General features: G+C 44.5%; 2 protein-coding genes across 2 annotated transcripts; one reads left to right on the plus strand and one right to left on the minus strand.

Annotated features, from left to right (window-relative positions):
- Positions 1–26,217: 26,217 nt before the first annotated feature.
- LFNG (LFNG O-fucosylpeptide 3-beta-N-acetylglucosaminyltransferase) lies at positions 26,218–56,390 on the minus strand. The gene is made up of 8 exons (XM_043979026.1): positions 55,615–56,390; positions 38,417–38,465; positions 36,555–36,654; positions 35,750–35,903; positions 35,322–35,407; positions 32,166–32,331; positions 30,405–30,490; positions 26,218–28,904 (listed from the first exon to the last, which is right to left on the minus strand). Exons 1-8 carry the CDS (start codon positions 56,122–56,124, stop codon positions 28,838–28,840), a joined length of 1,218 nt encoding a protein of 405 aa, XP_043834961.1. The 5' UTR covers positions 56,125–56,390; the 3' UTR covers positions 26,218–28,837.
- Positions 56,391–60,133: 3,743 nt separating this feature from the next.
- On the plus strand, positions 60,134–60,477 carry LOC122734818 (40S ribosomal protein S28-like). Its single transcript, XM_043975920.1, has one exon. The coding sequence runs from the start codon at positions 60,173–60,175 to the stop codon at positions 60,380–60,382; it is 210 nt and encodes a 69-aa protein (XP_043831855.1). The 5' UTR covers positions 60,134–60,172; the 3' UTR covers positions 60,383–60,477.
- The last annotated feature ends 10,910 nt before the right edge of the window (positions 60,478–71,387 follow it).

Below are 71,387 nucleotides of genomic sequence, written 5' to 3' on the forward strand. Positions count from 1 at the left end.
AAGCATTTCTGCTTACAAAGACATTGACTGGCAAAATTCATTTGCTAATTGGAATTCCCTCTCTTCTAAGCAACTTCCAACATACATTTCATAATAATTGTGAAACAGAAGGCCAAATTATACAGCAAAATAAAAATGAAGATACATCATTTCAGTTTAGTTTTTTATTTTTATATTAACCCAACAGAACAATAATAACATAAATGTTGGAGACCCACCCTTGGAGAAATGCCTTCCCCAAAATCTAAAGGGTTCCCATTTTCAGTCAGGTTCAGGGTAGACAAAAGGTCAGCTGTTTTAGCCCATGCTTAACTAAAGAACACTTCCTTTGGTTAACAAAGATAAGTTTCCTCTATCTAATCACTGCTTCTGATCTCTTAGGGCAACTAAACACATATCTTATCTAGATATGAAATACACTCCCTATCTTGATATGGTCTCTGATTCTAGGGAGCCAAGGGGAATTAAGAATACCAGACCAAAAAACCCCCCACCCTTTTTCTAACATTAATTTTTAATTTTTTCTAACACAGCTGATATCTTAGAACCATATGCTTCCACAGTGTCAACGTGGTCAAATCCATGTCTTCTTAAAATTAAATTAAATTAAATTATTTTTTAAATCAGGGGAAATTTCTTTATTTCATCTCCCTCTCCCCTCTCCTTCAATGTTGTATTCCTTTATATGATGATTATGTCATGTAAAGCAGAGATTTTTTTCACCCCTTTGGCAACCTGACGAATCCTATGCACTACTCAGATTAATTTTTTTTAAAGGCATAAAATAAGAAACACAAGATTACAGAGGAAAACAATCATGTTGAAATACAGTTATCAAAATATTTTATGTATTTTAAAAACAAAAAACAAGTTTATAGACCCCTGGTTAAGAATTTCTGAGGTAAAAGGAAGACTTCAAAATGGCCACATCTTGGGAAAACCATCTGGGTGAATGGGCTAACTCAGGTTGAGGGTAATTGACATGCCTCGAACTGGTAGGTGAGTTAGGGAGATATGAAGACTTCTCCCCAGGTGGAATGGGTGGATGAGAACAGTCTGTTCCAATGGCCATGAAGGTGGCTGAAGCAGGCTTAAAGCTTGGTCAGACGTTGAAGGCATCCTGGGCCATTGCCAGTCATCTTGACTTTTGGTCTTGCCACTGGACTTTGATGACGCTGGAAGAGAGTAAGGCTGATGACTTTGCCTGACTGCCTCACTTAAATACAATTCACTGGCAAGTCAAGACATCACCCATGATGTCACTGGTCTTCTTCAAAAATGAAGGATGAAAAAAAAGAAATTTTTTTTTAAAAAATGAAGGACAAACTACAACAAATTTTGTTCCTTTTTTCTTTCTCAATGAACATCGCCTGCTTTGTTGTTTGGTTCATGGTGCTAATATGATCGTGGTTTCATTTCTATACATTCCAGGCTACTTCTTTTCTTCTCCACCCCTCCCCTCACAACACAGATTATAGCACCCTTAATAGCAGCTGATGGGGCAGCTAGGTGGCACAGTGGATAGAGCACCAGATCTGGAGTCAGGAAGACCTGAGTTCAAATCCAGCCTCAGACACTTAACACTGGCTGTGTGACCCTAGGCAACTCAACCCCAATTGCCTCACTAAAAAAAAATTAAATTAAATTTTAAAAAAATAGCAGCTGACCATTACAAATATAATCCAGTTTCTATTCAAGTCCGGGTCTATTTTCCTGAAATATAACCATGTGGCCTACACAGTCTTTGTAAGAAGAGAACTGCCAAATGGCTGAGAGACAGCTAAAAGAGATTCTACATGTTTGCCATGGGAGATTTACTTCAGTTGATTGGAGACACATTTCAAGAGAGGACCTCAAGGAGAGGCAATTGGGGAAGAGAGAGTAAAAAAAGAAACAGAGACACCTGAAGAGAGACAAAAAGGGAGAGAGAAAGAGGCACAGATTTTTGAATGGCAGACTAGAATCTTCAAAGCCACAGACTTGTATGGGAAGTTGGGCCCCCCATGTCCCTTGATTTCCAGGGCTTGCACATTTAGAGATTGCTGAGAGTGAACTTCCCTTGGGTGAGATCATTCTCACTCTCAGCTGAAGTACTCATGTACTCTTGTGTAGTCTTTGGTATATCCTAATCTGTAAAACTGCTCTAATTTCTACTTGATGTTTTGCTTGGATAAATAGGATAGTTCCCTATTCACTATTTGTGACAATCTTTTGTGTAACAACTCTTTGGTCAGAAGGGGCTGAGTTGGTGAATATAAATTAAGGGCTCCCTTTGGAGCAATCAGGGAAATGGTTCTCATTCTGAATCTGTTATACCCATTCACTAGAAGTATTTGAGGGGTAGCATATAAATATAATTCTAGCCCAACAGCCCTCTTAGAGACTGGAGGAATGATTACCCAACCTTAAAGGTCCGTGATCTGTCCTGTCCTCTTTTCTCAGGTAAGCTGATGATCGTGCTAGTTGGGTCCTACTCCCACTCTCAGCAGAGATTGACTAAATCTCAAATCAAATCATATGATATCCTCAGTCATACCTACCTACACAACTATCCATCTACCCATCCATCCACCCATCCATCCATCCATCCATCCATCCATCCATCCATCCATCCATCCATCCATCCATCCATCCATCCATCCATCCATCCACCCATCCATCCATCCTTCTTTCTTTCTATCTATCTATCTATCTATCTATCTATCTATCTATCTATCTATCTATCTATCTATCTATCTATCTATCTATCTATCTATCTATCTATCTGTATCTATTATTTACCTATCTATGTATTTATCTGTATATTTTGTATGTATGTATGTATCTAGCTAACTATTGAAACAAAGGACCTAAGAAGCCCTGTAATGTAATTCCTCACAAGGAAACTGAATACCAGAGAGTTTTAAATGTCCTACTCAAAATCCACAGAGCCAGGATTTGAACCAAGGGAAACAGTGATCTTTGTATTCAAATCCTCATTTTAATTATAGTCTTTATAAAGACCAAAACTCATAGATTTTCATTACAGGTTATAGAGATGATAGAAGCAATCAGTGGACTACATTTAAAGGAAAAATACTTTTCTATCTGAGCTCCTAATGGGTTTCCATCCAGCTAGACATTTTTATCTTATTACTTAGAGTAGAGACGGTGGGGTGAAGTGGCTAGACAGCTGGTCTAGAGTCAGGAAGATTTTGGTCCAGCTTGTACCTCTGACATCTACTGGTTGTGTGACCCTGATAAATCACTTAACCTCTCGAGGTCCCCTAGGAAACTCTCTAAGACTAAGTTGGAAAATAAAAGTTGTATCATCTGTCTTGGTAAAGGATGGTCCTCCCTGGAAGTTGTTTTCACTGATCAAATCACAGGTCCAGTAAAACAAACAAGCAAACCCCAAACTATAGTAGACAAGTAATTTTTTTTCCTCATTTTAGTATCCAAAAAAAGACCACACTGTGTCTAGCTGTATGAAGTGGTTGTTTGTTTTTGTTCAGTCATTTTTCAGTCATGTCTGACTCTGGTGCCCCATTTAGGGGTTCCTTGGCAAAGATACTGAAGTGATTTGCCATTTCTTTCTCCAGCTCATTTTACTGATGAGGAAACTGAGGCAAACATTTGGCTAAGTGACTTGCCCAGGGTATAGATTTGAACTCACAAAGATAAGTCTTTCTGATTTCAGACTAGGAGCTCTATCCACTGCACCATCTAACTGACTCTATGAAGTGGTTGTATTAAATATTAAAAAATGCATCTTTAAATGTAGTTTATAAATTGTTTCTCTTCCACCTACCATCTAAATGGTTAAGGGTTAAAAGCCTCCAAGAACTTTATGAAGGTCTGGTACTGACCACTATACCAGACCAAAGTCTCGAACATAAGAGGTGACTAATAAAGGCTTTTTGAATTAACTGGATTAGAGAGAGAATAAAATATCATCACTGCCCTTGGGCATCGTTTTATTGCCTTTCAAGAGCTAATAACTGTGCCCTTGAAGGATTATACTCTCACTCCCCTCACTAATTTCAACCTGTTCTGGGCTTTTAGTTGTTTCACTTTTTAAGTTTCTAAAAATGAAAGTATTAAGCCCTGTTGCCTCTCCATCCCCCAGAAATCAAAAGAACAAGTTTGTTTTAAGAAGGAAAAGAAGATAGGGGTAGGAGAAAGTTCCTTGGCTAATAGAAGTGGGGGTAGGGGGATCAAACTGCTTTGAGTTTCAACTGGAATAGGGAAATTTCTTCATCCTAAAATGTATTCATAGCACCTGGGGCACTCCCCTCTCATACTTGGAGCCCTACCTTAACTTCAAGGTGATCTGGGATCTATATTCAAAACCGTAGCTCACAAACTGCCACAGATCTGTTCACTTATATTAATCAGAGGACATGAGTGATTTAGCATAAAGATATTTAATAGAATAGTGTAGTAAGTAGAAGTCCTTGCTCCCAAGGAATTCATGTGCTGATACAGCAAGATAGGAATAGCTAGGTGGCACAGTGGGTAGAGCCTTGGACATGGAGTCAGGGAAGACTCATCTTCCTGAGTTCAAATCTAGTCTCCAACACTTACTAATTGTGTAACCCTGGGTAAGTCACTTAACCTTGTTTGCCTCAGTTTCATCATCTGTAAAATTAGCTGAAGAAAGAAATGGTAAACTAATTCAGTATCTCTGCCAAGAAAATGCCAAATGGAGTTATGAAGAATCAGACATGAGTGAATAACAATAACAAGAACAACAGCAACAAGGACAGCAAAATGATGCAAATAGGAGAGATTAGTTGAAGGGTAGATAGAAAAGCCCAGTGGTCATGACTATTCTGGAAATATATTTCATATGACTACACATGTATAACCTATATAAAATTACTTGCCATCTCAGAGAGTGGGGAGGGGAGAGAAGGAGGGAGGGAGAGAATTTAGAATTAAAAAAATTTTTTTTAAATGTTAATAATTGTTTTTACATGTAATTGGAAAAAAAAATTTTTTTAACGAACAGCTCAGTGGTCCTTAGGGTTCCATTGTACTACTACCACTAGATAGCATTTATAAAGTAACTACTATGTGCCAGGCACCATGCTAAGTGCTTTACAAATATTTTTTCAGAAAGGCGGATGGCGTGGCAAGTAATCCAGTTTGGTTAAATAGTAAGACATAAGGAGTGTGGAGTTAAGGCTAATGTGTAAATGCATCTTCTTTAGTATTATTCCAATTAATAAAACCACATCTATTTCTGATATTGAGCCATTTGACAGCACCAAAGACTTTGGTGGGACACATGTAGTGAACACATGACTAGGGTATATGGTGTGGAGTAGCACATGAGAGGGAAGATTACTCATGCCTATAGCATTGCTGGTAGCCTCTGGTGAGGTTGTCATCCCCTTTGCCTTCCACTCCTCTTTGCCGCGCATCCCGCTTCACCATTGTGTGCATTACTCCCCTGGGAGCATCATTCCACTAGACTTATGGTCACTGTTGAGCATGTCATCTCTTCTAGCTGGCACCGCTGGGCATGTGGTCACCAATCTTCCCTCTGTTTTCTGATTATGGATATCATCTCATCAGAATCACCTCTTGGCCATTTCAGCTCCCATCTGTTAGGGTGAAGTGACCAGAAAGCCTCTCTCTGATAAAGTCAGAGTGACTTGTAGTCATAACCAGAGGCTATGAGACCCTACACCCAGCCTAAGGGGCTGCCAGTGAGAAAGAATGCCCCAGGTTCTTTTCTTTGAACTCAGTATCTTGGGCTAAATAGCAGTCTTTGGGGCTGGGTAACCATATGACTTACTGTTTAAGATTTTCAAGATTCTCTCTGGAGTAGTATGCAAATGAATTTAACAGAGAATAAAAGCCTCTTTTGGCAAGCTCGTTGTCTCTACCAACACAATTCTTGCCTTTATGGTGTGTGTGTATAATTATATATGCATATATATAATTTAGATATTACTATATATACTTTCTATATAAAAGAAATCATTTGAGATCCACAAAAACCCTTGGGAATGGAGTGGAGTGGGGAATAGGTGTTACTATTATCCCCATTGTATAGATGAGGAAAAAAGCAGCGATTTCTATATTTGTCTTTATAATATTTATATTTGTAAATGTATATATTTGTTATATAAAGCATATGATATAGAATATTATGCACATACTTCATATACACAATAAAAGCAGTCATTTATATATTTGTAATATACAGTTACATAATACAAAATAGGTATATTACTATATATTTTCTCTATATAATATGTGCATTATATATGCATATACCCATAGGTGTGTGTAAATGTGTATGTGTGAGCTTCTAGTTTGGGTGCTGTATTTTGTCCTTGGAAAAAGCATCTTCTAGAATATTCTTTTGGGGGGGCAGCTAGGTGGTGCAGTAGATAAAGCAGCAGCCTTGGATTCAGGAGGACCTGAGTTCAAATCCAGCCTCAGACACTTGACACTTACTAGCTGTGTGACCCTGGGCAAGTCACTTAACCCTCATTGTCCCACCAAAAAAAAAATTAAGGTGACATAAAAACTAAACATAACAATAAAAACATTAAAAAAAAAAGAATATTCTTTTGGGAGGGGCGGGGCAATGAGAGTTAAGTGACTTGCCCAGGGTCACACAGCTTGTGCCAAGTGTCTGAGGCCAGATTTGAACTCAGGTCCTCCTGAATCCAGGGCCGGTGCTTTATCCACTGTGTCACCTAGCTGCCCCCTAGAATATTCTTTTTTAAAAAAAACCTTTTACTATTGTCTTTCATTTTTTCTATCCCAGTTATTTCTAGATATACCAGCCTTTATCCCTGTTGCAACTGAAAATCCCCTCTTGCAAATGAGAAAAAAAAAAAGTTAATTAAAATCCCCACTACAGGGGCGGCCAGGTGGTGCAATGGATAAGCACCGGCCCTGGATTCAGGAGTACCTGAGTTCAAATCCAGCCTCAGACACTTGACACTTACTAGCTGTGTGACCCTGGGCAAGTCACTTAACCCCCATTGCCCTGCAAAAAAAAAAAAAAAAAAAGAATAAAATCCCCACTACAAATGTCTGCATTGGATGGACAATTCTGTTCTTATAGTTTTCCACTCCTCTACTGAAAAGATAGAATACGTTTTATTATCTATTCTCTAGGACAAATACTGGTTTTTATAGCCACTCAGAGTTCAATTTTTTATAGTGCTCTTTTCATTTAAATTATTATAGAGTACATTTTGTTCTCCTATTTCTGCTTATCTCATTTAACGTCAGTTCATATAAATCTTCTGATTTCTTTGAACTCTTTGTATTCCTAATTTCTTACTGCACAATAATATTTCATTATATCCATATACTACAATTTGTTCCCTGATGGTTACCAACTTTGTTTCTTCCTCTTGGCTACCACCAAAAAAAAAAAAAGCTACCATGAATATTTCAATATACAGAACTTTCCTTAGGACTTTGATCACCTTGGGGAATATAGCAAGTAGTAGAATCACTATATCAAAGGGTATAAAATAGTTTAGTAATTTTTCTCACATAACTCCAAGTTACATTCTAAAATGAGTGGGACCAATCCACAGCTTCATCGACTGTAAGTTCATATGCCTGTCTTCCCATTGTTTCTCTACCATTGACTGTTTTCTTACTTTAGTTGCTTTGTTAAGTGTGAGGTGGTTTAATTTTCATTTTGCTTATCATTCATTATTTGGAGCCTATTTTTATATTTTCATTAATAGATTACAATTCTGCTTTTGAGAGCAGTTTGTTCTTATCCATCGACCACTTATCCACATGGGGAATTACTCTTTGTCTCTTACATTTGTATCAACTCCCAACATATCTTGGATATCAGACTTTTGTCAATAATATTTGATGCAAAGATTTTCCCCCATTTGACAGTTAATGATAATAACAGCTAACATTTATATAGTACTTATATATGCCAGGGACTGTACTAAGTGCTTTACAATTATTATCTCATTTGAGCTCCACAAAAATCCTGAGGAGGAAGTGAGGAAGTAGGTGCTATTATTCTTCTCATTTTATAGATGAGGAAACGGAGGCAAAGTCACTTGCACAGGGTTATGCAGTTACTAAGTGTCTAAGGCTGGATTTGAACCTAGGTCTTCCTTACTCCAGTCCTGATGCTCTATCCATTGAGCCACTGGCTGCCTAATTTCTCTCCTTATTGTATCTGTATTGGTTTTTATTAATACAAAAAAATTGAATTTTATGTAATAGAAATTATGTTCTTTCAGGATTATCTCTAGACCTTATTTGCTTAGGAATTCTTCAGTTATTTATTTAGCTATTCCCCAACAGATGGGCATCCCCTCAATTTCCAGTTCTTTAGCTATAGCTAAACTCTTCTCTAATTTTTAAAAATGATGCTACTTTTTATACTCCGTCAGTGACTCATTTGAATATTATTGTGGTATGTGGTGTTAGTTGCTGACCTAAGCCTGTTTTCTGCCAAACTGCTATCCAGATTTCCCAGTAGTTCTCAAATAGGGTGTCTTCTTACAAACTATCATGTGCCTCTTCACACATACACAATCATGTACACAAACATATGCAAATATAAGCATGTATAAGTGTGCACACACAAACATAAGCATATATGCCTGCAGAAGAATAAGTTCTATATAGGCTCTGCCCTCTAGGAACATCACATAAAAGAGCCTCCAACTGAAAAATGAAAGACCTGGGTTCTATTCCTGCTCTGTCACTAATTAACTTTGTGATTTGGGCAAGTCATACAACATCTCTGAGGCTCATTTTTCTCATCTATAAAATGGGGATAATAATTCTTGACTTACCTCATAGAAATGTTGAGGATCAAATGAGATAATCATTGTAAAAGCACTTTGAAAAGTTAAAAGAACTGTACAGGGGGAAGGTGTTATTACAGCTAATGATGCAGGGGTTGGTTGTGTGAGGTCTTTTCAGGGGGCTGTGAAAAGAAGTAGGAGGAGGTGAATAATACATGACTCACAGAATGTCAGAACTGGAAAAGAACCCCATTATTTTACTGATGAAGAAACTGAGGCTCTGGAAGTAACTCGTCCAGAGTCACCCAGGTAGTACATGAGACCAGTTCTTTCTACTCTATCATACTGACTCTTCCATCATGTTTCACACTAGATGAGATTCCCCAGGTCCCCTTGGCCCCTGGAAGACCTCTAGGAAATCTTGGGCTATATTGATGGTGGTCACAGAACTGTATCCCAAACTCCAGAGGCTCTTCTCCCTATTTCCACCTGCCCATCACAAGGGCAGTTTCAGCATCTTCCTACTGCATTAGGGCTAGACCATTGTGATAGCCTTTTTTTTTCTTTTCTTTTTTTTTTTTTTGGTGAGGCAATTGGGGATAAGTGACTTGCCCAGGGTCACACAGCTAGTAAGTGTTAAGTGTCTGAGGCCAGATTTGAACTCAGGTCCTCCTGACTCCAGGGCTGGTGCTCTATCCACTACCCCACCTAGCTGCCCCGTGATAGTCTTCTTTTTTTTTTTTTTAATTTTTTTTTTTTTTTGCGGGGCAATGGGGGTTAAGTGACTTGCCCAGGGTCACACAGCTAGTAAGTGTCAAGTGTCTGAGGCCAGATTTGAACTCAGGTACTCCTGAATCCAAGGCTGGTGCTTTACCACTGCGCCATCTAGCTGCCCCCGGTGATAGTCTTCTAATTGGTCTTCCTGCTTCTGGTTTATCCCCTCTCTAATCAATTGTCCGCTTTATTGCCCAAGTAAGCTTACTACTATCATCTTGCTGACCATCTACTCAACAACTCTCTTATTACTTATCTAATTAAATCAATTCCTGATCCTGGAATTCAATACCCTCCATGATTCAGAGAACTCTTTTTATTACATTCTTAGGCCTACCTTTCCAAGTTTCTTATTCCTTAACCTTTTATATTCTAAATTCCAGTCAGCATGGACATTCTTGTCCTGCTCAATCCTGTCTCAGAGAGAACCCTATACCTGATGATGATGATGACAACAACGACAATGATGACACTTCTTATTCAGTTGTGTTTGATCCTTGTAACCCCATTTGGGATTTTCTTGGCAAAAATACTGGAGTAGTTTGCCATTTCCTTCTCCAGCTCATTGGACAGATGAGGGAACTGAGACAAATAGGATTAAGTGACTTGCCTAGGGTCACACAGCTAGTAAGTGTCTGAGGTTGGATTTAAACTCAGGTCTTACTGACTTCAGATCCAGAGCTCTATCCACTGTGCCTCTTAGCTACCCTCATCTAGTCTAAGTCCTCATTTTACAGATGAGGTTCTAGAGAGATGTAAACATACCTTTGGGGGTCAGTTTGGTCCCATCACTGAGTGTATAAAGGAGATAGATAAGTCTAGAAAAGTAAGAGGGAAGCAGATTTTGAAGGATTTTAAATAAAAGAGGAGTTTTTATATGATCCTAGAGGTTATTGCCTAGAGGCAATAGGGAGCCAGAGCAAGGGAAGAGAAGTAATGTATAATGAGCCTAGAAAGGTAGAGCTTTAGGGAGGTAGCTCCCAGACAGAGCCTGGTCTTCAGCTCTGGGGTTCTGGTTCTCCTTGACAAAACTGACCCGGTCAGCATCTCCTTCCCTCGACCACCCACTGTACCAATTTCACTCAGTCATTTCCCCATTTGGGCTGCATAGGGAGGAATGAGGATGGCTTGAACATGAAAGGAAATTTTCCTGTGTCAGAACCAGCTGGAGAGCAGTCTGGGCACGAGGGCATCGAGGTGGAGTGGGTAGAGTGCCCAGAGTTTGGAGTTGGGGCAGAGGAGGCACTGCACCAGAAAAGTCAGCCTTCGCTCCCCCTCCCTGCCCCCTTGGACTGCCACACTCATCACCAGCAGCCAGCACCACCCCTCCCACCTCCTACTTCCTCCCCCCACGCGCACAGCAGGGGAAAAGGTCAGCGGGCACCACCAGTAGCCTTATCTGGGGCCACATCTTCAGCAGGACTAGATGTTCTGAAGCATTCTCTTCCTCCAACGGAAACCCTGCAAGCAACCGCCCCTGGCACCGTGTTTTATCACCCACAAGAGGAGGGAGCCGAGGGAGGGGCACACTGGGCCTTTTCTTCCTGCTTTTAAGCAGCAGCCTTATACAGTGACCTTGACTGTGCTAAGGGGGCATTCAGCAAGGTCACCAGCACGGGCTAAGTGCCATGGGGCAGAAGGTCTAAATCAAATCCAAACAAGGATTATAGTCCAGTGTCTGGAGCGATCAGCCAGATGTCCAGTCTCAAAAGTTCACTGATCCGCTATCACCCCCAGGATCAAATATAAAAGTCCTCTGTTTGGCATGCAAATCCCCCTATAACCTGGACCCCATCCCACACCTTTCCAGTCTTCTTACACCTCATAACTCCCGCATTCTAATGACAGTGACACCAGCCTCCTTGCTGTTTCTGTCACAAGATCTGGGAATTTTCTCTGACTGTTCCTCATTCCTGGAAAGCTCTCCTTCCCTGATTTCCTTCAAATCCCAGCTAAAATCTCACCTTCTACAGGTAGCCTTTTTCAATCCCTCTCAATTCTACTGCCTTCTCTCTGTTAATTATTTCCAGTTTATACTGTACATGGCTTGTTTGTGCATTGTCAGTTGCATCTTGTATCCCCCCATTAGACTGTAAGCTCCTTGAAGGCAGGGAGTGCCTTCAGTAGGCACTTAACAAATGTTCATTGATTGACTTAAGAGAGCAGGGGTGGGGGCAGTTAGGTGGTGCAGTGGATAGAGCACTAGCCCTAGATTCAGGAGGACCTGAGTTCAAATCCAGCCTTAGACACTTGACACTTACTAGCTGTGTGACCCTGGGCAAGTCATTGCCTTGCCCTCCTGCAAAAAAAAAAAAAAAGAGATCACAGGACACATTGTTCAAGAGTGGACCATAGGATGGCACTGTTATTTGCATGATTGAACATGTAATAACCTTTATCAAATTGCTTATTGCCTCAGAGGTGGAGAAGGTAAGGGAGGGAGACAGAAAATTTGGAACTCAACAATTTTTTTAAATGAATGTTAAAAATCATTTTTATATCTAACTGGGGGAAATATTATTTAAAAAATTAAATTAGAAGTCACAATGAACCCAACAACAAGAGTAGATCATAGGATTAGAGGTTTTAAAGCTGAAAGGAACCATTTGAAAAAGCAATATGATGCAGGGGAAAGTATATTAGCTGTAAAGTCTGAGATTTGGGGGTTCAATAATGCTTATTTACACATATGACGTTGAGTAAGTTATTTAACTTCTCTAGGCCTCATCTGTAGAATTGGCATGTATACAAAATGTTTACAGCAGCTCTTTTCAGCATAGCCCCAAAATGGACATTAAAGGGGTGCCTACTTATTGGAGGGTGGCTACACAGATTGTGGTATCTGAATGGAATGGGATATGATTGTGTCATTAAGAAATGACAAAACAGGGGCAGCTAGGTGGCACAGTGGATAAAGCACTGGCCCTGGATTCAGGAGGACCTGAGTTCAAATCTGACCTCAGACACTTGACACTAGCTGTGTGATCCTGGGCAAGTCACTTAACCTTCATTGCCCTGCCAAAAAAAAAAAAAAGAAATTACAAAATAGGTAGTTTCAGAGGAAACTGAAACAACCTCTACAATCTGATGCAGACTGAAGTGAGTAGAACTAGGAGAATAATTGATAATGATAAAATTATAGAGAAAAACAGCTTTTGAAAGACTGTAGAGCTCTAATTGATGCAATGATAAAGCATGGAGGCCAGGGGACTGAAGATGAATCACACCACCCACCTCCTGCCAGAGAAGTGATGGATTTAAAATCCAGAATGAGATATGGTCTGTGTGGGAATTTGTTTTGCTGAACTAAACTTATGTATTGTGCAGGGTTGGGTTTTTTTTTTTTTAAGTTCTATGGAAGAGGCAGTGAAAGGGAAAGGGGAAAAAAGTTTGTAAAAAATAAATTAAAAAAATAATGACCCTGGGCAGCTAGGTGGAGCAGTGGATAGAGCACCAGCCCTGGATTCAGGAGGACCTGAGTTCAAATCTGGCTTCAGACACTTAACACTTACTAGCTGTGTGACCCTAGGCAAGTCACTTAACCCCAATTGCCTCACCAAAAAAACAAAACAAAAAAAATGACCCTTCTTAGCTCTAAATCTGATCCTATTGGGGCGGCTAGGTGGCGCAATGGATAAAGCACCAGCCCTGCATTCAGGAGTACCTGAGTTCAAATCCGGCCTCAGACACTTGACACTTACTAGCTGTGTGACCCTGGGCAAGTCACTTAACCCCCATTGCCCCACAACAAACAAAACAAAACAAAAAATCTGATCCTATTACTTATCTACAAATGAGGAAACTGAGGTTCAATGAAAGGAAATTACTTTTGCAAGAAACTTTTCCAGGTGCCCCTGAATGCTAGTGCCTTATCTCTGAGATGATTCCCAGTTTATCCTGTTTGTATTTTGTTTATACAGTTGTTTGCATGTTGTCTCTCCCATTAGATTATAAACTCCCTGAGAGTAGGAACTCTTTTTGCTAGAGCTTATAATCACTAGTGCTTATAACCCAATTTCTCTGGGGTGCCCAGAATAGCTCATCCTTTTCACAACAGAATTCTTTCCTGACACGTAAAGGTTGCCACTTAGCTTTAGAGCCCCTTTATCATCAACCTAAGGTACCCCCTCCACCTCCTCCTCAGTGGGACTGATTTGGTATTAAGCCCTGGCCATGCCTAACCCTCTTCATTCAGGGTTAGGGAAAGAGGAAACCACTCTGATTCTGTTTTAGTCCCTATATCAAATATGGCCTACCTTGTGGCCAGATCTCTAGCCCTACTACACCACAGTACCCAACACACAATAGGGCCTTCGTAAGTATTTCTTGGCTTTGACAAGGTCACATGTAATTTGAACCCAAAACATCTGACTTTGGAACCAGAGATCTTTCCATGGCTCTACCCTGCCTTTTCCAAGAACTCATTCAACTTTAAATCCTGTATTGACAAGGGATGGAGCTTGGATTAAAGTGAATAGGAGATCACCAGTTCAGCCTTTGCTACTAAACTGATGGGTGACTTTGGCCAAGTTGCTTTCTCTATCTCCACTTCACTTTATTCCTTTGTAAAATGAGGGGGCTGGGCAAGCTGACTGCTAAGATCTCTTCCAGTTCTGACATCTAATTATTCTATAATGAGGAGTCCAGATGAACTTTCCAATCTCCACCTTCCACCCTCCATCGTAGCTGCCCCTATAATGGACAGTTTTGACTGACTTACATGAGACATTCTCTCTCTGGTTTCTATGTCTATTCACTGGTCATCCTCCGCTACTAGAGTTTACTCCCTCTTGGTCTTTGTCTCTTAGAATCCCTAAACTCCTTCAAATCTCAGCTCAAATGATCCTTTCAGCATGAAGCCTTTTCTGATACTTCCTCCCATCCAGCTGCTACTGGCTTCCCCTGTAAAACAAAACAATACAAAACAGAACAAAACAAAATGAACAAAAACCCCCACACACTTTTATTTTGCATATATTTCATATGTATACTTGTGTGCTTAATAAATGCTTGTTGATTGCTTTCTCTGATCCAGCTGATACTGAGTTAAAGGCAGGGATGTGCTAGAGCCAGCTCTAACCATCTCACAGAGCCGATGATTGTATTTTCAGACTGATCATTTCTATCTTGGAAAGTGGCAAACATCACAAATCAGGGATTGATTTGTTTCATTGATTTCATTGATTCTAGATTTAAGAAACTGATGGATAAATGTTAATAAGGCAGATTAAACCTAAAAGTATGTCATGCAGACATTTCTGGGAGTCTGGAGATCCATTTGTTAAACATTTGCCAGCACATTTCTGGATAAAGACTTAATAACAACTCACACAAAGGTAGGATTTAAAGTTTACAAAGTACTTTTCTTACAACTCTGTGAGGGAGATAGTGTAGTTATTAGCCCCATTTTCCAGATGAGGAAACTGAGGGTCAGTGAGGTTGTAGTCCTTGCCCAGGGCCATATAGTTAGTCATCATTGAGCACAGGTCTCCTGACTCCAGCCTTGGAGCTTGTTCCCAAGAGAAGTCAGACAAGGGCAGCCTGGGGAAAACCAAGAGAGGGGAGGAGTACAGGAGCAAAGCAGGCAAAGGACAGGCCTACACTTGTGCTTTTGATGAGGGGGTTTGGGGGGTGGTGGGAAGGCAGAATTTATAAGGCAGCATGGTGAAATAGAATGGGCAAAGAATCACAGAATTTTAGAGTTGAGAGAGAACCATCTAGTCTGTCCTCTACATGAAAGGAATGCCCACTTCAGCACACCTCACAAATGAGTATCCAGATTCTGCTTGAAGACCCCCATGAAGGAGCAGCCCTCCCTTTCAAGGCAACCCATTCCTCTTTTGGAGAGCTCTAAATTTTTCCTATCTTCAAACCTAAATCATCCCCTTTGGGGCCCCTACCCATTGTTCCAGGTTTGACCCTCAAGGGTCAAATAAAACAAATCTAATCCTTTCTCCACAGGACAGCCCTTCAAATACCAGGGGAAAGTGGTTTGCAAAGTGAATAGAGGACACAACTAGGGAATGAGACATTAGGATTCAAATTCTGTCTGACATGATGTATCACCTCAGTCTGCTTCACCTTGCTTATCTGTAAAATGGAATACTTGGAGCACCTACCCTCCCAGAATTATTTTAGAGTTCTAAAAATACAGAAAGTAGTAGTAGTAGTAGTAGTAGTAGTAGTAGTAGTAGTAGTAGTAGTAGTAGTGATGGTGGTGGTGGTGGTGGTGGTGGTAGTAGTGGTAGTAGTGGTGGTGGTGGTGGTAGTAGTAGTGGTGGTGGTGGTGGTGGTAGTAGTGGTAGTGGTGGTGGTGGTGGTAGTGGTAGTGGTAGTAGTAGTGGTGGTGGTAGTAGTGGTGGTGGTGGTGGTAGTAGTGGTAGTAGTGGTGGTGGTGGTGGTGGTAGTAGTAGTAGTGGTGGTAGTAGTAGTGGTAGTGGTGGTAGTAGTGGTGGTGATGGTAGTAGTAGTGGTGGTGGTAGTAGTAGTAGTAGTCAGAGAAGGAGGAGGAGGAGGGGAAGAAGGAGGAAGAAGGGGGAGGAGGAAGAGTTGTAATAGGAGTAGTAGGACTTGTAGTTGTAGTAGTTCTTGCAGTAGTAGTGGCAATAGTAGTAGTAGTTATAGTAGTATCAGTTGTAGTAGTAGTGGTGGTAGTAGTGGCAGTAGTTGTAGCAGTTGTGGTAGTAGTTAATGGTAGTAGTTGTAGTAGTGGTAGTAGTTTTAGCAGTTGTTGTAGTAGTAGTGGTGGTAACTGTTGTAGTGGTAGTTGTGGTAGTACTTGTTGTTGTAGTAGTAGTTATTGTAGTTTTAAAGACAACATTGGATTTAGAGCCATAAAATGTAGATTCAAGTTTTTATTCTCTTATTGACTAGCTGCATGTGTAACCATAGCATAAGTCACAACCCAGTTTCCCCTTCTCTGTAAACTAGAGGTAACTAATACAAAGGTACCAGCTCTGGATTTGGAATCAGAAGGCTTGGGTACAAATATTCAGACTGCTGCTAACTACACCAGCCTCAGTGTCCTCATCTGTACAATGAGGGGCTTGGTATTGTCAATGACTTCTAAGGTCCCTGGTAGCTTTAAATCCATGCTCATATGTTCCTAGTACAATTCATTTAAATTCAACAAACTTTTATTAAGTCCTTATGATATATCAGACACTGTTCTGAGGAAAGAGCTTTGTAAGCAGCGTGTTCCCATGACTGGAATGTTCTCCTGCCTCAACACCCCCTCTTGGAATTCCTAGCTTCCTTCAAGGATCAATTCCAATGCTCCCTAAGCCTTTTCTGACCACCCCACCCCCCAATCCTTCCCACATTTCCAAGCAGTTCTGGCTCTCTTCTTCCTCCCTGTATTTGTTGTCTACAGTTTGTATTTATTTATCTGTGCATAATATTACAACCCCAAGATAGTTGAAATAGATGATAGATTAAGCACTCACAACATTCCAGGCACTGTTCATACACAATGTGCAAACATGAGCAAGAAAGACAGTCCTTGTCTTTAAGGAACTTACCTTCTAGTGAGGAAAGACCATATAGAAATGGGAGCTGGAAAGGGGGAAGGTTGATGGAGGCCCAGGTTGTGAAAGTGGCCAGGAAGTAAGGTCTGAAGCCAGGCTTCTTAAAGCTAATGCTCACCTAACAGAGCTCCATTAATATTGTTTGTTTTTTTTCCCGGTGGGGCAATGAGGGTTAAGTGACTTGCCCAGGGTCACATAGCTAGTAAGTGTCAAGTGTCTGAGGCCAGATTTGAACTCAGGTCCTCCTGAATCCAGGGCAGGTGCTTTATCCATTGTGCAACCTAGCTGCCCCCTGACTCCATTGTTGAGGAATATCAGTCCAAACCCCCTTCCCTGGTCACCACTTTCCTAGATTTATTGTCTTCCCCCTAGAAGGATCTCGCTTTGGCATTTGTATCTCCAGCACCTAGCACAGAGCCTGGTGCATATTAGGATTTTTAAAAAATTTCAATAAATTCATTAATTCATCTATTTTTTCATTCAAGTCTTACTCATTACGAGGCAGTGGAGGCCCACATCTTTCTGGCTGTTTTTCTAAGTATATCACACCCTAACTACCAGTCCCCAAAGCATAAATACAAGGGGCTTGATTTGATGTATCCTAGGCCTAGTTCTGGGCAAGCTTTTTTTCCTTTTCTTTTCTTTTTAAGGCAATCTGGTTAAGTGACTTGCCTAGGGTCCCACAGCTAGTAAGCATCTGAGACTGCATTTGGATTCAGGTCCTCCTGACTCTAGGGTTGATGCTCTATCCACTGCTTGACCTAGCTGCTCCCCTCATTTTTTTTTCAAGAATTAGATTGTGTTCTCTGTAAGCCCCTGCTCTTGTTTCTCCTCCTCTCAGTCCCTAAGATGTTCACCAGGAAACCAGCCCTCTAGACCATTCCTGGTAAAGAACTAGGTAGAAAGAAGAGTCATGATCCAAAAGGATTTTGAAGGGTTAAAGCACTGGGATGAATCTAATAGAATGGAAATTAATTGGGATCGTTGTAAATTGGGTACAAAAAACCAATTTCACCAGTACAAAACAGGGGACGCCTGGTTAGAAAAGGGCTGCTAGGTGGCGCAGTGGATAAAGCACTGGCCTTGGATTCAGGAGGACCTGAGTTCAAATGCAGCCTCAGACATTTGACACTTACTAGCTGTGTGACCCTGGGCAAGTCACTTAACCCTCATTGCCCCACAAGAAAAAGAAAAGGTCTGTCTTGAAAAAGATCTGGTGGTCTTAGTGGACCGCATACACATTGAGTCCCCAGTGATGGAGCGGCCCCCAAAGTGAATACAACCTTGAGGTTATATTCAGAAGGGTAGTGCTTCCAAGAAGAGGGAAGTAATGGTCCCACCGCTTCATGATCTTGTCAGACCTTTGTAGAATTCTGTTCAGCTCAGGGCATCAAGGTTTAAGAAAGATATTGATCATCAGGAGAGTGTCTAGAGGAAGGCAGTCAGGATGGTGAAGGGATTGCAGGGTTATTGTTCAAAGGAGGGATTGAACTTGTTCTCTTTGGCCCCAGAAGAGGAAGAGGAAAGGGATAAGCATTTATATGGTACCTATTACATGCCAAGCACTCTGCTAAGTCTTATTTTTTTTGACAAATATTATCTCATTTGATCCTCACAACCTTGCCAAGTAGGCAATGTTATTATATCCATTTTACAGTTGAGGAAACTGAGGCAAACAGAAGTGACTTGCCCAGGGTCACACAGCTAGTAAGTATCTGAGGCTGGATTTGAATTTCTGTGTCTCTATCTCTGTATGTCTCCATCTCTCCACCTCAATCGCCTATCTTTGTCTGTGTGTCTCTCTCTGTTTCTGTCTGTCTGTCTGTGTGTCTCTCCCTCTCTGTTTCTATTTCTGTATGTCTCTCTGCCTCTCTATCTCAATCTCTCTCTCTTTCTCTGTCTCAGTCTCTTTATTTCTCTCTTTCCCTCTCTCTTTCTCTCTTCCTCTGGCCCCCTCTGTTTGGCTTTTCATGGGAATTTGAATGTGTGGGCGTGTGTTTGCTGCAGGGAGATGCTTGATTCTCTCTGTGGCCCAAGCTGGGGGTGGGGGTGGGGGGTGGTTTGCTCCTCAAGTAATAGGAAGTGGGGGAAACTAGGAGGTCAAAGGAAGGGAACAGGGTCAGTCGGAAGGGGACGGGGCTAGTGGAAAGTTTTAATTACAACATCTTCTAGAAGCAACTTCGAGTTTTTGTCCTTTTGTCTGATAGCATTCTGTCATTCTGAGCAGTAGACAATTATTTTTTGAGTGAGCTGATGATATGTGGTTTTTATTTTTATCAATGTTTCCTTTCCATCTTGCTCCAGATCACAGAATGACAGCACAGGAAGGGATCTCCTAGAGACCATCCCTTTCATTTGCCAGGAGAAGCAACTGAGGCACAGAACGGGGAGGTCACTCACCCAAGCCACACAGCTAGTGAGTAGCACTGGAAAGTCTTAAACCCAGGTGTCCTGACCCTAAGCGCTTTCAACCACTCCTTCCCCTCCAGGGTCCCTGTCGAGCACTAAAAAGGAATGGCACCCATTTCCTAGTAGCATCAACTCAGTGACTCAATGAAAGCCTCTCTCATTCAAATCAAATATTTAACGGAAATCAGAGGTGAATTGTCTTATTTTTAAAATACAAGACTCTTTCTGAAGTAGGACTTTTTAAGGTCAACTATCCAAAGTAGGTGTCAGTGCTATTTTGGATTTATCCAAATATATAGAAAGCAGCCTTCAGGGCCTGGGCAGGGCATTTGTGTGGAAGATTTGAAAATTGTGCACTCCTATTGTCTTTCTCTTTTCTTTGCAGAGGTGGGCAACTAGAGCTGTAGAGGTTTGCATATACTCTCTGATTTAGTTGACATGTTGGTCTGCTCTCTCTCTCTCTCTCTCTCTCTCTCTCTCTCTCTCTCTCTCTCTCTCTCTCTCTCTCTCTCTCTCTCTCTCTCCCCTCTTTCTTCCCCCCTCCTCTTCCTCCTCTCCTTCTCTTCCTCACTTCCCGTCTCTTCCAGTCTGTCTCTGATATAAAGAATGGCTCTTTGGGTGGAGAAAGAGGTGGGATATCCCTTTATTAGGAAATGAAAGTCACAAAAAAAACAAAAGATAGCATTTTTTTTTAAAGAAAAAAAAAAAGAAAATTGTAGTTGCCTGTGTGTTCATGTTAGCAAGCAAGAAGCTCAGAGCCCTCACTGGAGTTATTTCCTTTAAATTTTCTGAGCCTCTGTTTCCTTGCATATAAGATGGAGTTTGTAACATTCTAACTGCCTCACAGAGTTGTTATGGGAAAGACACTTTGTAAAACCTCAAAGGGCTTTAAATGCAAGCAGAAAAATTTGTTCTTGATGACTGATCAGAATTGGACTTCAGGAAAAAAAACAACATTTTGGCAGCTGTGTGGAAGATGGATTGGAGGGGGGGAAAATTTGATACAGACCAATTAGGTTATTGTAATAGTCCAGGCAAGAAGTGATAATAGCCTGACCTAAGGTTGCTGTTGCATCAGTAAGGAGAGAAAGGAAGAAGGGGAGGTAAGATCAACAAGACTTAGCAAGTGATTGACTATTCTGGGGAAGGGAAGAGTGAAGAATCGAAGATGACTCTAAGGTCTCAAACCCAGGTAACTGGAAAAATGGTCACATTCTCTACAAAAGTAGGGCAGCTAGGTGGAGAAGTGGATAAAGCACAGGCCCTGGATTCAGGAGGACCTGAGTTCAAATTCAGCCTCAGATACTTGACACTAGCTGTGTGACCTTGAGCAAGTCACCCCCCCAAAAAAAATAAATGAATGGATGAATGAATGAATAATAAAATAAAATAAAATGTCCATCCCGATAGAACTGGAGCTCAGGAGAGAGACTATGCTAGATTCATAGACCTAGGAATCAGATATATAGCGATCAGTCAAAAATATTCATTAAGTCCTTACACATTCTAGTCACTGTGCTTAAGCAATAGAATGATAATTAAACTCTTGGAAACTGGTGAGGTGACCACCAGCCTTTTGGTGATGAGTTCAAGTTTTACCTGTTCAAAGCAGGCAAGCAGAAAGAATCATGGAATTCCACTAGGCTGAGTGTGAGCATTTAGAAATGTTTTCTATGCAGGTTTCTAGAGACCTGCCTTGATAAGGAAATAAATATCATAGAATCCCCAAATTTTGCACCCAGAGGCCTTAGGGGTTATTTAGTTCAGGCTTTATTTTCTTCTTTCTTTCTTTCTTTCTTTTTTAATTTTTTTTTTAGTTTTTAGTAAGGCAATTGGGGTTAAGTGACTTGCCCAGGGTCACACAGCTAGTAAGTGTCAAGTGTTTTGAACTCAGGTACTCCTGACTCCAGGGCCGGTGCTCTATCCACTTCACCACCTAGCTGCCCCTAAGCCCTTTATTTTCTAGAAAAGGAAACTGAGGTCAAAAAGGTGAAATTGCTTGCTCCAGGTGACATAGTTCCTTATTGGCAGAATCAAGCCTAGGATTCAGGGTTTCTGATTCCTCAGGGAGACAGTCTTTCCAAGACCCAGCCTGACATGTAATTAGCACCTCAATGAGTTTTCTGAAAACAAGGTTGCCCCTAGGTCTAGACCAGTTTTTCCTCTTAACCTTTCCTTGACAAGCTTCTCCACACTTCTAATTACTAAAAAAAAAAAAGGGTTTGCTTGATCAAAGGTAAACTTCAGTCCAGCAAAGTTTTCACAAACCCTAAATCAGTGGTTTTCCTGCAATGTCAGTTTCACCATGTCAATGACCTTGACCTCCTGGAAATAGAATTAGCTGACTGTCAACCCTTTTCCTCCCAGCTCTGGGATGGGAGGGGAGACTGGAATGGATGGACTGATTATCAGTGTTTGGTGGTGATAGATAGCTGGGGATTTCTCAGGCCCTCTGAAGAGGAACAACTCCTTTTCTGCTCAACTATCTGGTCTGTGGCCAGTTAGCTCACAGTCCTCCCTTATACCTACCCAGGTGACACTAAGGTTAAAGGTTTTCCCTCATCTTTACCTCTCTTAAAAGCCTAGCTTCCGTTGTGCACAGGGACAGCAATATTGTTTGATGAAGAACTGTGAATAATTGAACTATTCTCAGCAACACAATGATCTAAGGCAATCCCAAAAGACTAATGAAGAAGCATATTCATCTCCAAAGAAAGAATTGATGTTGATTTAACACAGACCGAAGCTATTTTCCCCTTTCTTTCATTTTTTCTTTTATTCGAATTTCCTTATACAAAATGACTAATATGGTAATGTTTTACATAATTGCATGATTGCTTGCTGCCTCAGGGAAGGGGGAGGGGAGGAAGGGATGGAGGGATAAGAACTGAAACTCAAAACTATAATAAAAGTGTTTATTATTTTAAAAACAAAAAGCCTAGCTTCCTTCAAGGTTCAGCTCAAATGCTGTTTTCTATGCCACTTCTTTCCTGATCTCCTCCCCCATTGTTAGTACCCTTCCATTTTTCACTATTATGTTTTCTTTTGAGTTATCTCTGTATATGCTATTTCTCCCAGGGTTACTATGCCCTCCTCCTGACCCCCCAGCCTTTTATCTCCCTTTTATATATTATATTAACCCATTAAGAATGTAAGCTCCTTGAGGACAGGAACTGGGGTTTTTTTGTTTTGTTTTGTTTTTTGCATTTGTAGCCTCTGACCTTAGCCCAGTGCCAGGCATCTAATAAGGCCCTAACAAATGCTTTTTTGTGTGTTTTGTTTGTTTGGTTGGTTTTGGTGAGGCAATTAGGGTTAAGTGACTTACTAAGTGTTAAGTGTCTGAGGTCGGATTTGAACTCAGGTCCTCCTGACTCCAGGGCCGGTGCTCTATCCACTGCGCCATCTAGCTGCCCCTAACAAATGCTTTTTGCCTCTCTTCCTGCCTCTTTAGACCAAGCCGGTCTCCTCATTGTCATTTTCCCCCCAGGGAGATTGTAAGCCTCCTGAAGGCAGGGAAAGTCATTTATTTCTGTATGTATCTCCCTATAGCACCTAGTTTAGAGTCCTTTGCTGAGTACTTGAACCTGGAAGTGGAAGAACCATTCATTAACATAACTAAAGAGAGGTTCCTTATTAGAAAGGTGGCCATCAACTGGTGAATTTGTAGCAACTCACAAAGTTGTGAAGAGGGTTCATGCAGCTACTTGGGTGGGAGGAAATAACCAACACAAGAAAATGTCAAACCAAACATGTCCAAACAGTTTTGATTCTGCCATCAATGATCTGTGTAAATTGCAAATTCCTCTTTTGAGGCTGCAATTCCCTTCTCTGTAAAATGAGGGGATTGGACTAGTCCAGGGGTTCTGTGTGTGTGTGTGTGTGTCTGAGATGTACTCCTTTGCTAGTCTGAGGAAGCCTGTGGATGGATCCATTCTCAGAAGAATATTTTTAAATGGATAAAATACGTAGAATTACAAAGGAAGCCAATCATATTGAAATACAATTATAAAATTTTTTTTAAAAGACTTAAAAAAAAAAGTTCATGGGGGCAACTAGGTGGCACAGTGCATAAAGCACTGGTCTTGGATTCAGGAGGACCCGAATTCAAATCCAGCCTCAGACACTTGACACTTGCTAGCTGTGTGACCCTGGGCAAGTCACTTAACCCTCATTGCCCCACAAAAAAAAAAAAAAAAGTTCATGGACCCCAGGTTTAGATGCCCTGGGACTTGACATTCTTTTGTGTGTGTGTGTGTGTGTGTGTGTGGTTTTTTGTTTTTTGTTTTTTTGCGGGGCAATGGGGGTTAAGTGACTTGCCCAGGGTCACACAGCTAGTAAGTGTTAAGTGTCTGAGGCTGGATTTGAACTCAGGTACTCCTGAATCCAGGGCCAATGCTTTAACCACTGCGCCATCTAGCTGCCCGGACTTGACATTCTTTAACAACTTTTCTACCCCCTAAATGCAATAGTTCTTTTCTGCATACACATGTGCCCATTATATGATGATTCTTATCTATTCATTATAACGAATCCATGGGGATTGTTCCTTGGCAACTATTCGACTAATTTTATTAAATGTTTATAGTGTACTTGAAAGTAAAATGATCTTAATTTTAAAAATACCGTAGTCTAGCTTTTTTTTTTTTTTGGTTGTAGTCTAGCATTTAAAAAAAAACAACACAGAAGAGAACAGAAGGAAAACCAGAAGGAATCACAGATCAACAGGATAGCTTTGAAAATTGATATACTTTAAATAATAAGCAATCTGTCCCCAATAGGTTCATAGTTTCATGTGTAATCCTCTTTTTTGTTCTACTGTAAAAATAGAAACAGTCATTTTATTTGCTATTAAGAATAAAAAAATATTTTTTTTTTTGGTGAGGCAATTGGGGTTAAGTGACTTGCCCACGGTCACACAGCTAAATAAATGTTAAGTGTCTGAGGCCGGATTTGAACTCAGGTCCTCCTGACTTCAGGGCCTGTGCTCCATCCACTGCGCCACGGAGCTGCCCCCATGAATGGGAAATGCAAAGAAGTCAGAGAGCTGTGTGTCAACAGGCAAGGTGGCTTGCCCTCTCTGTATTCCTACAGAACTCAGGGAAACAAGTTTCTCCCAGGTCCCAGGAATATGGTAAGAATCTGTTAGCTAAATGAAATCAAGGCTAGTCAGGCTCTGAGGTAAGAATGAAAAAAAGAGAAATGCCCAGTTGTGTTTTCCTTTCTTTTTTTTTTTAATTTAAAAGTATTTTGGTGTTATTTGGAAATTGACAAACATCAAAAAATGGACATTTCCATACGCCCATAACAGAGATTGCAAATAAAATCACAAATCCATTTATGCATGTTGGCATTTTTAAAAAAATTCACTAGAATTTCAAATTTGTCATACTTGTCTGTTTCCTATTCTATGTGTTTAAAAAGGTGCTTTGATGATCTTTATCTCTTATTCTTGTCTTCTTTTGGGCATAACTGTCAATAGTTCTCTTCCTCCACCTTCTCTCCCCCTCTCCCAATTAAAATAGAGAAAACACACCCCACTTACATTTTCATTAACTTTTGGATCCACAACAAAGTAAGAAGACAAAACAAGGGGAGACACTTCAGGTACCCAGTTATCTGGGGTTCCCTCATATGCAGGAGGAGGAGGGTGGACCATATTATCTCTAAGGCCCATTCTGGCAAGTCATATCCAGTTCTGTAAAGTCATGAAAATTCTATTGATGTGATACAGATAAACTGACCCCAATAGAAATATCTCCAGGCTTGTAGGTTATCTATTCCTTAATAGATGACTACTACTATTGTTGTTCCTTCCATTTTTTCCCCCTGCATTAGTCGCGTTGTGAAAGAAGAATGAGAACAAAAGGGAAACACCTCAAAAAAGAAAAAAAAAACCAAAATAGTAGAAATGTGACTTGGCATCTCTGTCTTGTCTAGTTGACCTCCATTTGTCTTACTGGCCCCTTGTACCAGAGCACAAGAATCATTTTATATATGTCTTCTATGCTCCTATGATTCTTTTTTTTCCCCATAAGATTTCCAATTTCAAATTTTTCTCTCTCCCTCTCTTCCCTCCCTCAGTCCCCAAGACAGCAGGTAATCTGATGTAGGTTATATATATATATACAATAACATTAAACATATTTCTGCATTAGTCATGTTATAAGAGAAGAATCAGAGCAAAAAGGAAAAACCTCAAAAAAGAAAAACAACAGCACCAAAAACAAAAGAAATACTATGATTCAATCTGCATCTGTTCCTTTGGGGTTTTTTTGGTGAGGCAGTTGGGGTTAAGTGACTTGCCTAGGGTCACACAGCTAGTAAGTGTTGTGTCTGAGGTCAGATTTGAACTCAGGTCCTCCTGACTCCAGGGCCAGTGCTTTATCCACTGTGCCACCTAGCTTCCCCTGTTTCTTCATTCTTGAGGAGGACCATGACATCAGGGTCAAGTCATGACTTAGACTGAATTGTATTTGAATAAGAGAGGGTTGTGCAGTCACTACAACCTCACTCTCTTCTCCAAAGCCAAATGGATCCAATGGCAAGATATACATCAGGATGACTGGAGACAGCCCTGAATTTTTAAAGCACTTGGGGTTGTGACTTGCCCAGGGTCACACAACTAGTGACTGAGGTGAGATTTGAATTCAGGTCCTCTTGACTCCAGGGCTAGCACCAAGAGCAATGGGTAAAAGTTGCCCCCAAAAGGCTAGTTTTGGCTGTTGCGGGGGGGGGGGGGGGGGGCGCCAGGAAACCTTCCTGTCAACCAAAGGGGTCCAGGAGCAGAATGTTTGATTGCCTTGAGAAGTATTGGGTTCTCTATCCTTGAAGGTCTTTCAGCAGAGCCTAAATAACCATTTGTCAGGTTATGTTATAGAAGGGCTTTTTCTTCTGGGTTATGGTTGAACTTAGTTACTGAGGTCCCTTCAACTCAGCTTTTATTGCTATATCAAAACCAAATTGAGGAATCTGAATAGGACAAAGCCTCAGTTTATATGTAGATGTAGGTGCATGGTCTAGTGTGCATATGATTTGAACCATAATGGATCAGAAAATCAGAAGACTGGGGTTCTGAGTCCTAGGTATGCCATTTATTACCTATAGGACCTGCGACAAATGACAGTTTTCATGAGCCTCAAGTATTCTCATCTGTATAATGGAAATGACAGTACCCACACAGCGTACTTCAACGGGTGATTGTGAAAAAAGCTTTAGAAATATGAATAAGTGAGTAAGCACTGGCATAAAAGACCACAATACATATTTATTTTCAGCAAATAAAGCTGCTTTATTGAAAGCAAAGAATGCTGGGTACCACAGGGTGACCATGGTATTAACAATAAGGTTTAATTCCCTGAGAACTTTTTTCCCTTGTTTTTTTCCTATCTATGTTTTTGTAAAAAAAAACAAACAACCACACAAAACAAAACAATAAACAATAACAATAAAATCCAACAAAACCAAAACGTACATACAAACAGAAAAGGGACTAAGTAGGGGAAAGAATAGATAGATTCCAGATACTGGAACATATAAATAAGTAGAGAGTTATATGATATTCCAATTTCATTTTAAAAACAAGATTATCAGGAGTTTGGTTTTTGTTTTTTTCCGATCCACAGAAAAGGTAAAATACACACAAAAACAAAAACAAAAAACTACTTTTCTTTCTTTTTCTTTTTTTTTTCCTCTTTTAAAAGATAACAGTAAAAAAAATACTGTTCAAGTACAATATTTACAGACGCACCCAGTATGGGCCAATTCACTCAACCTCAGATAGGGAATATTCAGCTCTGACTCTGCCCAGTTATCGGAAGGAGACAAAGCAAAGATTCTGGGGTCGGACACCCAGGAACACTCAGATATTAGCCTGAGGACCCCAAATGCAGGGTCTAAGATGGAGGTTCCCATCCCAGGAGCTGCATTAGGAGTAGCAAGACCCAGCTCATCCCCAGCTCCAGGATGTGGTCAGGTGCCCTGAGAACAGTAGTGGGCCCCAATAGGTCCTCACAGCTTGAGACGGTGGCAAGGACTGAGTCCACAGCCAAGAATTCATTCCCTGGACCTAAGCACTGCTCTCCTCACCTTGAACGGTGAATTTCAAGGTCATTTGCTGTTTGATAGAAGTGACAGGGAAGTTACAGGGCATTTCTATCCCCTTCCCATTACGAAAAGCTTCCCAAAGGTATAACTGGGCAGATGCCTGGTCCTGAACCTAAGACAGAATGACCGACATGCACCCTGGCATATGCCCTTCTGTCTTTTTCCATCTTAACCCCAACATCCCTTAGAACAATAACAAAATACCATTATACATTTCTCTATTTCTCTTCAATTAACCGCTGATGGTTAATTGCATATAAATACTGCATAGCTATCTGGGACTGAAAATAGTTCAGTCAATAATAGTAAGCCCCAGTGGCTGGAGCAAATGATCTGGGCCTTCCTCTCTTCTTCTGCCCCTCTGCTCCAGGCCTTGTCTCCCTTCAGCCCCTTCTCTTTCAGCAAACTTGGGGTCCTGAGGAGGCCACCCCCCCCCCTCTCTCTCTCTCTCTCTCACACACACACACACACACACACACACACACACTCTTTCTCTCTCCTATTCCAGAATGTGCCACTTCCCAGGAGAATGAGGGTCTCAGGTGAAAGAGATCTGCTTCTCCCCTCACTCCCAGCAGCACCTAGCAATGCGCCCCATCCTCCTAAACCAGGACAGACATTCAGAAATCTTTTAAAATCTCCCTGCCCACTCCTCTTCCTCTCTCATCTTCTAGCCCCCCCCACCCCACCCCAATTGACCTTTGACAAATAAAAGACTTCATCTGGATAGGATGCGGAGCCTGGAATACAATACAAGAAGAAGGAGGAGGAGGAGAAGAGATGATTCAGATGGTCAAAGGAATGGTCATGGGTTAGAAAAGTCTCCCAGGAGTGACTTCAAGACAGCAGCACCAGAGAAAAATTGGTCCCATCAGAGAGAAAGCAGCTGATGCAGAAGACAGACGACACAGCTCCAGGACCATCCTGGGACAGCTTCCAGCCCTGAAGTTGGCAAGCATGCCAGGTTCATCGATGGCAATGCCTCCCTTGCCTAACTCTTCTTTGTTTTCTTCCAGGCTTTAGAGTCTCCTCTTCCTCCAGGATGAGAAGACGGTGGTGGAGGCAGAGTCCAGAGAGAGACACTCTGTGTCTCCCGGCCTCCCTCCTCACCCCAACTCAGTCACCATGGGCCACACAGCAGCCTATTACACAAACACACACACCCACACACTGTGCATGACGGGCACAGCAAGGACAAGAACACAACGCAGGTCCCATGAGCCCTTTGGATACCAGGGGAACTCAGGGACGAGGGTTAAAGGATGGACGTTAAGTCTCCTAGTAGACCACATTACGAGGACACCACGGAGTGTCCGGGTACAGCAAGCAGTGGATAGAGCGGAACCTGTGGAATGAAAGGAGAGAGAAAAGCAAGGGTCATACTTGAGAACACAGAGCCTGATCGTGATGTGGCCACCAAGAAGGGGCTACTTATTTATGTCTTTCTGTTTCCCCACCATGAAAAAGAGCATGGGACCATAGGCCCAGGATTTGGAAGCCAGGTGGCAATGCCGTATAGCATCATGGATGAGAAGTGGCTTCTGAGTCAGAAAGGACTGAGTTCCAGACCACCCCTCACATGAGCAACATGGCCTTCCCCTGTCTCTTCCCCTCCTCCACTAGTGCCTTTCTTATGGGATTACCTTCCATCTACTTTTTATCTATCTCAGGTACATAGTTGTTTATAAGGTGTCTCCTCCATTCCAATGTGAGCTCTCTCAAGATAGAGACTCTATTTTTACCTTTCTTGGAAAATCTCCACTGCTTAACACTGTGCCCGCTACACAGTAAGTGCTTAATAAATGCTTGTTGACTGACAAGCTCTCGGTACCCCAGACAACCTTCTCAGATTGTAAACATTTAAAACATTTTAATTTCATCATATTTTTCTGTTTAACAATTTTTTCTCTCCTCTCTCTCTCTTTTTTTTTTTTTGCAGGGCAATGAGGGTTAAGTGACTTGCCAAGGGTCACACATCTAGTAAGTGTCAAGTGTCTGAGGACACATTTGAACTCAGTTACTCCTGAATCCAGGGCCAATGCTTTATCCACCGCGCCACCTAGCTACCCCCTCTCTCCTCTCATTCTTCATCTCCCCATTGAAAAAGAAAATCAAAATCCTTGTTGCAAATGTGCATAATCTGAGAATAAACTGCAGAAAAGCTAGCAAACTGCATCAGTAGGGGGAATTTCTATATTGAGAGCTCCCTATACCAATAAAATAACAAAATCACAGGTCTGGTAAAAACAACAAAACACCCCCTGGATTTATCCTGAAGAAATTAGAGGCCTCATAATGAAAAATTGGTGCTTGGAAGTCTTTGGGGGCAAAATCTTTGGAGATGCCTTTAGTGGCCCCTATAACCTTTGTATATACCCTGAAAGGAGGAGCTCATCATGGAATCAATCATTCCTAGATGAATGGGACCTCACAGGCCATCTGGTAGCAACCTCTAAGGTAAGCAAGAATTCCCTCTATAATCCCTGCTGTTGCCTGGAAGTAGCCATCCAGTCAATCTCCACTTAAAAGACTTCCAGTGAGAAGGAACTCACCACTACATTTCTCCTTAGACAGGTCATTATACTTTGGGGCAACAGTAAATCTTGGAAAATTTTCCTGTATTTTGAACCTCCCTGATATCATCTAGAGCCCCCAAAATATGGTAAAGGCTTGACCATTGAGGTGTCTGGCAGGGGTGATGCCTGTCAGATCGATGTCTTTATGACTCTGGGAACACTGTAGATTGTGTGGTCTCCAAATCTGAGTTTCAGCACCTCAGAAGTCCCTTCCGGGGCCTCCAGTGAGTGGGCAGGGGGAGGGACCAAGTTGGGGACCTCTGTCTCACCTGGATGGATCAGCCTCCACAGAGAATGCACCTTTCATATGGATGGAATTCCTCTTGTTTTCAAACATCCCATAGCTCAGTGTCACCTAATGACCAGAATGAGAGGAACAATCAGTGGCTGGGTCAGCAATTTTAGGGTTAAGGATGATACCCCTTGAGGGTAGGGCCAATCTAGACAAATTTGGTATCTGGATATCCTTAGGACCTAGCTATATAATTGACTGATCTATAAAAAGGGGCTGGCCTAGAATTTTTGTCTTTTTTGTGTGCAGTGGACCCCTTGTGAGGCCCAAGGACCCCATCTCAGAATAGCATTTTTTTGTTTGTTTGTTTTTTTGCGAGGCAATGGGGGTTAAGTGACTTTGCCCAGGGTCACACAGCTAGTAAGTGTCAAGTGTCTGAGGCCGGATTTGAACTCAGGTACTCCTGAATCCAGGGCTGGTGCTTTATCCACTGCGCCACCTAGCCGCCCCCCAGAATAGCATTTTAAAATGAAATTCATAGGACAACAAAGGACACTAATTATATTGAAATATAGTTACCAAATTTTTTTTTTGGTGGGGCAATGGGGCAAGTGACTTGCCCAGGGTCACCCAGCTAGTAAGTGTCAAGTGTCTGAGGTCATATTTGAACTCAGGTCCTTCTGAATCCAGGTTTGATGCTTTATCTACTGCACCACCTAACTGCTCCCAAAATATATTTTTAAAAAAACTAAATTCATAGATTCCAGGATTAGATAATCTTTAAGGCCCCTTTCACCTCTAAAAGTTCTGGTCTTTATAATAGTATTCATAATTCTGACTGAAGCAGTGTGGCATAGTTGATAAAAAGCAGGTTTCAGATGTGAGAGATCTGGGTTCAAGTCCCACATCTGACCCATAAATACTGGCTTTATCACCTGGGCAATGCGTTTAATCTCTCAACGATCCAGGTAATTCTCTAGACCATAAAATGCAGAGTCCTGAATTGGCAAAGGCAGGTTTCTAATCTTGGAGTTCCCTATGCCAATAAGATCACGGGTCCAGCTCCTATTTCCTGTTAATTATTAAATAGTTGTTCATACTTATGTCTGATCTCTTTAGTTTACAAAGCAAACAAATAAGTACATATTATGTCCCCAGCCTTATGACAAATGCCACGAGGGATTCAGGAGAAATAGAAACTTTTGTGTTCTTAGCCTTGGGACTACCATGCCCTTCAGTGTGGCTGCCTCTACCTCTCTCCTGCCCCCATTTTCCTGCTCCTTTTAAAATGTTGCCTTCCCTAATTAGAATGTAAGCTCCTGGAGGCTGAAGAATGACTTTTTTCTTTGTTTGTATTTGTATCCCAAATCTTAGCATAGTGCCTGCCACACAGTAAAGCCTTTTGCCTGGGGTAGGCTGTTGGGTCCTTGGGATATCTGATATTTCTACTTCCTACTTTTGTGACTTTAGGTACGTCACAAACTCTCTAGGTCTCTCCAGGGGGAGGCTAGGGTTAGTAGATTAGTTGTCCTAAGGTACTTTCCAGATGTAAATCTATTAACCTATAATTGATGGGCTGATTTTTTTTTTTGTGGGGCAATGGGGGTTAAGTGACTTGCCCAGGGTCACACAGCTGGTAAGTGTCAAGTGTCTGAGGCCGGATTTGAACTCAGGTCCTCCTGAATCCAGGGCAGGTGCTTTATCCACTGCGCCACCTAGCCACCCCCGATGGGCTGATTTCTAATTCTCTCATGGCCTTTATGAGTTGGAGGGCAATTGAGAATTATAGAGTAAATACCTGTTTATGGAGCTCGGACTTGGGCACCTGTTGAAGATTCTCCAGGTGGGAATGGAACAGGTTGCTTCGAATGAGCCTCACACCCAACACAGATTCAATGATGTAGCCAATGGTGCAATCATCGGGCAGTCTAATCTTCTCTGCTGTGTTCATGAAGTGGCCCCCACTGAGGAGAGAGAGGAAAGATGAGATGAAGGTGGAGGGCCATCTCCCTTGTTTTTCCCCTAGTCTGAATTCCCAAAGAGTGAAGAGCCCCAGAGAAGACAGAGCAAGAGGAATGTAAGCATCCTAGGTTGATCTAATGGAACTGACTGTTCTTAGAGTCACTGTAAGAATAATTGGCTGGAAATCATTCGTCTCTGTGCCTCTTCCTTTTACCCATCCCAAGGGAAAGAAAAGCCCAGTCAACTGATACATCATTCACACCACATTAGTGGTAACAGTGGCTGACATTTATAAAGTGCTTTACAAATATTATGTGCCACTGGATCCTCACAAATTCATATCCCAAGGCACCATTGTTTATCTGGGAGGCAACAGAGGGAGAAGCAAGAGTAGAGACTGGAAGAATGAGGTAACCTTTATGGGTGTGGCCTAGCAAACCCAAGCAAATTATAACCACAAACACCAATTTATCCGGAACTCAAAACCAACAGAAAAGCTCCAGGCAAGGAGAGATATGTAACTTCATAACAATAGCCCTGAAGTTCTCAGAAAGAAGGCTTGGGACTTTGGAATGAAGAGACCTGGGTTTGAATCCTGACTCTTGACCCCTAGTACAATGTGAGGACCTGGACAAGTCCCTTAGCCAATCTGATCCTTATCTTCCTCAAATGCAAAATGGGGAGAATACTTAGACTAATTCCCCTCATAGGATTGTGGCGAAGAGACAACAAGGTAAAGAACTATGGATAAGTGAATTAGGCCTACTGGAAGACATTAGAGCAATTCATTGAGGTGTTAGTAATAGTAGTAGTAGTAGTAGTAGTAGTAGTAGTAACAGTAGTGGTGGTGGTGGTAAAAACAATAGTGGCAGTAATAATAACTAGCATTTATATATCACATTAAGTTTGCAAAGCACTTTACAAAGATTATTTCATTCTATCTGTACAACAACCTTCTGAGGTAGGTGCTACTATTACCTTCATTTGACAGAAGTGGAAACTGAGGCTGAAAGAGGTTAACTCATTAGCCTTTGAGTACCTGAGGGCAGATCTGAGCCCAGGTCTTTCAGACTCTAGGTTCAGAGTTCTATCCACGGTACCATACAGTATGGGTCAAATGATAGATACTGTGACAGTCTCCTAAGGACTAATCTAGTCAAGTATGAAAAGGCTTCTCCCCTGAAGGCTGGATACTCAGCAATGAATTTTTGTTTTTGGCTACAATTGCTCACGAGACTAGGAGGCTTGGGATATGCATCAGTGGTGGCAAGATTCATACCAAGGACATTATTATATGCCATTCTTTAAAAATGAGTGATCCCTAGGGGCAGCTAGGTGGTACAGTGGCTAGAGTACCGGTCCTGGATTCAGGAAGGCCTGAGTTCAAATCCGACATCAGACACTTACTAGCTGTGTGACCCTGGGCAAGTCACTTAACCCCAAGTGCCTCACCTAAACAAACAAATAAACAAACAATAATAAATTAATTAATTAAAAAAAAATAAGTGATCCCATGGATGGCTGCTTATCATGGGAATTCATCTACTACATGATTCTACGTAGCCTAAGTCTCATTTGGCCAAAGTATTAGACTAATCCCAAATGTCTCATTCCTCAATCACAATGATATATGGGAATGATACCATGCTATTCATTTGTATGAAGGATCAACATCTACTGACCTGCTTCCCAGAAGGACATGTGGCCTAATATAGTGGAATGACTACTATTCTGGGTTCAAGTCCTGGCTCATCCACTTGTTAGTTATGTGACCTGGAGCAAGTGTTCCCTTCTCTGAGCCTCAGTTTCCTTTATTTTTAGAGGGGCTTGGACTAGATGATTTCTTAAGAGTCTGTCCCAACACTAGTAATATAATAGGGCTCTCAGAATTTTTTTTAGCTCCAGCATCCCTCATTTTAAATAAAACTACCACGTTAAAATTTAAATTACACAAGATAAATTGGGAATGATTACTTGCTTTACAAAACAAAACAAAACCCTTCACAATAGCCTTTTTTGGGGGGGGGGGTGGAGCAATAAGGGTTAAGTGACTTGCCCAGTCACACAGATAGTAAGTGTCAAGTCTCTGAGGCTGGATTTGAACTCAGGTCCTCCTGAATCCAGGGCCAGTGCTTTATCCACCACAATAGCCTTCTTTTAATTGGTAAGACCTCCTGGAGTACTTAAACCATCAATTAAAAAATGATTTAAGACATCTGTTTGGCAAAGCAAAAACTCAGATGTAGATGGGTCAAACTAAGTAGAGTAATCCACACACTCTCCTCTGATGCACTAGTGACCAATAGCAAAGACTGGCTGTTTAGGGCTTTGTTCTGTGACCAAACCAACAATTTCAAAAAAACTCACTAGATCACAGAAGATAACTCCAGTGTCCATGGTGTTTTAAAGATGTGAAAAACTGTTTTTATACATGTTATCTCATTTGGTCCTCTTAGCAACGCTGTGAAGTAGGCAGTGCAAACATGATTATCACCATTTTATAGATAAGAAAACTGTGGCACAGAGACCAAGTGCCTCATCCAGCGTCACAGTGTGAGTGTGAGAGCTGAGATTGCAACCCAAGGGTCTCTTGGCTCCAAATCTAGGGATTTTCCTGCTATACCAAATAGCTTCCAAAAAAAATATTTTAGAAATTTATAAAAAATCTATTTCTACTTTATAATGTATTCATCAAAATTATTAATACTACACCACCACCACCACCACCAGAGTTTCAAGAGTATGCCTTCATTAGCATTTCTCTCTAGTCCACCGAGACTAAACAAAATAACGGCAAGTAGCATTGTTCCTGGGCCTCTTTCTAAGCTAAATGGCTCAGAAATATGGGATAGGAGTTTAGAGACAGAGGAAAAAATGGATCCAAAGATGCCACTTGAAGAATAAAGGCAAGACCCTGTCCTAGCCCCATGCCCCCTCATTCTGAGTGCCAGAGAAAAATGCAATTTGCAGACATTCAACAGAACCCTCTTACCTTGCCCAGGGACTCATCTTTAAGGCCAATCCACGGCTGATGCAGAAACCAGCCCCGCCGGTTGCAAACCAGAAGTGAACAGGACGCTGTAAGGAAGACACACCAATGTTACTTTTGTGTCATTCAGTTCCCTGAGAGTGACCCTTCTAGGCTAGGGGCAGTACAGACCCTTTGTCCCCCTAATGTGTTCTAGAGAGGGATGTACCAGACCTAGGATGACTTAAAAGAACAAACAACAAAAAGCAGGTTCTAACCTATGTTTTAGCCATCTGACCTTGTGCAAATCACCATATTTGTCACTTGTCACAACTTTCAGGCCTGGGCCTAAACTCTAAAAGTGAGGTCTAAGGCCTCCTGCTTTTATCATCTCAGGTTCAGCCCCTAGGTCTCCATCTTGACACTGGGCTTCCCTGGCCCCGAGTGCTTACCATCTTATTCTCACTGATCCTCTCTGTGGCCTGGATGGGCCGGTCCAAACTGGGCTTGCCAATGTAGACATCTTGAGTGTGAGGGTAGCTGGATAGCAGTTTGACAAGCGTTGGAACATTAACATAATTGTCATCATCCACGTGGCAGAACCACCTGAAGGAAATATAGGAGAGATGATTACGGAGATTCTGGTGGGCAGGCTGGGGGTCAGGGAGAAGGCCAAGAAGGGAACCTTAGACTTGCCATCTCAGCCCTTAGTGTAGCCTCAGAAAGCTACCTACTTCTTCCCTACTATATAATATTTGGGAAGACGTCCCTCATCCCTCAGACACAGGAAGGGGGCTATTCCTAGGAACACATTCTACTAGTGGGGATGAATTAAACTAGGTCATCTAGTCTTGTGTTTGGTTGCCCTAGTGGATATGATAGAAGAGACCTAGATTCCAGTCCTAGCTTTCTTTTTTTTGTTGTTGTTGGGTCAGTGAGGGTTAAGTGACTTGCCCAGGATCACACAGCTAGTGTCAAGTGTCCGAGGCTGGATTTGAACTCGGCTCCTCCTGAATCCAGAGCCAGTGCTCTATCCACTGCCCCACCTAGCTGTGCCCCCCAACCCCTAGTCCCAGCATTTTTATTTTCCTGTTATGTAATATTAAACAAATGGCTTTACTCATTGGGCCTCAATTCTCTCTTCTACAAAATGGGGATGATGATGCTTTTAGGGGAGGGGGAAAGAGTGGATAAAGTAGCAAGGAATGGAAGGAATAGGAAGAGCTGGAATTCAAGGAGTCCTCAAAGGCCACTTACTTCCTTCCTGACTCAATGAACTTGTCGTATTCCACGGCCATCTTGCAGGATAAGGCCTGGCGGCTGTGAGCCGCAGAACAGTTGGTATTGATGACGTTGCCTGTGGAGAGAGGAGACATCCATCCATGAGTAATGACTCCCAATGGCTCTGACTGACACACACTTAGTATATTCAAGAGTGATTCCTCACTGAGACAGGACAAGTGGTGTCTACTTTTTACAGATGAGGAGATCAAGGCCCAGAAAGGATAAGAGTTGTCCAAAGAAGACACACAGCAAGTTTAATTTCAAGACTGGATTCCAAATTTCTGAACTTCCTGCTATATCTATCACACCATACCAAGAATCAGCAACCTTGAGGACTGCATAGCCAACCCAGGTGCCTAGATGTGTCTAGGCAAGATGTTAAGGATTTGTGGGTGAGGGTTGGAAGGAGGGAAGGGAAAGAGTCTAAGGAGTTAGTTACAAGGGGATTAGCAGTAGGGATGGGAGTGGGGAATCAGATGATCTCTTAAGGCCCTTTCCAGCTCCGAAATTCTATGATTCTTTAATCCCAGCATAGGAGTCAGATTTTGCTGAGCATACAGCCAATAGAAAATGGAAGGAAATGGCAAACCACTCCAATATCTTTGCCAAGAAAACCCCAAATGTGGTCACAAAGAAGTGAACATAACTGAATGACTCAACAATAAAAGATCCAGTAGTAAATATTTTAAAATATTTTAAAAGTAAATATTTTAAAAGTACCTACTTTGTGCTAAGTACTGATTTAAGTGCTTTTTTTTGGTTTGTTTTTGGTGGGGCAATGAGGGTTAAGTGACTTGCCCAGGGTCAATGTAAATGTCAAGAGTCTGAGGTCACATTTGAACTCAGGTCCTCCTGAATCCAGGACAGGTGCCTCATCCACTGTGCCACCAAGCTACCCCTTGTTTTAAGTGCTTTTTACAAATATTATCTCATTATGATCCCCATTTTACATTGAGAAAACTGAGGCCAGCTGAGGTTGAGTGACTAGCCCAGGGCTACAAAGCTAGAAAGAGTCGGAAGCTGAATTTGATCCCTAAACTAAAGTGGTGTCAGGCCTGGAGAAAGTAATAGGTAGATGATTGTACCTAGATCTCCAGAGCCCTGTTCAAGTAGATGCCCTCTGGCGCAAAAGCCCAGCTGGAGATTAGGAGGGAAGGAAGAGCCAGGGGATCCCAGCCCCCAGGAAAGAGGGAGCCGAGGAGGACTGTTCCCAGGGAAAGGGGAGAGAGGGAGGCCAGGAGACTCCAGGAGGGCTGTGGGAGCCAGAGCCCGGCCCTCCCCTATTCAGCCTACATTTTCCCAGCACTAGCCACCTGTTACTTGCTGGGCCTTCTCAAAGGGAATTAATTCAAGGCCTGAAAGGGAATCATTTACATGAGAAGAATGGAGAGACCTGACCCAGACTGGAGGGGCGGGGCTGCTGAATAAACACTCAGTGAGTAAACCTCTTCCCATCTACCCAGTCACAGCTATCTCTCTACGTGGTGGGGAGGGAACCAGAAGGAATATTAGACTGACCAGGGCAGGTTCTTGGAATGGGGAGACCAAGCAAAGAAGGTGTATGCCCTCCCTGGAACCAACGGGCTACCTCCTCCGAATACCTCCTCCCTCCCCAGATAGAACTGCTCCCAGACTGGGTCCCTCCTCTGCTGTACTCCCCACCTGCAGAAGGACAACCAGAGCCCCTTGAGAGTTGCTCAAGAAACCCCTTTCCCTACTCTCCCTTCAGAGGATGGGAAAGGATGACCCATTCTTCCCCTAAGAAGAGTCAGAGGCAGAGAGCAACTGATGGTCCAAGATGCTCTTCCCCAGAGAGGAAAATAGACGCTATTTACCTGTGTGTTGCTTCAGCACTTCATCCTCTCCATCTGTGAAGATGAAAGTCTGAAAGAAAAAAAAAGAAAACATTTCCTTAAGCCATGTTCCTGGTCCCCAAAGCTCTGTTTTGGGAGCTAGAGGTAGAGTTTTCAGCTACTGCGTATTACTGTGAGCCTTGGGTACACCCCACTCAGACCTTCAGGTCTTCTTCTTAAGAGCTCAGAGGCACGGATGTGCTCAAAATCGGAGGAACAGCTCTTCACCGTCAGGAAAGTTAGAGGAAGCCCTATTAGGGGTTCACAAAAACTCCTTTGGGGACATAAGAATTAAAGCCTTCCACCTGTCTAAACCCTTGTTGTTGTCATTGTTCAGTTGTATAGGACATGTGACCCCATGAAAGCGTGTGAGGTTTTCTTGGCAAAAGGACTGGGAGGGTTGGTTGGTCATTTCTTTCTCCAGTGTGCCCCAATTTTATAAATGAAGCAAATAGGGGATATGTGACTTGTTCAGGATCACCTAGTTACCAAGTGTCTAAGGCTGAATTTGATCTCAGATCTTCCTGACCCCAAGCCTGGTATTCTGTTCACTGCACCACCAAGTTGTCCCATCTAAACCCTCCCTATCCTTTCAGGTTCAGCTCACCACCTCCTCCAGGAAGCCTTTTTTGACCACCCCAGCTGGCATTAGTCTCCCCCTTCTCTGAAAGCTAGAATACTGACACTATGGGGGACAGCTAGATGGCGCGGTGGATAAAGCACTGGACCTAGATTTAGGAGGACCTGAGTTCAAATCCGACCTCAGACACTTGACACTAGCTGTGTGACTCTGGGCAAGTCACTTAACCCCCATTGCCCTGGGGGAAAAAAGGGAACATCTAGAATATTGACACTATAACTCATCTCCTACTTACATGTATATGTCCACTTGGTTCTTTAAGTGTTTCTTAAGTCCCTAACTATACCAGAAGGTTCTCTCCTGGAGGGCAGGGACTGGACCTCCATCACCTCTATTATCTGCAGGGGCGCATTCCATTCAACTCAATATAGTAGAAAATAGTCATAATAACAAAAGCTCACATTTAGATAGGCTTAACTTCAGATTTGAGCAGAGGACACTTGACTAAAGGGATAGAAAGCTGACCTTTGAGTCTAAAAGTTCTGGGTTCAAATCCTACCTCTGACATACTGGCTGTGTGAATCCCTCCCCCTGCCCCCCAGGAAAGTCATTTAATATAGGTCAATTCTTTAGGTAATTCTTGAAGATCCTAAACTGTGGCAATGAAATGAAATCACAGGTCCAGTCTCAGTTCCCAATCCCATTCAAATTAGCAGAAGGCTTTTACATAATTATTGCCCTTGATCCTCACAACAATCCTGAGATAGGTATTATCAACCTCATTTCATAGATAATGAAACCCTTGTCAAAGTGTGGATTATATTCCAAGTCTTCTCTAAGCACAATGATAATCCCCCCCCCAACTCCCACTGAGTATATTGAGAGTATTAAATAAATATTTGTTGAGACAGGGGCAACAAGGTTTACTTGAAAGAATCCTGAGGTTGAGTCGGAAGCTCTCTGAGAACCAGCCTTGCCTCAGTTTCCCCTGTTGAAAAATCTGGGTGGCTTGGGGCTGTTGTAGATGTTTGGAATAGAAAAGTACTTTCTGGTTGTCACAGGAGGCATTCAGAAATAGGAATGGTTAGGATTTCTAACCTGAAAGTGTTCAGAGCAACTGAATATTCTTACTTCGAATAATTAGCTTTAAAAAAAAAGTACCTTTTGGTTCCAAACGTTTTTATATCTGTATAAAAGACCCTGACTTTCTGCCCTTTTTCTCTTTCAGAAGCCAGGGCGGTGGCTGACTCTTTCTTAAGCGGTGGCAATGAGGTCCAGCGCCTACCGTCATCCCTCCCCTAGGAAGTGGGCCTCAAAGCCACCTCCCCACGCCCTTCCAAGCCTCACCCATCTGCCGGAACAACCGAAGGTCATGCCTGGCAGCTGCTTCATCTCCGGCACGAGCCCAACCTGGCCGGCCCGCCTGCACCTGTGCACACACGCACAGACACACGGCCTGCTCCCTCCCAGCCCCGGCCAGGTAACTCACTAAGTCATACATAGCCCCAGCATCTTGGAGCGCAGCCAAAGGTCCTTGCCTGCCCCACTTCGTACCTGCGCCACCTGCCTCGCCAACACTCCCTTATTTACATAGCTAATTCCCAGCATCTGGTGGTTGTCCCGGGTGGGGCTCCCCTCCTCAGTGGGGAGGGGGCGGGAGAAGATCCTTTGAGGAGAGGGGTGGGGGGGGAGGAAGGGAGGCTTTGGTTGTGGGAAGAAAAAAAATCTCAATTAGAAGCTGGACAAAGGCCCCGTAGAAGAGAAAAGCGTCCCTGGTCAGCTGCCAAACCCCAGCAAAAAACCCAACTTGGGACAATGGGGGCAGAGAAAAAAACCCGAGACAAAGGAGACCCGGGGCTGTGCAGGGATCCTCAGAGCGATGAATTACAAGCGAACTAACTGGAAGCAGGCTATTGTCCAGAGGGGGAGGGGGTGCTATGCAAGCAAGAGGGAGGGGAGAGGGGCTGCAACAATGTACCAGGGTCCATCGCCCCCCCCCCAACCCCAACTTTTACTCAGTCCAGGAGAGTTAAGTAGCAATAGTTTGCTCCACCATTAGCATACAGCTGGGTTAGTTAACTGGAAGAAAGGGGGCAGAGAGAAAGGCTAAAATTGTTTGCTTAGGTCCCTGGGGAGGCCGCAAGAGGCTTTTCTGGGAGATAAATAGCCATCCAGGAGGAAGGGGAAGCCTGGTAGGCTGGAGGGGAGGGAGATGTGTGCTCAGCCACGCCACACCAAGGCTGGAAGGAAAACAATGGAATTTTTTTTGGGGGGGGGGGGCGGACAACCTGAGGGCAGGGAAGGAAAGAGGAGAGGAGCTATCTTTCATGTGGGCAGAGACCAGAGAGGGGCAGGGCATGGAAGAAGAGGCACAGCTGAAATTAGGGGCAGGTAAAACAGGCACATGCCGATGCTGAGGCAGCGCAAAGAAGGGTGCTTTTTAACATAAAGAAATGTAAATACCTTTTTTTGGGGTGAGGCAGTTGGGGTTAAGTGACTTGCCCAGGGTCACACAGCTAGTGTCAAGTGTCTGAAGTCACTTTTGAATTCAGGTCCTCCTGAATCCAGGGCCGGTGCTTTATCCACTGCGCCACCTAGCTGCCTCAGAAATGTAGATATTCTTAATGCTAGAAAACTATGACCACCAAGACACTGACCTTGTAAAAGATAGAACACCGGTTTCCATGTTGCTTTAAGGTTTACAAAACACCCAGTTTAGTCTAGTTGCTAATGATGATTAAGAAATGTTTTTTGATTGATTGCTTCAGTTGGAGCATTAGTGTGATGATAGCAAGCTACCTGAGCTGACAGTAAAGGTCTCCAGTATTAGACAGTGGGGCAGGGGGCAGCATTGTAGAACAGTTTGGTGTGAGCAATTTGCACATGGGGGTGTATGTGTGGGGAAATCACAACAATTGGGGGGGGGCAGGGCAATGAGGGTTAAGTGACTTGCCCAGGGTCACACAGCTAGTGGCAAGTGTTTGAGGTCAAATTTGAACTCAGGTCCTCCTGAGTCCAGGGCCGGTGCTTTATTCACTGCGCCACCTAGCTGCCCTGAAATCACAGCAATTTTCAGACCATACCCAGGCCACACAAATGCCCTATTTGACTGCCTCCAAAGAATGCAGTGTAAAATCCTCGGTGCTTGGAGCCAAAAGTCCTAGGTTTGAATCCTGATACTATTGTTTACTGTTGTTGTTCAGTCCTTTAAAAAATCATTTCCGGGGCGGCTAGGTGGTGCAGTGGATAAAGCACCGGCCCTGGATTCAGGAGTACCTGAGTTCAAATCCGGCCTCAGACACTTGACACTAGATGTGTGACCCTGGGCAAGTCACTTAACCCCCATTGCCCCGACAAAAAAAAAAATCATTTCCCACTTTCTGTGAACCCATTGGGGTTTTTTTTGGCAAAGATACTGGTGTGGTTTGCCATTTCCTTCTCCTGTTCATTTTACAGATGAGGACACTGAGGCAGGCAGTGGTTAAGTGACCTCCTCAGGATGATACAGCTAGTGTCTGAGGCAGGATTCAAACTCAAATCCTCCTGATTCCAAGTCCAACGCTATCCTACTGTATTGCCTAGCTATCTCAAGATTATTTAAGGTTTAAAAATTATCCTAAAATATAAGGCCCAAGGTAAAAAAACTAAAGCCAGGCTGTTGACAACATTCCCTCCCCCTGGCTCCTCCCCAACACAGACAGGGTGGCAAGAAGGGACTGCCTTGCAGGATCACTCTGTGTCAACAAGAACTGGGCTTCTTATGGGAGCCCAGTTGTAGTCATGTAGAGATTAAGAGAAGCAAGTCTCCTGCCGTAGGGGATGTGGGGCTCATCAGAATGGAATGTTCTTTCTGCTCCTGTGCAGTTCTTGTGCCTGTCAGAGGCCAAGTGTTAGACTGGGGCATGGAAGTAAAACAGTAACCGTCCATCCCTTCCCCAAACTAAGTTAAGACCTTTGGGCTCCAGGGGTCAGCTTTTGAAAAATGCCTATTCTGTCGGTCCCCTCCTGGGCTTCACTGCCCTCCTTCCATCATCAGCCTCAGGCCAAAATCTGGCCTGGGTTGTTGGGGGAGATGGGGAATTTGGGTCAAAAAATCCAGGTTGCTCCCTAGGAGTCTGGGAAATCCCCTCCCCATTCCCTTTAAGAGCAGGTAGGAGGCAAATCTTCTCTCCTCCCCCCCCCCCCAGCTCCTTGGTATCCTGCCTTTCCCCAAGCATGCATGCACACTATCAAACCATCTCTTACACATTGAGGAATTTGAGTGGGAGGGCAACAAAAGGGGATGAGTCCCACCGAGACACACGCTGAGGCTATAATAAAAAAAAAGGAAAATACTTTCTAAATTAGATCAAGAGGTTCAGAGAGTGCTAAAGTCATTTTCCTTTAAAAAAAAATCCTCCCAACTACACAGGAGATTGAAGTCACCTTTATTTTAACAAGACATACACACAAGCAGCACACCACAACCACTCAGCCCAGCCACTCCGGCTCACCAGCCGGCCTGGGCCCCCACCACTCTAAACAGAGAGCTTCACCACAGGGCCACTCGCCACACCCCCTCCCCACCCCAACCTCCCGACAGGAAAGGGCCACACGACCCGCCTGAAAAGAAACTCCGGAAAGTTGTAGCCTGCCCGCCTGTCTCCTACCGCTCAGGGCAGGAAGGGTACCGTCGGTCCAGGGCCCTGGGTGTCACCTTTCTGGGCCTATCTTGGGCCTGCAGGTTCCTCACCAACCCCACGCACTCCCCTCCTCTCCACCCCCAGTTCTTTCCGGGCTCTGGGCAGTAGGAAGCCAGCCAAGAGAAGCAATTCAAATCCAAACCATTTAGGCCCCTCTCTTCCACTTTTCTTTCTTTCTTTTTTAAAGATTGGCTCATAGGATTTAGAATAGGATGGCATCATAGGATTTAGAACTGAGGCAGCCTAATCCAGCACAGGGTAGTGAAATGCCTTGCCTGGGGTCACATCAATAAATTGGGAGGGGAGGAAGGATTCAAACTCAGGTCCTTTGACTCTCCTACAATAAACAGGTAGCAGCTCTTCTGCTGAATGAATTCTCCCCCAGCCTCCCCTAAACCCACCCTTTCAGCTTGTGTACACTGGGGAAGATGGGAAAGCACAGTAATGGTGGGCAGGATTGTCCTGGGATGAATATCCCAGTAGGGTGGGAAATCTGGGTTGCTAATTATATTTTTGTTCAGCTGTGACTAACTTTTTTTTTTTTAGTGAGGCAATTGGGGTCAAGTGACTTGTCCAGGGTCACACAGCTAGTAAGTGTTAAGTGTCTGAGGCCGGATTTGAACCCAGGTACTCCTGACTCCAGGGCCGGTGCTCTATCCACTGCACCACCTAGCTGCCCCAGCTGTGACTAACTCTTTTTTTTTTTTTTGCATGGGGCAATGGGGGTTAAGTGACTTGCCCAGGGTCACACAGCTAGTAAGTGTCAGGTGTCTGAGGCCGTATTTGAACTCAGGTCCTCCTGAATCCAGGGCCGGTGCTCTATCCACTGCACCACCTAGCCGCCCCTGTGACTAACTCTTAAGTAACCACCACTTGGGGTTTTCTTGGCTAAGATACTAGAGTGGTTTGCCATTTCCTTCTCCGGCTCATTTTATAGATGAGGAAACTAAGGCAACAGGGTCACACAGCTAGTGTCTGAGGCAGGACTTGAACTCAGGTCTTCCTTACTCCAGACCCAGCACACTATGCCCTGAGCCACATGCGTGCCCTGCTAATTATGTAACCCTGGGCAAGTCACTTAGCTTCAGGGAGTCTCAATTTCCTCCTCGGTAAAATGGGGGTAGTATTTGCAATACCTACATTAAAGGGGTTGTCTTGAGGATCAAATGAGTTGGCATATGTTATGGGAGTATGTTGTAAGACACCATAACCCTGGAGCACTGGTGATGAAGCACACACCTCCTTCCTGTCAGTAGAGGTGGCAAGTGAGGAAGCAGACACAGATGGGCAAGATGGGTTTTTCTGAATGGGATTTCCCTTTCTATTATTACCTCTCTTGGATTTGTGGGTTTATTTTGTAGCCTGCAATTTTGCTGAAGCTATTAATGGTCTCAGTATCTCCGCTGATGCCCTAGGATTTTCTAAGTAAAACATCTCATCCAAAAATAGGGATAGTTTTATCTTCTTTTTGCTTTTGCCTTTTCAAAGATACTGGAGCGTTTTGCCATTTCCTTCTCCAGCTCATTTTACAGATGAGAAAACTGAGGCAAACAGGGTGAAGTGACTTGCCCAAGGTTACACAGCTAAGAAGTGTCCGAGTTCCATTTTTTTTTTTTTTTGCGGGGCAATGAGGGTTAAGTGACTTGCCCAGGGTCACACAGCTAGCAAGTGTCAAGTGTCTGAGGCCGGATTTGAACTCAGGTCCTCCTGAATCCAGGGCTGGTGCTTAATCCACTGCGCCACCTAGCCGCCCCCGAGTTCCATTTTGAACTCAGGATGATGAGTCTTCCTGACTCCAGAATTATTTTCCATGCACATCACCACCTACCTGCCCTACCTGAGGATTTAGACTCCACCACACATTAGTTGCATAAAAATGGGCAAATTCCTTGATTTCTTTCCCCCTTCAATTTCCTTATCTGCAATACTTCTTCTCCTCTACTCCTGGACCTGATACAGCTGTAGGGAGGACTGAATGAACTAATGGATATTGGAGTTTTTAAAGCTACAAAGCCCTAGAAAAAAATGTCTTTTTTAAATTAAATTTTTGTTTTTTCAATCAATTTTTTTTCATCCCTGGGGAAACTAGGCTTTATCTGACTTTCCCCCTCCATCCCCTCCCCACTCACAGAAAATGATGACTCCTGGGTGGAGAAGGAGTGGTGTTGGGATAGGGCCTCCTTAAGTTTACCTGTTGCACTTCCTTCCCAGCCCACCCCTTTCATTCCATGTTTTTTGAATGGACCACAGAGAAATCAGTCCCTGAAAAGAGCAGGACCCCGGGGGACTTCTGGCTGCCTTGCCCAGCTCTTATTGTCTGCAGTGGGGTGGGGGTGGGGGAGACACACAGGAAGCAGCATTGTTCAACAAGCAGCAATTGAAAGAAACACAGGATGCCAAATTCTGGCTTGGAACAATTGTAGCCTCGGTGAAGGAGGCCCCCGTGGTGGCAGGCTCCCTCTAGGTTTGGGGAGTGGGGGTGGGAGGCCACCAGCCAATGGTGTGGCCCTTGAATACCTGGGTTCAACAAGAGGGAACAGAGCCTTCTCCCCCAACTTATAGTAACTTAAGAAGAATGGCCATTTCATTGAAAGCCTGGGGCATGGGGGAAGGAGAAGAGGAGGGTGCTGGATACTTGATGGCTATAATTAATAGCAGTTAATAACCTAAGCCTTTTTCCGGCTAAGCGCCATCCAGTCCTCTTTCCTCAGGTTTGCCCTTTGGTACAAAGAGGATTCTGATGGAAAGCTAGAAGGGATATTCTCTGGATCAGTTTGAAAAAAACCAACTCCAGCACCTGGCATAGATCCTGGCACATAGTAGATGTTTGTTGATTCTTTGTTGATGATCTAATCCAGCCTCATAACAAAAGGAAGGAAGAAGAAGAAAAAGAAAGAGGGGCCTAGACAAATTAAATGATTTGCTGGTGAAGTCAGCCTGTTATGGTGGAAAGAGCCCCAGTTTTTAAGTCAGAGGGCTTGGGTTCAAATCACATCCATGATGTTTACTACCTGTGTGGATCTTAAGCAAGGGGTTTCACTTCCCTGGGCCTCAAGCTTCCTCATCTGTAAAAAGAGAGCTTTGGACTAGATGACCTCCAAGGTCCCTTCTAACCTTTAAATTTATCATTCTGTCGTTCTGAGGCCGCTAGAATGCTAGGCCTGGAGTCAGGAAGACCTGAGTTCAAATTTGTCTTCAAATACTAGCTGTGTGACCCTGGCCAAGTCACTTAACCACTTTGTCTCAGTTTCCTTATCTGTAATTTGGATAGTCATAGCACCTACTGTTGTGATTGTAAGGAATATTATTTATATTAATTATAAAGAATATTATGATCAGTATGTGAAATTATCTAGGGGTTTCACATTGCATTTTTTTTCATTAGAGGGGCTGGAGGAAGAAAAAAACCTTGGGAACCACTGATGTAATTTAACCCCCTCATTTTACAAATGAGGAAACAGGCCAGAGCCATGTGGATCTATGATCCAGAAATGTATCAGAACCCTTTTAAAAAAATCTAGGTCTATTTGGGGCCTATACCAACTGAACAGATCAGAATTTTAGAGCTGAAAGGGGCCTTGAAGAACAGTTAGCCCAAACCCTTCTTTTTCAAGAGAGCGCCAAAGCAGAGAAAGAGGGAAATGACTCCACCAAGGTGACAGAAGAAATTAATGAAAGAGTCTGGTCTCCTGATACCTTTCTACTGCCCACAGTGCTGTAAGATTCTCTTTTCCTTTGTGCTGAATATTTGACTCTTGAAGCTCTCAGGGTATGATTCAAATCAAACAATTTATTGATGGAGTCTGTGTTCACCTAAGGGATTTGATGCTGCCCGTTTTCTCTCTCTCTCTCTACTTGAAAAGGCCTATTTTTTTTTAGTTCATGTTTGCAGCTCCACAACCAAAGAGATCACCCTTGTCCCAGATACTGTTCCATTGCACTCAAAGGAGGAAGCATTCAGTCTCCATCCCATCCTTGATCCCAAGCTAGTCAATGGTGGAGACCACACCCTCTCTGGTACCCTAGCTGTACCTCTTGGCCTCTGAGAATACAGCTAGTCTCAAAGGCTGCTAAATCTTTAGATACTGACTTAGCTGGGTGGTTCTGAAGACAGGAAGGGGAAGTCTGTCACTCATTGTGGGTAGACAGGGGCTTACCCAGTTTTCTCTTCCCTGTCAAGATGTCCCTAGGGCTTCTGATTCAAGTACTGATCTGGTCCAAGGGAAGGTGATATCGATGAATTAACATGTCCTAACAGGAAGTTAGGTCCTTCCCCTTGCTCTCATTGATTTAATGATTTAATGTGTGTGTGTGTGTTTTGTGTGTGTGTGTGAGAGAGACTCTCCCACCCCGCTCCTCAACTGCATTCCTGATGGAAGAGTGGTATAATAGAAAGGGTAATAGATTTGTAAATAGGACACCTGGGTTCAAAGCCCAGCCTTCCCATTTACTTCCTGTGGGGCTTTGGCTGAGTCACTTAACCTTCACAGATTTCTGTGTCCTCATCTAGAAGGGCAAGGGGTTGGTCTAGGCAGGCTCTGAGGTCCCATCTAATGATTAATAAACAATGTATTTAGGGCCAAAAGATGGTTGTGGATCCTGACTGCTTTCTGCTACTGTGTGACTTTGGGAAAACTACTTAACCCCTCTGTAGAATGTGTGTGTGTGTGTGTGTGTGTGTGTGTTATGATTTCTTGGGTCTTCCAGCTGTGATTCCAATCATCTTAAAAGCAGAGGTCATCTGGAAACTACAGACCCTTGTGTCTTAAGGTAACTGGAACAGCTTTCCTACTTATCTTGGAGGGCCTGGGTAGACAATGAGAGAACCCTGGCCATCCTGGAGGGCTGCTCTTTGGAAACTCCTAAAAGGGACAATCTGAATGGATTCCTTACACAAAAGATTCTGGGAGAGATTACATTTCAAAGGTGAAAGGAATCCTAGGTTTATTTATAAGGAAACTGACACCCAAGGAAGGTAAATGACTTGCCCAAGGTCTGACTCATAATAAGTTTCAGAGGTGGGATTTGAACCTGGCCCCTGACTCCACAGCCTATAGATCATCTAGTCTAATCCCTCTCATTTGACATATGAGGAAACTGAGGCCAAGAGAAGTTGACTTACCCAAGAAATCACATGGGCAGTAAAAAGGGTTGGCACTAGAACCCAGGGCTCCTAACTTCTTGGTTCTCTTCCCACAACACACTTGCTTCCAAGTTGGCAAGAAGAGGCATGGAGACAAAGAACTAAAGTGAGTTCTTGACTTGTTCTGAGGTGTGGGCAAATAACAACTCATATTTGCTTGCACTGTAAGAAGGGTTAAGCAGTTTCTTTACAACAACTCTATGAAGTAGATGCTACAAGTATTTTGGGGTGGGGAGGAGAGTCTGAATCTGTGATTTAATTTGTGTGATGAGCTCCCAGTGTGGAAATTTCCTCCACTTTGGTTGTAATTTATAGTTTTACAGAATTGCCTGAGGGCACTGAGTTCTTTCTGACTTCAAAGTCCCCATTCCCATTTTACAGGTGAAGTAACTGAGGCCCACTACTTGGTCACAAAGGTGGTTAAGTAGCAAGTGCCAAGATTCAAAACCCACATTTCCCAACAGTCCGGATGATGTTTTCCCTCCTACAAGCTTGGAAAGCCCTCTGTCCTCTCAAGACCACAGCATCGGGCAAACCAGGTATAGTTTATTGTTCCTTAACTACTTTCTGAAACTTGGCCCAGTGCTTAGACTGGGAAATTCTTTGTAAATAGGTCTTACAAATGTATTTTTTTTTTTTGGCTTTGCCCTCAAGGAGAACAAGCTGACTGAATTCTCTCTAGGTTTGAAGACCTACTTACTCATTCTTCCTCCAACCTTGCATCTCTAGGCATATCCCCCCCTCTGCACAGGGTGCTTTTCCTCTAGTCCCTACCTTTGTTACCTGTCTGTCTCTCACTTATACTGCCCCCCCATTCTTTTTGAGGGGAAAGTCTAACCAAATGTCAAACAGATTGCTCATCAGGAAATGACAGTATTCCCACTCCTTCCCTGCCACTCCAGCTTGGTCCCTGCAAAAGCCACTTATCACACTGTGGCTTCAGGGGGGAAAGGAAACTGTTCTCAGTCCCAAGCATGCTCCTCACTACTTGGCATTCTGCCCACCAGAGGCCAAGGCCATTGAACACCTGCCCCCTGCCACCACATCATGGGTCCCACTACCTCCAGCCATGATGCCCCTACCTGACCATCATTCAGAAAATCCGGGCTCCTTAGTCATTTTTCCAACCTGATTACTTTAATTATCCCTCTAGGGAGACCACCAGCAGCTTGTGGAGCCCAAGAACTCTTTACTTCCTGTGGGCTGGATGCTGACTCTTATTACCTTTTCTGCTGAGGTGGCCAATAGCAACATCCCTGGGCTTCTGACTGAAGGCAATGAGACTCGGGCTCAGGCAGCCCCTGGAGTTGGGTCTGAGCCCCTACCTGGCTTTGGAAGACTCAGAGCTTATATCTCTCTTCCTCCAGTTTGCTGTGCACACAGTAGCCTGGCCTTACTGAGGAAAAGGCAGAGCCACTGCCAAGTAGGCACTGGGGGATTCTGGCTAAATTAAGCTCAGTCAAGCCAAGTCGTTAGCCCTCAGGATGGGGCCAGGGGCCAACGCACCAGGATGAACTCAAAGGGCTGCCAGGCTGGCTGGGGAAGCGAAGCGTGTGCTCCGGAAGGAAAGGAAGGCCAGCTAGCCATGGTCCTTCCCCTCGAAGCAGCAGGGAAAGTCATCTTCTCTTTCTGCTCTGGGGAAGCCAGCGAGGCTTTCATCTGATGATCTTCAAAAGGCAAAAAGCCTTCCCTTCCCTGCAGAGAGATTTGAGGGGGGGTGGGGTGGGGGGTACAGAATAGGGTGTGACACAGAGAGGCTGACTGACATCCAGTCAGTTATTGGCCCATGCCAGTTCTGGGATGCTGGCATCTTGCCTCCGGGTTCTCATCAGTAATCATACAAAGCATTCTTTTTCCTATACCTCCTTGTTCCCCCACTCCCCCTGACCTTGTTCTTCCCCAAAGAAAAGAAACAATTTCTCTCCATCCCCCCTCCCCAAAAGGAGTATTGATTGTTGATTCTGTAGTGATGTAAGTCTGGACCTATCTTTTTTTTTTTTTTTAGTGAGGCAACTGGGGCTAAGTGACTTGCCCATGGTCACACAGCTAGTAAGTGTTAAGTGTCTGAGGCCAGATTTGAACTCAGGTACTCCTGACTCCAGGGCAGGTGCTCTATCCACTGTGCCATCTAGCTGCCCCCCCCCCTATTTTTTTAATGTAGTCCAGCATACCTGGGCCAGCTCAGAATTCACCCTTCCTTCTGAGGGATTATATTTATTCTTGTTCTTGCACTGAAAATTCTTCCACCCTCCCTCCCCCCTTTGTTTAAGCATCAAACCCAGGGTATAGGAACTCTCTCCAAAGAGGAGAGATAAGAGGATGTTATGCATTCCCTCCCTTCCCTGCCTGTCTGTCATCTGCTTGAATGCTACATGAGGACAGGAGGCTACCTCCTTCAAGTAGGCAAGACAAACCCCGAGGATGTCATGTCATTTGGCAGATATCCCAGTGGGTGTGGGGTTTTCATGGGGGGGGAGGAAAGTGGAAGAAGAGAGGAGAGGACACAACAGATCCCTAAAAACAGTTCATCTTACACACACACACACAAACACACGCACACACACCATCAGGTCCCTTTGTCATTACTTAGATGAGGGCCTATTACCTAAAGCAGGGCTAAAGCTCTCTGAGCAGAACAGGAAGAAGATAGATGGTGAGGGAGCTAACCTATCCTTCTGTGGCAGAGTCGTGCAGAAAGCAAAACTGATGATACTTGCTTGGGCCTGCCCACTTCCTTTCCGACGTGGATGCTTCTGTCCCTCTCAGAGCTGCCCGAACCCTCCCCCTCCATGAAAAGCCCCATCCCCAAAATAATCCTAGGACTGTGTGACTTTGGACTAACCAATTAAGATTCTTGGGCCTCAATTTCCTCATCCACCTGGACACCTTCTATTAACAAGCATGTAGTAAGGGACAACCATGTGCCAACCAAGTATGGTCACTATGTGGCAAGACAGTGAGCTAGGCCATGGGCTAAACAATTAGGTATGGTATAGATCCACCTTTCAAGAGCTTACAGTCCCATGTTGGGGTTGTGGTGGGTGGTTGCAGAGGAGAATCCAGCATGAACATAAAGAACCCTGTTACAAGGAAGATTGGCAAAGGGCTAGGAGAAATTTTGGGTAGGAGAGATCACTTTAGTTGGGACAAGGGTAGGAGGATGGGGAAGGAAGGAACAACAGTTCCTAACAAGGGAAGGCTTGATGGAGGAGGTAGGACCCCAGATGTAGAAAGGGTGTTTGTGCAAGAGGAGAATTCATTTCAAGCCCAGGAGATGGAGTGAGACCAGGCACAGACAAGAGCAGACAGAGCAAGAAGACAGAACAGGTTAAGAGTAATGTCTCAAGTTTACGCAGTGCTTTTTAAAGTTGGAAAAACAGGCTGGAGCCAGTTTGTGAAACTTCCAACATCAGAAGTTTATCTTTTATTTGGTGGGCAATGGGGAGCCACTGAAGGTTCTAGAGAGAAAGGGTGATGATTAGAATCTATAACACTTGGCCAGTTGACTGCATAGAGCAGGTAAATGACTCCATGTACTGATCTGAAAGGGAGAGGCTATTGGGGGAGCTCTGAGAGGGCGGAATCCACATATCTACAACCCAGCCCTCAACCCTTTCTTTTGAGCCAGAGGGATCCCCATATTTCCCAGGCTGAGAGAGGACGCCTGCTATCCCTTCTCTGAGAAGCTAGGGGAACAAAAGCAGCCTGTCAGTCCTTTCCTGGAACCCCTCCTTCCTCCCTAATCACCCCCCACAGGTCACTTTCTTGGCTTGGAGGCCAGGTCAGTGTGGAAGGCCAGGATGATTCCCACCCCCTGGCCCACGCTCTCCTCTCAGGCTGGCCTGGGGGATTCTGACAGCTTCAACTCTCCCCCAAACGCCTGTCCCTCAAGTTCAAGTGGTCTCACAAGGCTTGTCACTCAGTGGGGCCCAGCGGGGATGCTGGGAACGCCAACAGCCCCCCTCCCAGGCCTGCCAGGCCCCCTTATCTCTAGGCAACCTGACCGGGACACTGGGGCTCGGAGCTCCCGGGTTCCCATGGCAAGCGGCACACAAGAAGGCACAACGCCTTTTCTCTGCGCCCAGAGAAAGAGGCTTTGTTAACTTGCCCAGGGGGGACAGCGTGAGAGCTAAGCCTGGGGACTCTGGGAATCCAAACAGCCAGGACAGAGGAAACAAAAAAACTGCATTCTCGCCGCTTGCATTCCCCCCCCACCCCCAATGAAAGCTTCAGCCCTTGAGAAAAGGGACCAAGTCTTTCTCAGGATGACCAAAGACTAGGCACTAAGTGCCCAGGGGATTGAAGGCTGTGTTCATAAACCCTTCCCTCCTCCCCATCCTAAGGCCCATTCCAGAGGACGAAGCAATAGGGGCTGAGGGATGGTTCAGAAATAATATGCATGTTTAAAAACACCCCCGGCACAGGGCTAAGCCTTTCTCAGCCTCCTCTACTCTTCCTAGTACAGGCTAGTTGACACACAGACTATACTTTCTGCAAGCCCCTGTTCTGATGCCATCATTCCCATCTGTCAATTTCCTTTAGTTTAGGAGAAGGAGGAAGGGGACTTGTGAGTCTGGACTAATCCACATCCCGAGAAAAGCTTTGGTGGGAAATGGTGCTGTAAGAAAGGATAAGTCAGACCATTCGGGGCCTGCCATCCCCAAAAGGGTAGGGGAGGAGAGAATCCCCTCTTTCTGAGGTTCTCCAAGCAAGGGCTGGAAGGCCACTTGTTGGTTTTGTTATAGTAGGTAAGAGCAGCACCACCTGTGTTGTAGCCAGAATTTAGGAATCGCATCTTTGGAAGGGATTTGGTTTTACTTAGAGGTATGAAAGCCTAGAGGAACCAAGAGATCTGTCCAGGCTCACACAGCTTAATCAATGGCCCCCTGGAAGCAGCCATTAGGTGGACATTATCTTGCCACCAGTGACTGGCTCTGCTCCCCATCCTGGTAGGCTGTCACAGGGGGTGAGGAGTCTGTCCTGGGGTCACCAGAAACCTTAGGGATGGAAGCACTGTCCCCATCCACCAAGGAGAGACACCCCCATCCAAGGCCTTTTAGGAGCCCATTCAAAGCCCTCAAGAGCCAAGATATAGTACCAAGACTAGCAGTACACAGGTAATAACCAGCAAAGAGTACTAACAGCTAGCATTACTAATAGCTATAACACCAACACTTCAGTAGATCTGTGAAAACCAGGCCTCTGTAGTAGAAACTGCTGGTATTATTATCACCTTTTTATAGATGAGGAAATTGAGGTTTAGAGAGAGATTGGCTCGAACCCTTCAACTTCGTTACTTCCCTCCCCGCCCCCCCCCCCCAAACCTCTCGAGCCAGTCATGACAAACCCTACCTGATTTCCAGCCCTTCTCTACAACCTGCAAGCTAAGCCATGGGTTTGGAGCTTTATTTCAAGACCATGAAAAAAACAATTTTTTTTTGGCGGGGTGGGGGTGTGTAGATCTTTAAAGCTCAGGCAGTACCCACTTCCCCAAACACAAAAAGAAAAACATTAGGGAACGCACGTACGATCTTAGGGGTGGGGGAAGCGATGAACAGGAATCTCAATCCGGGTTATAATCAGTCTGCCCAACTAAGACTCCCCATCCACGCCCGAGGTGCCCCCTAGGCAACCAAAAGGTTAGATGGGGCTTTTGTCTTGCCCTCTCTCCGGTTGCCTCTAGGGGGTGGGAAAGGAGGACGAAAGCCAGCTCGAAGGTGGCTGAGGACTTCTAGCTTCTCCATTCATTCCCGCTGCCTTGGCTGCCTGCCGGCACTTTCCAAGTCTGGGGACTAAGCTGACCTTCCTCAGGACACTTGGGCCACACTGAGGGTGAGGCAGAGTCGGGAGAAGGTTATTGGTGGGGTGGAAGAGGATCACATTATCCTCCAAACCAATTAGCTGAGACCCTTGTTTTTCCATCAGAGTAGGGGTGAATATTGTTTGGGGGGGGGAGTTGGCATCTAAAAAACCACCTGCGATAAAAGTATTATCTCACGTGTGCGTGAGCGGTCGCTCGGGGTGAGATCCATCCCTCAGGACCAACAGCCCCCATTACAAAGTGAAAAGCACTGTATCTCATTTAAACGTTTCGGCGGCGTTAACTCCAAGACTCCCTCCCCACCCCCAGAGGAATTAGGGAGACACACTAGCCGGGTGCAGCAGGGGCGGGGGCGGGCGGCAGAGGCTTGAAGTGTGTCTGGATGGAAGAGGAGGGGTGTCCGGGGGTGGAGCGGGGAACGAGACGGGCCCTGCGGGCGGGCGGGCCGCCACTCGCCAACAGGTCCCGACACTTGACTCGGCGCATCCCTGGCATAGTTTGGCACCGAGGCCCGCTTACCTTTGCCAGGCGGAAGGCCGGGCCTTATGCCTCTGGGGCCCCAGATTGTCCCTCAGGCCTGAGATAGGGGATGTTGAAGGGAGATTTGATACACCAACCCCAGGCTACAGATTTTGAGGACAGGGGAGAAAAATATTCCCTTCTGGGTCTTTTTTTTTCGGGGGGGGGCCGGGGTAAGGGAGAAGGGAGAAGAGGAAAATATTACTCTCGCAAGAAGAAAAGGGGAATAAAACTGCTTTCCTTAGAAGCTTAGGAGTTTGGAGGAGGCAAAATTTCCCCTTGCTTTGAACAAGGTATTTCCCTACTTCGTATTCTTTGAAGGGATGAAGAGAGCACGGTGTTCCTCTTCCAGATGTTTGCGGGGGGCGGGGGGGGGGTGATTTGACGGATGTGGTGCAAATGTTTTGGGCTTCAAGGAAGGTGCTGGAAACTCACCATCTCTTTATTCCTGGAAATCCAGGTATCCAGCAGCAGGTCCAGTCGGGATCTGTGGAATTTCTTGGTGGTCTTGACTGCGATGAAGACGTCTCTGGGGAAGAGCTGCTCCATCTGGGGCCTGGGGACGCTCTCGAGCGCTGAAGCTGCCCCAGCCAGGGGTCCCACGTCCCTCCTAGCTCGGCTCAGTTGGCCGAAATACTCCGAGAAGCTGCGGACATCTCCGGAGGAGCCAGCCGCCCCTGCCAGGGAGGCGGCGGGCTCCTCCTGGGGCTGAGGCGGGGGCGGTGGTCCCCGCCCCAGGGGTTCGCCGGGACCCGCCAGGCTCTGCAGGGCTCTACGTCCTACCTCGCCCCCAGGGAGCTCCTCCTCCGGCGGCGGCGGCGGCGGCGGCGGCGGCGGTGAGCGCTGCCGCAGCTGCTGCCTCTGATCTACAGTCAACACCAAGAGGCAGGCGAGCAGGGCTCCCACCAAGGACAGGAGCAGGCGGCGGCCGCAGCCCTTGAGCATCTTCCTGCCGCCTCGATTCCGCGCGCAGCTGGCCCGATGTGCGCCCAGAACTGGAGGGGCGCCGCGAGGGCGATCCGGCTCCCAGTTAGCCCTGTGGTTTGGCAGAGGGAGTCGAAGGAGGGGATGGGGCGACGGCAACGCGGGGAACCTCTCAGGCACTCTCGGGACGCCTGCCCTTCAGCTCCTCGCTCGCTCGCTCGCTACCTTAGCCAGCCCCTAGCTCTAGCTGCTTCGGAGCCTCCGGCTTCGTGGGTGCTGCAGCTGACTTAGCCGCCAGCCGCAGGCAGAACCCCCTTATTTAATACTTCCTCTCTTGTGGCTCCGCCTCTGGGGGCGTGGTCTATGGTTTGAGTCCCGCCTCTTTCCCCATAAAGCCGGCTCTGGGTCTACGGGAGTGTGTAGGGAGCGTTGCTGGGGCTCCGCCCCCAAGTCTTATTCGGTCCCTCCCCTGCGTCCCCCACTCCCCCCCCCCGGTCCCACGTGGGTCCTCAGCAGGGGGCTGGGAGAAGCGGCTGGGGCAGCTGTGTGGCCCCCTGTGCCTCCCGCCCTCTTTGCACACCACACACACACGCACGCTCTTTCACACACACTTTTTTTTTTCTCTCCTTTTCTTCCCCTCCCACTGTTCCTCCTTCCCCTTTCCCTCCTCCCCCTTCCCACCTCTGTCTGTCTTCTTGTCTCGGAATCTAGGAGCCTCCCTCTCTACTTGTTACAGGAGACCGAATTGGGAAGTGGACAGGCTTGGTTTTCTGCGCCATCGCCCTTTCCCCAGCTGGAGCACACACAGCTTCTCCTTTCTGCACCCTTTTTACGTCCCCAGTGTTGTAGACGAAATTCCGGCTCAAGCTGGGCGAAATCACCCAGCCTGGACTTCCTTCCAACCCCGAAAGTCCCACATTCAATGGGGAAAGAAGGACAAGGATCCGTATTTACATAACGCTGGCTTTCCACACGTGATCCTCGGGATACCCCATATGAAGGTGACATGCTATCAGAAATATTAGTGTCCCTATCCCACAGATGAGGAAACAGAGGCCCCAAAAGGTAACAGTTGGAAGGGAGAGGCAGGACATGGAAGCCAGGGCTTCTGCTTTCAACTGTGGTACCCTTTCCATCACAGCTGCCCCAAGCCGTCTGACACCTGGGTCTCAGACAAGGATTGAAGGAGAGAGAAGGAGGTGACCTTTGTACGCGGCAAAGCACCTTGGGTTGATTGGCTTCCCGGAGCTCTAGGAAAGAGACATTTCTCCAACCCATTGTACAAATTAACCAAGGAGCCTTTCATTGTGTTTACTAAGTGCATACTACTGTGTTCATTGGCGTTGAGCATGCAAAGACAACAAAAATGGATATATCCCCTGCTTTCAGGGAGATTGGATTCTATGGGAGAAACAACATATACACCTATAAGCAGATACAAAATTCAGAGGCATGAGGAAGAAGAGAATCCCATGGGGGAAGTGATTGAATAGAACAAACAGCGACACCGGGAATACAAACCCAAGCCTCTGGGCTTACTTTGCTGGGGAATTTTCCAGCTGCCTTTCCACTCCCCTTTCTTCTGAGAGCTCTTAAAGTTGAGCCCTTTCTCCTCCCTCATCAAGGGACTAGAGAATTATCCTTTAGGTCCTCATTTTTTACCCCTGGCTAGAACACAACTCACAATTCCATGCCTGCTTAGCTGAGTCTAGAGCCTTGAGAAACTATCCCAAAGAAAATAAAGTGTGCTTTTTTTTTGTCAGACCATTCGGTGAGGTTTGCAAAATATGATTGTCGTAGACCTAGAGATCTGGGTGGCTTCAGCATTTTGCTCATTTCCTAACCCTTTCCACTTGAGTAAAATTATCAGTGATAATCACAACTTAAATTTATATAGCTTTTTCCTCACAACTATCCTTTGAAGCTGGCAAGGTAAGAATTATGCCCATTTTACAGATGAAGAAATGGAGGAGGGTCAGCTAGATGGCGCAGTGGATAAAGCACTGGCCTTGGATTCAGGAGGACCTGAGTTCAAATCCAGCCTCAGACACTTAACACTTACTAGCTGTGTGACTCTGGGCAAGTCACTTAACCCCAATTGCCTCAAAAAAAAAAAAAAGAAGAAGAAATGGAGGCTCAGAGAAATAAAATGGGTTTTCCCCCTTTCAGTTTCTTCCAATCCACAATCAACACAACTGCCAAAGCGAAATTCTTAAAGCACCGGTCTGCCTATGTCACTCTTGCTGCTGACTGTTGCTCTCCTATGACCTTAAACAAGTAGTTTTCCCTCCTTGGGCCTCAGTTTCATCATTTGTAAAATGAAGGAGTTCTGAGGTCCTCTAGAGCAATGGTGTCAAACTCACATTGACTTAGAAAAAAACCACATATTGATTTTATCTGTTGTATTTTTATTTTGTTAAGCATTTCCTAATTACATTTTGTTTTGTTTTGTTTTGTTTTTCTGCAGGTTGATGAGGGTTAAGTGACTTGCCCAGGGTCACACAGCTAGTAAGTGTCATGTGTCTGAGGCCGGATTTGAACTCAGGTACTCCTGACTCCAGGGCTGGTGCTCTATCCACAGCGCCACCTAGCTGCCCCTGTATCAAACTTTTCTATTTGGCTTTTAAAGTCCTTCACAATCTGGCTCCAGTCTACCTGCCCAGATTTATTGTATGTTTACTGCCTTCATGAACTCTATAGTCCAACCAAAATGGACCATCTTGTATTTCTAGGTCTTCACAGACTGTCTCCTGTTTCTGGAATGTAATCTCTCTTCATCTCTCTTCCCTCTGCTTCTTAGAATCTCCAGCCTCCTTCAGTCTCCTCCTCCTTCTCCTCTTCCTTCTTCCTCTTCTTCTTCTTCTCCCCCCTCCTCCTCCTTCTCCTCCTTCTCTTCCTCCTCTTTCTTCTTCTTCTTCTCCTCCTTCTCTTCCTCTTCTTTCTTCTTCTTCTCCTCCTTCTCTTCCTCCTCTTTCTTCTTCTTCTTCTTCTCCTTTTCCTCCTCTTTCTTCTTCTTCTCCTCCTCCTCCTCCTCTTCCTTCTCCTTCTCCTCCTCCTCCTCCTCTTCCTTCCTCTCCTTCCCCTTCTCCTCCTCCTCCTTTTCCTCCTTCCCCTTCTCCTTCTTCCCCTGGCACCAAACTCCACAAAGCTAGTTCTTGGTAAATTCTTGCTGATTGGTTGGTTGACTTTCTTCTTAAAATCACACAGTGGATAATTGGCAGCACCAGGACTGGAACCCAGATTTGTACTCTTTCCATTAAATAATAAAATGCTGAGAAGATTTAAGTTCCTGAAATTCTTGGGAACCAATACTCTATTGGACAGAAGGCATTTGTAGCCTATCGTTGCTGTCATGACAACAATAAATAGCATCAATAATGATAATATAGTAATATTCGTAGCTCTCAAGTTAAATGGCCCTTCTCTCCTCCCCCCATTAGCTTCCCTTTTTTCTTCCTGATGTGTGGCAGCTGTGGGGCCAGATGCTGAGGAACAGTAATCCTCAGCCCCTCCTCTCAACTTGGTGTCAGAACACAGAATGAGTTCCCCTGCTGAGAAGTGTGCCCCCCCATCTTCCCTTTCCCACTTTTTGGTGTGGGGGACATTTGTCCTAAAGGGGGGCAGGGCAGGCAGAACGGAACTTTGAAATAGGGCCAGAAAGGTGCTGGGGCTGAGGAGGGGGCTGGCCAGGGGAGACTTGGGTGAGAAGTCTGACAGCTCAGTTCTCAGAGTGTGCCTCTGATAGGAATGTGTGGAAAACAGCTGGATGGGGGAGAGAAGGGACAGGCATTTAGGGTTTGCCGTCTGCTCTGAGGGTGGGAAACAAAAGGGGCCTTATTGAAGCCAATCAGTAAAACTGCTGGGGCTGACCCATATGGCCCAAGGATGTGGGAGACCTTTGCCTCTTGGGGTTTCTCCCCTCCCCTGCCAAATCCCATCAGCTGGGTCTTCTTTCCTTTCTTCTTCCTTTGGGCCTCAACTCTCAATGTGGGGAGGGAGACCCCCTTTTTAAGAAGAGCCCCACTCTCTCTCGTCTCTCTCTCTCTTTCCTCTGTTTGCCGCCGCCATCATGGACACCGGCCGCGTGCAGCCCATCAAGCTGGCTCGGGTCACCAAAGTTCTGGGCCGGACCGGTTCTCAGGGCCAGTGCACCCAGGTGCGCGTGGAGTTCATGGACGACACGAGCCGCTCCATCATCCACAACGTGAAAGGCCCCGTGCGGGAGGGAGACGTGCTCACCCTGCTCGAGTCGGAACGAGAGGCCCGGAGGCTGCGGTGAAACCCGCCGGTGGAGGCCCCTAGGCTGCTGCTTGTGGAAGGACTGCTAAGAGATATGTAAAATAAAGTTTTGTCTTAAAAAAAAAAAAAAAAAAAGAAGAGCCCACAAATTTTGCTTGGGGGCAGTCTGGCCCTCTACTACTTGTATTCCCTCTAAGTCTTGGAAAGAATTGAGAGGTGGGGGGCAGCTAGATGGCACAGTGGATAGAGCACTGGCCCTGGAGTCAGGAGGACCTGAGTTCAAATCCGGCCTCAGACACTTAACACTTACTTACTAGCTGTGTGACCCTGGGCAAGTCACTTAACCCTAACTGCCTCACTAAAAAAAAAAAAAGAATTGAGAGGTGGGTGGGTGGAGAGCAGGAACCATCTGTGCAGGATGACTGAGAGGGCCAAGGTTAGTCCAGGAATTGTCCACCTGGCATTCTCTTCCCTATGTCAGGGTCTGCAGTAGTGAGTCTATGTCCTGTCGAGTCTAGAATGCTTATCAAGGGGTGAGCAGATTTGTGGCACTGGGACTCACCAGCCCAAGAAACCAGGGTCAGGATTCTCAGTTCTCTTCCTTGAAGGCCTGGGACCTGAGGGTTGGGTGGATTCTGAGAATATGGCTGTGTGCAAGCCAGAACTTCCCAGGGCCAGGCTGCTTGGCAGATGCCAAGGCAGCTTTAGAAGTGTATGCAAAATACCCTTTGACCCAGCAATTCCACTTTTAGGTCTTTTGCCCAAAGAAATCATGGAAGGGGGAAAGGGACCCACATGTACAAAAATATTTATAGCTGCTCTTTACGTGGTAGCAAGGAATTGGAAGTTGAGGGGATGCCCATCAATTGGGGAATGGCTGGACAAGTTGTGGTATATGAATACAATGGAATACTATTGTGCTGTAAGAAATGATGAGCAGGAGGAGTTCAGAGAAACCTGGAGGGTCTTACGTGAGCTGATGATGAGTGAGATGAGCAGAACCAGAAGAACATTGTACACAGTATCATCAACATTGAGTGTTGATCTACTGTGATGGACTATATTCTTCTCACCAATGCAATGGTACAGAAGAGTTCCAGGGAACTCATGATAGAAGAGGATCTCCAAATCCAAGGAAAAAAAAAAAGAACTGTGGAGTATAGATGCTGATTGAACCATACTATTTCTTTTGTTTTGGGTGCTGTTGTGTTTTTTTTTCTATTTTGAGGTTTTGCATTACTGCTGATTTTTTCTCTTGTAACAGGATTAATGCAGAAATAGGATTAATGTTATTATGTGTATATATATCTATATCTATATGTATATGTATATAGATATATAGATATAACCTATATCAGATTACCTGCTGTCTAGGGGAGGGGGGAGGGAGGGGAGGGAGAGAGAAAAATCTGAAATTGTAAAGCTTGTATAAACAAAAGTTGAGAACTATCTTTACATGTAACGGAAAAAATAAAATACCTTATATGTAAAAAAAAAAAAAAGAAGTGTATGCAAAAAGGGGCAGCTAGGTGGCACAGTGGATAAAGCACTGGCCCTGGATTCAGGAGGACCTGAGTTCAAATCTGGCCTCAGACACTTGACACTTACTAGCTGAGTGACCCTGGGCAAGTCACTTAACCCCCATTGCCCCGCAAAAAATAAAAAATAAAAAGAAGTGTACACAAAAGCACCATTGGACAGTCTCCCTGCCCTTCCAAGCCCAGCTGAAGTCCCTTCTCCTTCATGAAGCCTTCCCTGACAACCGAGCCCCGGTGGCAGTGGACCTAGCACCATAACAGAAATCACTGGAGTAACAAGACAAACATAAAACAACCGCTGCCCTTTAAGGTTTAATACTCTATTTGGAGAGACAAGAATAATGCAGAGGTAATAATTAGAGAAGAACAGAAGGTATGGCATAGGAACAAGTGTCAGATTGTATGGCTCAGACTTTATGGCAGGGATTTATGGGAAAGAGTGTGCTTGATATAGTGGATACACCCTTGGGCTGGAGAAGCAGAACTTCTCTAATAGTAGAAAAGAATCTTGAGTCAGAGGCTGGCTTCAAATCCCAGTCCTGCTATTTACTAGTTACTTAAATGTCTCTGGGACTCAGTGTCCTCACCTGTAAAATGACACGGTTTAACTAGATGGTTTCTAAGGTCCCTTCCAGTTCTAGATCTGTGATCCCATAATTGGAATGAATGAATAAAAAAGCATTGATTGCTCAGTCTGGGCACAGGACTGATGAGCAATAAGGGAACTCACGTTCTTAGGGGCGAGATAACATGTATGTCTATTTCAGCAGCAAGTCGGATGGAAAGATCCCTTGGTTCTCAGAGCGTAGCTGCAAAGCGGATGGTAATGGCTCTTCTTTAATGAAATTTCCATTGACAAAACCCGTATCTGTTTCTGATGAAGACCGATTGGAGGGTGGCAAGGACTTGAGTGGCTAGCAATTCATTTTCCATGTCTTTGGTAGCTGTGGCTGCTGAAGAGATGGGGGGCGCGTTGTGTGGTGTGCTGCTGCAGAATCTATAGAGGAAGTTGTTAAGTCATGTCTCCATAAGAATTGCTCCCTTGATTCATGGCTGGGGAGGGGCGGGGATGGGCTATTATTCCTGGGACTCTTGAGCTCAAGGTCCTAGGCTATTGGTAGGTAGGTAGTCAGGGTGGTGGTAATGGTTTGATTTGCCTTGTCCATGCTGATTCCAATTGCTCCCGAGGGGTGATTTGCCGCTTCAGCTAGGCTAGCTTGTCTGCCCAGTCAGTGGGCTTTGGATGTCAGTTTCCACATCTTTAAAACGAGGCGGGAGGGGGGGGGAGGGGTGCAGCTAGGTGGCACAGTGGATAAAGCACTAGCCTTGGATTCAGGAGGACCTGAGTTCAAATCTGGCCTCAGACACTTGACACTTACTAGCTGTGTGACCCTGGGCAAGTCACTTAATCCCTGTTGCCTGAAAAAAAAAATGAGGGAGTTGAGATAGAGGGCCTTTAAGGTCCCTTCCAGGTCTGAGTCCATGATCTTATGACATTTATATGGTATTTTCTTTACGGTAACCCTGTGCTTTAAGTCCTACAAGTATTTTCTCCATTTTACAGATGAAGGAACAGAGACTCCTAAAGGCTAAGTTGTCTACAACCGCGAAGTTGGTTAAGCATCATAGCCTGGATCTGAACTCGGTTGTTGTAACTCCAAGTTCAGGCCTCTCTATATTGTATCACACAGCCTTTTAAATCACTTCCCCTACTTAGGGTTCAGTTTCCTCACCTGTAAATTGAGGGGGTTGGAGGAGATGATCTCTTGGGTACTTTCCAGCTGGGTGAGTCTATGATTCAGTACAAATCATACTGAACCCAGGGAATTCAGGAAGGCAGCAAAGCATGAAATCGCTCATAGAGATTGAATGGCTATGGAGGTTGAACTAAGTGGGAGGAGACCATTCTTATCAACTGTACTGATTTGGGCTCCCTCCCTTTGGTTGTCCCCACCTAGAACGATAACTTCTCACATATATGTGGTAGCACTTGGATGTTTACTTTCTTCTCAATAACCCTGAGAGATAGGGATGCTAAGCCTCATTACCCTTATTTTATAGGCGAGAAAACAGAGAAATTTGAAATCTGTGCTTGATCTCAGAGTCCTTGATCAGAGCCAGGATTCAAAACCTGGTCTCCTAACTTTGAGTTGAACCGTTTTTCTGACACACCACACGGCTGCTTGCCTTACTATAAAACCTGGCCTTAAACTCCAGGAAGCTTTCTCAGATCTACCCCTACCTGACTGATTGCTCAGCTACTGATACTCATGGATGTGGTTGGCTTTATGTTGAATTGTGTTGAATGAGACATACATTTTTGGACAAAGCAAATGTGAGAATTTGCTTTGCTTGACTACAAATATTTGTTATGAAGATTTGCTTCCCCCACCCCCCATTCTGCAAGATGCCTTGCCCTCCCTACTCTAGCAGCTTTCTCACCTTGGCAGATCCCTCCTTTGGGACCCTTCTGATTGTTCAGTCCCCGTCCCAAAACCTCCAATTTAAGGAATAGGCCCAAGTCCATGTTCACTCCTTAATTCCTCTCTGGGCTTTGCCTGATTCTCTGGACTTCTTTTTTCATCCTGATACTATGAAGTCACCAGCTGCTTACCCATCTCTCCTTCAGTTTCCTTTTACATATTGTCTTCCTCCACTAGAATATAAGCATGTTGAAGGCAAGGACTAGCTTTCTTTTTTTGTTTGTTTGTTTCTATTTGTAATCCCAGTGCTTAGCATAATGCTTGGTAGCAAATAAGCTTTAATAAATATTTGCTGGGGGGCAGCTAGATGGTACAGTGGATAAAGCACCAGCCCTGGGTTCAGGAGGACCTGAGTTCAAATCCAGCCTTAGACACTTGACGCTTACTAGCTGTGTGACCCTGGGCAAGTCACTTAACCCCCACTGTCCCACCCCCAAATCAAATCAAATAAATATTTGCTGGACTTGATTTGCTTCTCTCTCTCTCTGTCTCTCTGTGTCTCTGTCTCTTTCCAAATGGGAGTAGGGGAAAGGTGGGAGAAAAAAACTTAATGCTTGTTAAATAAAAAAATAAAATATATTCAATTGCATTTGGTTAAATAATGTTTTTTAAGCATTTTTGTGTTTTCACATACAATCAGTCCATCTTTCCTCATTTGATCAGAAGCTCTGAAGGCAATGATCATGCATTCTAGAATTCTTTACAATAGTAGTTCACCTGCTCCAGGTCACCCTCCCTGCTTGCCTGGTGCTCAGCGATTCTAGGGAACAGGTTCCCATACTTCCTCTGTCTTGGCCAGATGCTAGCCAAAGGAGGCAAGCGAGAGTGTTCGGGCAGGAGGGAGATACCAACAGAGGGTGCCTCTGAGGCCTGTTTCCTCCTTAGTCACAGAGGGACCTAGTGCAGGGAAAAGTCTGTGCAGCTTCCCTTCACTGTGCTTCAGAGGAAACAGGTGAAATGATCTATTTGGCAACTCCCAGAGACTTATGAGCAGATGAGGGGTCAAGCCCCCAAGGCAAGCCGCTGACCCTTCCCACAGGTGTCTGTGTGTGAATTAGAGGTTTCACTTCTAAAAGTTCTTATCTTTTTACTCAGAACATTGAGGGGGAAAAAACTCTCAGCCCCCAGGGGGTTTCTACAGGGAGAGGCATCAGAAATAATGAATAGGTATTTGGGGGTTTCCCAGGACAGCAGGATGGACTAAACTTGGTCTAGTCTGGGAAAAAAGTTTACTTAAGCCTATTTTAATGCTTACCCCACAGCCTAGAAAGTTTGACAGTCCTGTAGACGGGAAGACAATGCTGCTCAATGTGAGAACCAGCCTAAGGGTAGGAAGTCAATTCCTTTGGCCTAAATATTCAAAGGTCAGCCAGGTAGTGGGGGAATGGAAAGAATATAGAAGTTGGAGTCAGAAAGAGGAGAGTTCTCATTGGCCTCAGGGACTTTAGTAGGTGTGAAACCCTGGGCAAATCACTTAATGGCTTTCAGCCTCAGTTTTCTCATCTGTAAAATGGTAGATGCAATAGGACTTATTTCACTGGGCCGTTTGGAGGTTCAAATGAGATAACATGTAAAATGCTTCACAAACCTTAAAGTCCTACAAGATGCTAGCTGTTATTAAAGATCAGGTTTTGGACCTCAGATCGACTAGATGGTCAATTCATTCTCTGGGACAGGAGGATGAAGTATGGAAATCACTCATTAAAAAAAAAATAAGTCCATTCCTTGCCTCCCCTCCTTCAGTGGATGTGGATAACTGAGAGTTAATTGCAGGCAGGGGGTCCCCCCAGCACCAAGGCAGGCGGATCACAGAGCAGATGGTCCTGTCCTCAGAAGTGAGAAGTCTCTCATGACCTCACCTCCTGCAATAAATCCGCCTCCACTTCACTCCGCTGGGGCTGGCTTTTTTCAGTATCATCCCCATTGTAGGCAGACTTGGAGGAGTCTGGGTAACTCAAAACCATAGCTAATCTCCCAGTCACACTGGAACCAAATATACCAGCCACCCCCCAAATCTCATCGGAAGACAGCTAATAAAAGGGGCAAGACCTTACTGATGCTACGTTTCCATTTCTTTCTGAGCCCAACTCCCGGGCAGCTGCAGGGGCAGGAGGAGGAATCAGAGGCATGAAGAAGGAGGGAGGAGATGGGCCGGGAGAAGCCCATCCTGGGAACCAGTTAGGTGTTGGTTTTGGCAGTATCACCCCCTCCCTCCCCCAACATCCTCACCCTAGGAGACACACAACACAAGGCTTACCTCTGGTGGATTTCAGATTCAGAGCCATCAATACTGCTCACCAGGTCATGGAATTACAAGGTCATAGACACTAGACCTGGAAGGGATGTCAGCGGCCACTCAGTCCAAGCTCATCATTTTACAGATGTAAACCTAGGAAGCCAAGACTTGAAATGATTTTTCCAAGGTCATATATCGTCCCATTGGAGCCCTAATGACACTAAAGCTAACAGCCCCTCACAAACACCACTGACACTATTGTAATAAGAGCCCTAATGGGGGGGGGCAGCTAGGTGGTCCAGTGGATAAAGCACCAGCCCTGGATTCAGGAGTACCTGAGTTCAAATTTGGCCTCAGACGCTTGACACTTACTAGCTGTGTGACCCTGGGCAAGTCACTTAACCCCCATTGCCCCACAAAAAAAAAAATTAAAAGAGCCCTAATGAGGACTTAATAGTAATTAGGCAGCTCAGTGGATAAAGTCCTGGGCTTGGAGTCAGGAAGACCTAAGGTTCAAATCCAGCCTCAGACACTTTGCTGAGTGAATTTGGGCATGTCTCTTAACCTCAGTTTCCTTCTCTCTAAAGTGGGGCTAATAATAGCACCCTCCTCTCAGGGTTGTTGTGAGGATCAAACAAGATAATATTTGTAAAGCACTTAGCATGGGACCTGGCACATAGTAAGCACTTTATAAATGCTTTAATATTATTATAAGAGCTTCCTAACAAGTCTTCTTTCTCTCCCCTTGAAATCATCTGTCACTTAAAATATGTTTTTCTTTTCACAGGTCTGGTTATGTCACTCCTCTGCTCAGAAGTATTCAGTGAGTCCCTATTGCCTCATGGGTAAAGTCCAAGGTCTGACTGGCATATTCAAAGTACTCTACAACGTGGTCCTGCCCTACCTTTCCAGACTTGAAGACTTTGTTCATGCTACGGTCCTTCATGTACCCCAGCCAAATTAGTTTACTTTTTATCCCTTAAATATGAGCCTTCCCACCTCCATGCCTTTGTTCTTAGAATGTCACCCCTCTCTCTTCCTTCAACTGTTGAATTCCTATTTGTCCTTTAAAGCCCAACTCCCAACACCACCTCCTTCATGAAGCCTTCCCTGATACCCCCAGTCAAGAATGACCTTCACTTTTGGATCTCACATAAAACTTTGTTTATACCTCTCTAATGTACTTAAGAGGTACATGACATAATGGATAGCTTGCTGGGCTTGCAATCAGAAAGACGTGAGTTCAAATTTGATCTCAGACACTAGCTGTATGACCCCGGGCGAGTCACACCCTGTTTGCATCAGTTTCCTCATCTGTAAAGCAAGTCAGAGAATGAAATGCAAACCATTCCAGTATCTTTGCCAAGAAAACCCCCAAAACGGGGTCACAAAGAGTCAGACAGGACTGAAAAACCCCTAAACAGCAATAACAAAAGCTGTTATAATTATCTGCATTTGTGTTTTATTCCCCTTATATCAGTCTACAATCTCCTTGAGGGCACGGATTGTGTTTTGTCTAAACTTTTTTTTTTCTCCTCCAGCACTAAACTCTGTGCCGTGAACTTAGTAGGTACTTATTAAGTGCTTGTTGAGTGAATGAATCCATTGTCTTGAGATAAGCCGGGAAGGCATTATTATTCCCATTTCACAGATGTAGAATTGGAAGCCAGAAATTGTGGTATATCCAAGGTCCTCTGGAACTAGTTCTTTCCACTGACCCAAGCTGTGAATGGGCTAATAAGGAGAAGGGTGCTGTCTAGTTGGTCTATCAACAAGCTTTTATTAGTCAACTACCACATGCCAATCAATCAACATGCATTTCTTAAATGTCTACTGTTTGCTAGGCATTCTACTAAGTACTCGAACTACCAAAACAAGTAAGAAGGCAGTCCCAGCCCTGAAGGAGCTTACATTCTGATAGGAAAAGACAACCATAAAGGAAGATGAGTATCTAGGAGGAAGAGGGGGAGAATGTGCCTTTGTGGGATAGTTGGAGAGAGTAAGAGTGCTGGAGAATCAAGTGCCAAGCTCAGAGATGAATAAAGGAGTTAATATGAATGGTCTGGTCACTTTCCTTAAAATGGAGGAACTGCCTAATTAGAGGAGGGGTCTGTGTTGCAAAAAGGCTGGACTTGGGACAGCTAGGTAGTGCAGTGGATAAAGCACTGGCCCTGGATTCAGGAGGACCTGAGTTCAAACCCAGCCTCAGACACTTGACACTTAACTAGCTGTGTGACCCTGGGCAAGTCACTTGACCCTCATTGCCCCCCCACAAAAGGCTGGACTAGATGACCCTTGAGATTCCTTCCAACTCAACAATACCATGATCTGATGATGTTGCTGAACCTCTCTCCAGCTTCTTTATCTGTAAAATAGGGGAAAATAAATGTACTACCTCGGTGTTATTCTAAGGTGCTTTGTAGAGCTTCAGCCTCTGTAAATATGAGCTATTATAACATTTTGTCAAGAGCATCCTCCAGAAACGACCTTTTGTGACTGTTTGGAGGACATGTGATTACCTCCGTTTCATAGACAGAGCAGCTGAGGCTCAGGGAGGTTGAGAGATTTGCCCAAGGTTTCGTAGAAATCTCATCAGGAAAACCTGGGTCTCTTCTCTCCCACGGTCTTTCCAGACTCAGCTGCCTCTGGAGAAGTAGTGGAGGGGTGTGTGTTAGAAAAAAGCCAAGGCCAAAGAGCCTTAGCAGAAAAGATGAGGGGAGTGGGAGGGACTGGAGAGGGCTGAAGCAGCTTGAGTGTTAGGAACAGAGTCTGGGAGGATGGTGGGCGGTGGGGAAGGGCAGGGTCCGGACAATAAACGAGTTAAACCCGTTAATGGATCAGCCCAGCTCCTTCTGCAATGACAAAGGCCAACCAAACATTCTTGTGGGGAAATTGGGTTCTGGCGAGAACGATTTGATTTCTTTGCTGTCAGGAGAATGGAATTCCGTGGTGACTCCTTGAGGTCTAAGAATTTTAATGGGGGGGGGTGAGTAGGAGGTGGAGGATAAGGGGTTGGTCATATCCCCTGGCCCCTTCACTTAGATGCCACATCACTCCCTGCCCCCAATCCAACCCCCCCCCCCAGCCCCAGCCATGAGCTTAGTTCCAGCCAGGGACATTGCTACTTGATACCATTGGAGGTATAGTGGAATCAGTCCTAGATTTGGAGTTAGAAATCCCTACTCTGGGGGCAGCTAGGTGGTGCAGTGGATAGAGCCCAGGCCATGGAGTCAGGAGTACCTGAGTTCAAATCCGGCTCAGACACTTAACACTTACTAGCTGTGTGACCCTGGGCAAGTCACTTAACCCCGATTGCCTCAGCAAAAAGAAAAAAAAAATTTTTTAAAGCCTTTATTAAAAAAAAAAAAAAAGAGAAATCCCTACTCTGCTGCTTGTTATCTGTGTGACCTTGGGCAAGTCACTCCTCATCTGGGCCTCAGTTTTATCTTCTGTAAAATTCAGGGGGCAGAGGGGAGGAACTAGATGATCTCTAACGTCCCTTCTAGTTCTGACATTCCACTGTAGAGAGTTGAAGATTAGCCTGGTGGCAAGAAGAGAATGAGAAACGAAAGGATGCAGGGATCCAGTGCAGTTGCCTGGCCCCTGGCAGAGGACTAGATCAGGAGGTTGCTGTGTAAGGATTTGGGGGAACAAAAGAATGAGTGGAAGAATGGGTAGAAAAGCCAAGAGGTTAATCAGATGTGGGCAGTTCTTTTTCTCATAGCTTCCAGGGCACCCCACCTTTCTGGATGTTTTGCTTGGGTAGTTCGGAGTTCATTAGAGATGGAGGTGACCTTAGGGAATTCACAAACTAGGGGTTCTTAACTTGGGGCTTAAGGAAAAATACATCTTTATTTTTACTGACCTTAGGTTTCCTTTGTAATCATTTGTATTGTATTTTGTATATTTAAAATCATTCTTCTGATAAGGCGTCCATGACACAGAAAAGGTTAGGAACCCTGTTTCCTAATCTAACTCCCTCTTTTTATGGAAAAGGGAAAGTAAGGCCCAAAAAAGGAGCACTGAATTACAAGAAGATCCGGGGCTAGGACGAATAGGAACATGGTACAATGGGGGGAAAATTTGTCCTTATGTCAGAGGAACTGGCATTCAGGGTCAGTGCAACAATGATTAGCTATTTTATATATATATATATATATATATATATATATATATATATATATATATATATATATATATATATATATATATATATATATATATATATATATATATATTTTTGCAGGCAACGGGGGTTAAGTGACTTGCCCAGGGTCACACAGCTAGCAAGTGTCAAGAGTCTGAGGTCGGATTTGAACTCAGGTCCTCCTGAATCCAGGGCCGGTGCTTAACCACTGCACCATCTAGCTTCCCCAGCTATTTAATATTTAATATTGTAGGAGGCAGCTAGGTGGCGCAGTGGATAGAGTACCGGCCCTGGATTCAGGAGGACCTGAGTTCAAATCCGACCTCAGACTCTTGACACTTACTAGCTGTGTGACCCTGGGCAAGTCACTTAACCCCCATTGCCCCACCTCCCCAAAATTTAATATTGTGAAATTGTTCTTTGCGCTGCCTCCCTCACAGGTTTGCTGAGAAGATACCACTTTGTCAACCTTAAATCACTGTAGAAATGTAATAGAACTAGAAGTCATTTGGCTCAACCCTTTGTTTTTTTGTTTTTTTGCAGTGCAATGAGGGTTAAGTGACTTGCCCAGGGTCACACAGCTAGTAAGTATCAAGTGTCTGAGGTTGGATTTGAACCCAAGTCCTCCTGAATGCAGGGCT

The sequence above is a fragment of the Dromiciops gliroides genome, chromosome 1, assembly GCF_019393635.1.
Source record: "Dromiciops gliroides isolate mDroGli1 chromosome 1, mDroGli1.pri, whole genome shotgun sequence".
Classification (NCBI taxonomy): Eukaryota; Metazoa; Chordata; class Mammalia; order Microbiotheria; family Microbiotheriidae; genus Dromiciops; species Dromiciops gliroides.

What these genes read in the sequence shown, in the direction of transcription:
- LOC122734818 (XM_043975920.1), top strand. Translation starts at nt 60,173, where the DNA reads ATGGACACCGGCCGCGTGCAGCCCATCAAGCTGGCTCGGGTCACCAAA.
- LFNG (XM_043979026.1), bottom strand. Translation starts at nt 56,124, where the DNA reads ATGCTCAAGGGCTGCGGCCGCCGCCTGCTCCTGTCCTTGGTGGGAGCC. An exon ending in AGTGCTGAAGCAACACACAG is followed by an intron (nt 36,655 to 38,416) that starts GTAAATAGCGTC and finishes CTCTCTCCACAG; the next exon opens with GCAACGTCATCAATACCAAC. An exon ending in AAGATGAGTCCCTGGGCAAG is followed by an intron (nt 32,332 to 35,321) that starts GTAAGAGGGTTC and finishes CTCTCTCCTCAG; the next exon opens with TGGGGGCCACTTCATGAACA.